This window comes from Phaenicophaeus curvirostris, chromosome W (genome assembly GCF_032191515.1).
Source record: "Phaenicophaeus curvirostris isolate KB17595 chromosome W, BPBGC_Pcur_1.0, whole genome shotgun sequence".
Classification (NCBI taxonomy): domain Eukaryota; kingdom Metazoa; phylum Chordata; class Aves; order Cuculiformes; family Cuculidae; genus Phaenicophaeus; species Phaenicophaeus curvirostris.
Window position 1 is genome coordinate 4,444,391 of NC_091430.1, and position 69,032 is coordinate 4,513,422.

The 69,032-nt window shown below is 43.1% G+C and overlaps 1 protein-coding gene across 1 annotated transcript; it reads right to left on the reverse strand.

Annotated features, from left to right (window-relative positions):
- Positions 1 to 23,349: 23,349 nt before the first annotated feature.
- On the reverse strand, positions 23,350 to 59,558 carry LOC138732942 (E3 ubiquitin-protein ligase UHRF2-like). The gene is made up of 11 exons (XM_069879743.1): positions 59,450 to 59,558; positions 55,405 to 55,528; positions 54,174 to 54,281; positions 50,088 to 50,192; positions 35,812 to 35,918; positions 30,427 to 30,589; positions 29,442 to 29,579; positions 28,497 to 28,614; positions 27,970 to 28,130; positions 25,724 to 25,822; positions 23,350 to 25,308 (listed from the first exon to the last, which is right to left on the reverse strand). Exons 1-11 carry the CDS (start codon positions 59,536 to 59,538, stop codon positions 25,162 to 25,164), a joined length of 1,359 nt encoding a protein of 452 aa, XP_069735844.1. The 5' UTR covers positions 59,539 to 59,558; the 3' UTR covers positions 23,350 to 25,161.
- Positions 59,559 to 69,032: the final 9,474 nt, after the last annotated feature.

Sequence of the window (69,032 nt, forward strand, 5' to 3'; positions counted from 1 at the left end):
TCTCCCAGTCTGTAGCACTGCATAGGGTTGTTGTGCCCCAAGTGAAGGACCCGGCATTTGGCCTTGTTAAACCTCATGCCATTGGACTCTGCCCAGCGGTCCAGCCTGTTCAGATCCCTTTGCAGAGCCTCCCGACCCTCCAGCAGATCGACACTTCCACCCAGCTTAGTGTCGTCCGCAAACTTGCTAAGGGTGCATTCGATGCCTTCATCCAGGTCATTGATGAAGACATTGAACAGGGCTGGACCCAGCACTGAGCCCTGGGGAACCCCACTTGTCACTGGCCTCCAACTGGATTTCACACCATTTACCACCACTCTCTGGGCCCGGCCATCCAACCAGTTTTCCACCCAGGAGAGTGTGCGCCTGTCCAGCCCGGAGGCTGACAGTTTCTCAAGCAGAACGCTGTGAGAAACTGTGTCAAAGGCTTTGCTGAAGTCCAGGAAGACCACATCCACAGCCTTTCCCTCATCCAGTAGCCGGGTCACTTTGTCATAGAAGGCGATCAGGTTAGTCTGGCAAGACCTGCCTTTTGTGAACCCATGTTGACTGGGCCTGATCACCCGGTTCTCTTGCATGTGCTTCATGATAGCACTCAAGATCACCTGCTCCATGACTTTCCCTGGCACTGAGGTCAGACTGACAGGCCTGTAGTTTCCTGGGTCCTCCCTGCGGCCCTTCTTGTAGATGGGCACAACATCAGCCAGCCTCCAGTCCAGTGGGACTTCCCCAGTCTTCCAGGACTGTTGGAAGATGATGGAAAGGGGTTTGGCCAGCACATCCGCCAGCACCTTCAGTACCCTAGGGTGAATCCCGTCCGGCCCCATAGACTTGTGACTGTCCAGTCGGGCTAGCAAGGCTCTGACCACCTCCTCTTGGATCATGGGAGCCTCATTATGCTCCTCTAGCTCCTGGGTTTGTACACAGGCAGAACGACCCTCCTTACGACTAAAGACTGAGGCAAAGAAGGCATTAAGTACCTCAGCCTTTTCCTCATCCCCTGTTACTGTTGTCCCTTCTGTGTCCAATAGGGACTGTATGGTCTCCCTAGTCCGCCTTTTATTATTTATATATTTGTAGAAAGATTTTTTGTTATCTTTCACTGACTTGGCCAATCCAATTTCTAGCTGAGCCTTAGCCCTTCTGATTTTTTCCCTACACAATCTCACTTCCCCCCTGTAGTCCACCCAAGAGGCCTGTCCCTTCTTCCAGAGGCCATAAACATTTCTTTTCTTCTTGATATCCCTCAAGATCTCTCTATTCAACCAAGCTGGCTTTCTCCCCTGCCGGCTTTTTTTCCGGACCACGGGGATGGCTTTCTCCTGAGCTGCTAGGACCACCCCTTTGAAGAGCTCCCAGCCCTCCTGGGCTCCCGTGCCCTGGAGTACTGTCTCCCATGAGACTTCACCAACCAGCCTGCTGAAGAGATCAAAGTCTGCCCTCTGGAAATTTAATGCTACTGTCCTACTAACCACCCTCTTCACTTCACCTAGAACAGAAAATTTTATAATCTCATGGTCGCTTAGTCCTAGGCGTCCACCTACCGCCACATCCCCTACAAGGCCTTCTCTGTTCACCAACAGGAGGTCCAGGAGGGCACCTTCCCTGGTTGGTTCATTCACCAACTGTGCAAGGAAGTTATCTCCCACGCACTCCAGGAACCTCCTAGACTGCTTCCTTTCTGCTGTGTTGTACACCCAGCAGATATCAGGCAGATTGAAGTCTCCCACCAGAACGAGAGGCATCGATCTAGAGATTGACCGCAGCTGTTTATAGAAGAGCTCATCAGCTGCTTCTCCTTGGCTGGGTGGTCTGTAACAGACTCCCATCACAAAATCTACCTTCTGGTGGGCTCCTCTGATTTTGACCCACAGGCACTCAACCTCCTCATCTCCACAATCCATCTCAGTGATGTCCAAGTCCTCCCTTACAAAGAGGGCTACCCCACCTCCTCTCCTACCCTTCCTGTCCCGCCTGAAAAGCTTATACCCCACCATAGCCGTACTCCAGTTATATGAGTCGTCCCACCACGTTTCCATGATGGCAACAACATCATAGGCCCCTTGCCCTACGACAGCTTCCAGCTCTTCCTTCTTATTTCCCATGCTGCGTGCATTGGTGTAAATGCACTTCAGCTGAGCTGCCGAGCCTTCAGCCCTCCTAGAGGGAACAGGGTTCATTCCCAACTGCCTGGTAACTGGATCAGTTGACACCAGAGTGCCTGCATCTCCCTTAACAGCCCGAGGTGTGTTCTCCCCCACTTTTTGTGCGGTGAGGTACTGGTGGTCCTCGCCCGCGCACCCTCTCCCAATCACCAATTCCCCACATCCAGGCTCATTCCTGTCTAGCCTGGGCTCAACCCCCTCCCCCTTCACATCTAGTTTAAAGCTCGATTTATGAGCTTGGCTAGGTTTCTGGCAAGGGCTTTAGCCCCCCTAGGAGACCCATGTGTCCCGCCCTTAGCGAGAAAGCCTGGGGGTGCGTGAGCCCCCCCATGATCAAAAAAACCAAAGCCCCTCTCCTCGCACCAGGCTCGGAGCCAGGTATTAATCGAATTCTTCCTCCTGGCTTCCCCCTCCTCTCTATTTAGCATTGGGATGGAGCAGAATACTACTTGTGCCCCAGAGCCCTCCATCACTTTCCCAATTGCCCTGAAGCCATTCTTGATGGCTTTGGCCTTTTTGTTTGTTAGGTCATCATTACCAGTTTGGACTACTATCAAAGGATAGTAGTCTGTCTCGTGAACCAGGGAAGGAAGTTTTCTAGCTACCTCCTTCCCTGATGCACCCGGCAAGCAGCAGACCTCTCTGTGGAGCGGGTCCGGTCTGCAAATGGGTCCCTCCGTTCCTTTTAGGAACCTTTTAGGTTCACACAGACCCAATTATCCAGCTTGTCTAGGTCCCTCTGGGTGACATCCCATCCTTCCACTGTGGCAACTGCACCACTCAGCTTCGTGTCATCTGCAAACTTGCTGAGGGTGCACTCAGTCTCAATATCAATATAATTGATGAAGTTATTAAACAGCACCGGTCCCAGTATGGACCCCTGAGGGACACCACTTGTCATGGATCTCCATCTGGACTTTGAGCTACTGACCACTACTCTCTGAATACGACCATCCAACCAGTTTCTTATCCACTGTGCTGTCCACCCATCAAATCCATATCTCCAATTTAGAGAGAAGGATGTTGTGTGGAACCATGTCAAAGGCTTTATAGAAGTCTAGATAGATCACATCCGTTGGTTTAGCTGTGTCCACTGCTGTGGTTACCCCATCATAGAAAGCCACTAAGTTGGTCATACAAGATTTGCCCCTGGTGAAGCCATGCTGGATGTCTCAAATCACCTCCCTGTCCTCCATGTGCTTTAGCATAGCTTCTAGGATCTGTTCCATGATCCTCCCAGGCACAGAGGTGAGGCTGACAGGTCGATAGTTCCCAGGGTCGTCTTTTCTACCCTTTTGAAAAATGGGGACAATGTTACCCTTCTTCCAGTCACCAGGGACTTCTCCTGACTGTCATGACTTTTCAAATATCATGGAGAGCGGCTTGGCCACCACATCAACCAATTCCCTCAAGACTCTGGGATGCATCTCATCAGGTCTCATAGACTTATAAATGTTCGGGTTCAGGTTCTTCAGGTGGTCATGAACCTGATCCTCCTCTACAGTGGTAGGGGGTTTATCCCCCTGGTCACCATCTTGTTGTCCCATAACCCAGGAGGGGTGAGGAGAGCAGTTAACAGTGAAGACTGAGGCAAAACAGTTGTTAAGTACCTCAGCTTTCTCCTTGTCTGCTCATATGTGATCACCATTTCCAACCATCATTCACTTTGACCTTCCTCTTTTGGTTGATGCACCTGTAAAAGCCTTTCTTGTTGGTCTTCACTTCCCTTGCCAAGTTCAGCTCTAGCTGCGCCTTGGCCTTCCTGACTTCATCCCTACATAACCGGGAAGCATCCCCATACACATCCCAGGTTACCCATCCCTGCTTGCACTGCCTGTGCAGTTCCTTCATCTTCTTTAGTTTAACCAGCAGGTCTCGACTCAGCCACGCTGGTCTCTTCCCTTCCCTGCCTGATTTTCTACATACAGGGACTGAGCGCGCTTTCACTTTATGGAAATCATCCTTGAATATTTTCCAGCTCTGTTCTGCTCCCTTGTCTCAGAGGACCATGTCCCAGGGGATCCTACCAAGTAATTCCTTGAAGAGCTGGAAGTCTGCTTTCCTGAAATTTAGGGTCCTGACTATACTCCTCACCTGTCCCATATCCCTCTGGACCTTGAACTCCACCAGTGCATGATCACTGCAGCCCAGGCTGCCTCCAATCCTATTATCACTGATGAGTTTGCTTGTATTGGTGACTATAAGGTCCAATATTGCATCTCCTCAGGTGGGGGTCACTGAACTAAGAAGTTATCCTCAATGCACTCCAGAAGTCTCCTGGATTGCCTACAGCTCTCCGTGCTACATTTCCAGCATATGTAAGGGTGGTTGAAGTCCCCCAGTAGGATGAGAGCTTGTGAGCGTGAAGCCTCCTGTAGCTGGAGGAAGAAGACTTCGTTGGTTGGTTCTCCTTGATTGGGTAGCCTGTAGTACACACCAACCACAAGGTTCCCATTGGTTCTTCTGTCCTTTATTTTGACCCACAAGCTCTCAATCTGTTCGTAGCTACTCTTCAATGACAGCTCTTCACATTCTATCCCCTTCCTGAGACAGAGGGCAATGCCTCCACCTCTCCTTCCCAGTCTGTCCCTTCTGAACAGCCTGTAGCCATCGATAGCCACACTCCAGTCATGGGATTCATCTCACCATGTTTCCATGATGGCAACTAGATCACAGCTTTCCAGTAGAACGGTAACCTCCAGCTCCTCCCGGTTGTTACCCAAGCTTTGTACGTTAGTGTAAAGGCACTTCGGCTGGGCTGCCAGTTGCATCTCCTTCCCAGTGGACCCTTTATTACCTACAAGGTGTTTTAGGGAAGTGTCCACCCACCTGACCCCTTACATGTGTCTTCCTCCTGCTTGTTACAGGCTAGCTTGAAGCTGCCCCCTTCCCCCTTCATATCTAGTTTAAAGCCCTATCTACAAGCCCTGCAAGCTCCTGGGCAAAGACATTCCTCCCACTCTGAGAAAGGTGACTCCCATCTGAAGCCTGTAGTCCCTGTGCCGTGTGGGACATCCCAGCTAGACTCCCACAAGTCTATGGGGCTGGATGGGATCCATGCAAAGGTATTAAAGGAGCTGGCGGATGAGCTTGCCAAACCCCTTTCCATCATCTTCCAACAGTCCTGGAAGACTGGGGAAGTCCCACTGGACTGGAGGCTGGCTGATGTTGTGCCCATCTACAAGAAGGGTCGCAGGGAGGACCCAGGAAACTACAGGCCTGTCAATCTGACCTCAGTGCCAGGGAAAGTCATGGAGCAGGTGATCTTGAGTGCCATCATGAAGCACATGCAAGAAAACCAGGTGATCAGGCCCAGTCAACATGGGTTCACAAAAGGCAGGTCTTGCCAAACTAACCTGATCGCCTTCTATGACAAAGTGACTCGGCTGCTGGATGAGGGAAAGGCTGTGGATGTGGTCTTCCTGGACTTCAGTAAAGCCTTTGACACAGTTTCTCACAGCATTCTGCTTGAGAAACTGTCAGCCTCTGGCCTGGACTGGCGCACACTCTCCTGGGTGGAAAACTGGTTGGATGGCCGGGCCCAGAGAGTGGTGGGAAATGGTGTTAAATCCAGCTGGAGGCCAGTGACAAGTGGGGTTCCTCAGGGCTCAGTGCTGGGTCCAGCCCTGTTCAATGTCTTTATCAATGACCTGGATGAAGGCATCGAGTGCACCCTTAGCAAGTTTGCGGACGACACTAAGCTGGGTGGAAGTGTGGATCTGCTGGAGGGTAGGGAGGCTCTGCAAAGGGATCGGAACAGTCTGGACCCCTAGGCTGAGACCAATGGCATGAGGTTTAACAAGGCCAAATGCCGGGTCCTGCACTTGGGGCACAACAACCCTATGCAGTGCTACAGACTAGGAGAAGTCTGTCTAGAAAGCTTCCTGGAGGAGAGGGACCTGGGGGTGTTGGTTGACAGCCGACTGAACATGAGCCAGCAGTGTGCCCAGGTGGCCAAGAAGGCCAATGGCATCTTGGCTTGTATCAGAAACGGTGTGGCCAGCAGATCTAGGGAGGTTATTCTCCCTCTGTACTCAGCACTGGTGAGACCGCTCCTCGAATACTGTGTTCACTTCTGGGCCCCTCACCACAAGAAGGATGTTGAGGCTCTGGAGGGAGTCCAGAGAAGAGCAATGAAGCTGGTGAGGGGGCTGGAGAACAAGTCTTACGAGGAGCGGCTGAGAGAGCTGGGGTTGTTTAGCCTTGAGAAGAGGAGGCTGAGGGGAGACCTCATTGCTCTCTATAACTACCTGAAAGGAAGTTGTGGAGAGGAGGGTGCTGGCCTCTTCTCCCAAGTGACAGGGGTCAGGACAAGAGGGAATGGCCTCAGGCTCCGCCATGGGAGGTTTAGGCTGAACATTAGGAAAGAATTTTTCATGGAAAGGGTCATTGGGCACTGGAACAGGCTGTCCAGGGAGGTGGTTGAGTCACCTTCCCTGGAGGTGTTTAAAGGATGGGTGGATGAGGGTCCTGGGGGTCCTTTTGAACCTAGTGATTCTATGATTCTATGATTATCAAAAAACCCTTTGGAAGGAAGGAAGAAAAAATCACCTGGGCCCCAGTTTCCCTCAGTTTCCATCCGAAGGCCCTAAAATCTGTTCTAATCCGCCTTGGATTTCTTACTGCTGATTCATCCCCTCGCACACGGAGCAGTAGTAACTGGTAATAGTCTGTAGATCTCACCAGGTTGGGAAGTTTCCTGGCCACATCTCTTACCCGGAGTCCTGGGTGGCAGCAGACTTCCCTGTGAGTGGGGTCTGCTTGACATATAGGATCCTCTGTCCCCTTCAATAGTGAGTCTCCTACAACTATGACTCTTCTATTGGTCCTTGTGGCAGTCATGGTAATGTAGTGGTTACGACATTTTGATCTCTGACCCTGCTCTGATGTGGGTTCGTCTTCCTCCTTGTTTTCCTCTGGTCCATCCTCCACATCGAGAGCCCCAAATCTGTTTTGCAGCAACACCCGAGGTGGTGTGGGCAAGGAGGGGGTTGATTTTCTGCCCCGTCGGTGGACACACTTGCACTCACTACCTCCTTTTGAGCCCTCACCTGCAACCTTAGTGGGGGAAGATGCCAGATCATTTTGATCCTGGGCTCTTACCTGTTGAGTCTTCTCTTGTGCCTTGGAGCTCAGGATGTGATCCCACACAACTCTAGGTCATACTCCCTGATGCTCCTTAGCCTCTCTACTTCCTCCTTCAACTCTGCCACCAGGCTAAGGAGATAGTCCACCTGCTCACACCTCATACAGCCATTGCCCTTGCTGCCCCCCGTTTCCAGTGTAAGCTGGTGGCACTCCGTGCAGCCCGAGACCTGGACGGCTGCGTGCTTTCCCAGGAGCTCAGTTTTAACTGACGCGTCCCTTCTGGCAGGTGCAGAGGATGCAGCCTTTCGCCAGGTGGACACCATAGCTGGGCTCCCTCTCACCGACCGAGCTTGCCTGTGCCCTCCCTGCGGGCCCTGCCTTCGTGAACTGATCTCACAAACTGTTTGAGCACGCCCTTCTGACGAGCATGCCCCTGTTTGCGTGCTCCGGGTCGCGGCGCTCCCTGAAGAATGTTTAGAACTCCCGCGGCTGCTTCCAGGACCATCCCCCCCCCGCCCCACCTCCTCCACACACACACACACACACACACACACAAGCCGCCATGTACGAGCCTGTGCTTCCGGCAGTGTAGACCCGCCTGCTCCTGGGCTTCTCCCACTCTAGCAGGCAACGCTTTTAAGACCACTAGGGGAAAATATTCTTTTGGTACCCGATCACCTTGGATCTGGGCGCTTATGGTAGGGAGGACTGTGCTTCTACACTTCCACCCCCACCCCTCTGTGCTGACTGGACACCCCTCCCCTTCCCTTCAAGCCTATAGCCTTAAAGCAATACCAATTGTCTGGGGGGGCATACTGAGATCTCTCGAACTGTTAAACAGTTGTTAGAAGCAGGGGTTATCTGACAGACATATTGACTTTTTAATAAGCCTATTTTGCCTGTAAATAAGCCAGGTGGCTATTGGTGTATGAATGTGGAATACTGGCTTTTGAACAAAGCCGCTGCTCCCATGACTGCGGTCCTGCTGGACATTGTCACTCTGTTAGAGCAGCTGGAAGTTGAGGCAAGCACCTGGTGCGCTGCTACCAACTTGGTGAATGCTGCCTTCAGTATTCCTATTGCTGAAGAGTTGCCGGAACAGTTTGCTTTTTCCTGGGAAGGTCAGCAGTACAGATTTATGGTGCCACCTCAGGGATACCTGCACAGCCCCATGATTTTTGGAGGAGTGCAGCCTGTTCCTAAAGTGTAAACCATTCCATCACATTGATGACATCTTGTTCTGCTGACCACACCTACTGAGAGGAGGCACTGAATAAGGTTGTGGACACCATGAGAGGGCATGGTTGGCAAAGTAGTTCATAAAAAGTACAAGGGCCAGAAACTGAGGTAAAATTTTTAGGCATCATCTGGCAAGGACCATGCCAAGTTGTGCCTGAAGCTGTGAAACAAGCAGTACTTCATATAGCTGAGCCCCGGAAAAAAAGGTTGATGTGCAGCACTCTGTAAGATTACTGAGGTACTGGCACCAGTTTATTTCATGCTTAGTACTGATTTTTAAGACCGTTATATAATGTAGCAAGAAAGAGGGACCAGTTTGTATGGGGGAAACGTGAAAAACATTCTCTCTCATGCTGTTGCTCTGGGTCATAAGCAACCTCACAAACCTTTTGAAGTGAAAGTCCTAGTTTCAGGAGTTGAGGAGGGGATGTGACAGAGCGGCTTGGTGGGGAACCTGGCAGCTAGCCAAGGTTAACCCACAACACAAGGACATCTTTTTGAGTTGGCGAGGCAAGCAGTGGTAGGAATCAGTACATGGACCTAATGGCTGTGCTTATTGTGGGAACAGTGCCAAAGACTAAGATAAAAGCATGAAGCTGGTGCCAAGCATATCAAAATAAACATGATTGAAAGTCCAGGTGTTCTGAACAAGACACACAGGATAATGAATCTTGAGTGTGAGAATGTCAGGCTGGGAAAACCCGCATGGAAAAGTGCAGAGTGAGGATGTGACCGAAGACAGTCACAAGTGTGGGTATGAAAGACTGCAATGCTAAATATCCTGTTTGACTTCATAGTTCAGGAACCGGAGAGCTGTATAAATTTGCTTGAAAAAGAGGAGTTAGCGCACTTTCCTAAATTTGACTTCTGTATGCCATGCTGATTAAAAGAATATACTTAGAGAAAAACTGCGAAATCTGCGTCTCCTTCATCACCACAGCACATGACATTAGAAGAGACTCCCCACTCCTGAAAGATACACATATATACTGACTCCTGGGCGACATATAAAGGATTAATCACATGGATTAATAAGTGGCAGGTGGACAACTATATAATGCACAGGAAACCATTGTGGTGTCAGGATTTATGGAAGAAGCCCCAAAATGCATGAATTTAAACCTGTGAGTTCAACAAGTTGATGCTCGTGTCACCTGAGGTGTCAGGTAAGAGAGGGAGCACAATGCCACAGTTGATCAATTAGCTCAAATTAATAGGCTACTTTACTTCTTGATACCCCATCCCTTGATACTCTGGCTCCTGATGAGGAAACCCTTGCTAAATGGGCCCAGAAAAATCCTGGCACATGGATGTTGATGGCACACATAGATGGACTCAAACCCAGGGAATCCCACGTACCCGGGAAGCCATGTGGAAACTAGTACAGCAGTGCGCAGTCTGTAAGGTATCGAAAGCTAAAAAGTTACCTCAACAGCCTTATGGGAAGATTCAATGAGGCCCTGTTCCTGGCCATACCTGGCAAATTACATTGGACCCTTACCAAAAGCACAGCAGTTGGTGTACAAACTGTAATGCTTGACATATATGCCAACTATGTTGCTGTTTTCCCCAACTACACATGCTGACCAGATGGGGACACTGAACAACAATACTTTGTGAGTTGGAAGCAAATACATATACAAGCCAGGAAGAATAAGCAGATGAGGCTCTCTACACACAGATAGGAGCAGTCTCACATTTTTTAAGTAACAGGACCAGAGGCAATGGGCACAAACGGAAACATAGGAGGTTCCATCTGAACATAAGGAAACACTTTTTTAACTTGTGAGGATGCTTGAGCACTGGAACAGGTTGCCCAGAGAGGCAGTGGAATCAACTTCCTTGGAGATACTGAAAAGCCATATGGACATGGTTCTGGGCAACTGGCTCTAGGTGGCCCTGCTTGAGCAGATGGGTGGACCAGAAGACCTCCAGAGGTCCCTTCCAACCTCAACCATTCTGTGATTCTGAGATTCTGTATTTTTCTACAGTAAGGACAAGCCCACTTAGAAGAGTCAATACAGTTCAGAGTATGTGGTGACGATTAAAGCAGAAAGATATGTTTAATACATGTGATGACTGGATTCATCTAAATGTGTCAATGCTGAATCCTTCCTCCTTCAAGTCCACATTACTACATACATGTAGCTGAAATTAGCCTCAAGAGGTTCTCTTGAACATAGGGTATCTGAAAGAGACTAATTTAAAACAGGAAATGAGTCAACTCTTATGCCTTTTTCAATTTGGTTAAAGATATTATCCAAGACCTGAACATAATTCTTAACTTCAGTGCATTTATTAGGGTTCGCCCTGTCTTTCTCTATTTTAGCATTTTCCTGCTGAATATTGTTCATTGCATGATAGAATCTATCCAGCTCTGCTTTTTATTCACATTCTGTTGATTCAATCACCAGTGTCCCTGCCATTGGCCAGGACATGGTTGGAGCATGAAAAACTGATAAAGAACAAATCCAGTCACTGATTACAGGATATGAGTTAATGTAAGCACCTTATTTTTTCTAAAAGATGAAAAAACAAGTTCTTAGGCCTTTTCTTTAACCCTTTTCAGGACTGAACAGACAGGTAGGTAATATACTGGAGAGGGCAGATTGCTTAGTTCCTTAGTAGGAACCTTAGCCTCATTGTGTTACTGATAGTAAAGTGTCGCACAGACTTTATGGAATGATTTTAAAAGTTGCACTTTTAGATTCTCTCTGCTTCACAGCCCAAAGGATAGACTTTCTTCCAAAGTGATTGGGGTAGAGGTGAGGTGCTTTCCCTGGCTGTCAAGAAAACACTTGGAGAGACAGATGAAGCATCCCAGTGTCACCATATCAGCACCTACTCTTGGAATGATGGCATCGGCAGCAACCCAACACTTTCTAATATCTGGTGTAGTCTGCAGGTTCCTGATTCAAAATCAGCACACAAGATGCGGTTAGGAACAAAGCCTTGGTTGAAGAGGGAAATGGACCTCAGTAGGGGGAAACCTCAGTGCTTGGAATGGGTAGGAAAGCTAGTTGGGGATGTGATAATAAATGGAAGCTTTGGCTGCAGTGTCCAGGAACTAGCAGAGCTGAAGCTCCTGAGGGTAATGAGTGTATGGACCTGACATGGCATGGATTAATAGCTTAATGACAGGTGTTGGCCCCCGGACCCCAGTGGCAAGACCAGAAATGCTGGAGAGCATGCTTAGTGGGGGGCATGAGGGCGTGTTACCTGTCCTCTAAACCTGATCCAGTGAGGAGTGGGGACAGAGAGCTTAAAAATCCCCATGAAAGCCTGTAACCTGGTCTTGTCTTGTGTCTGGTGTCTGTGTCTTGTCTTGTCTTGTCTTGTCGTGTTGTGTCGTGTGTGGACACTCACCATCTTCTGGACCGGCTGGACAAAGAAACACATATTGCTACATGCGGAGTTCCTAAGGTAATGACTATCTCTCATCTTTCCTATTTCTCTTGTAACTATTTATGTCTTTTCTCCTTTTCTTCTTTTCTCTCTTTTCTCTCTTTCTCTCCCTTTTCTCTTTGCAACACATACAGCTGCAGCAGGCTGTAGTGGGTGGTGGTGTTTTGATTTCGGTTTTGACTCAGCATCAGGGATCTCCGTGCTGTTCAGTTAAGCAGATTGTTATAATGTTATCAAGCATTGCCGACTGACAGGCTCTTTGGTATCTTTGGCTGCTGCGGGTTTTTCTGTCAGTGCTATGTTGCATATGGGTTGTTTGATCGTTTGAATCCAGTGTTTAAAGGGCATGCATCTTTTTTAGTAAAAAGTATTGTTTACACCCTCCTCCTGAGTGATTTTGGATCACTCTGGTGCTGTGCTGGGATAAAGAGTTCACCTTTTTTAAAGTGGGCCATGACAATGAGGAGAGCAAGTAACAGAGTACAGGCCCTGGACTTCGGACGAGCAGATTTTGGCTTATTCAGGAAACTGGTAGGTGGTAGGTAGCGGTGACGGGCAAAGGAGGTCAGAAAAACTGGGTGGTCTCTAAGGACAGCATTGTCCAAGGAAAAATGTGGTCTATCCCAATACTCAGACAAAGAGATGAACCAGGAGAACAACTTAGTTAAGCAGGGAACTCATAGTAGAGCTCCCATGCAAAAAGAGGGCACTGAGTAGGTGGAAGCAAGGACAGGTGCCATGGTTTAATGCCAGCCAGCAGCTGAGCACCACACAGCCGCTCATTCCCCACTGAGTGGGATGGGAAAGAGAAACAGAAGGGCAAAAGTGCGGAAACTCGTGAGTTGAGATAAAGAAGGTTTAAAGCAAAGCAAAATAAGGAACTCATTCATGACTTCCCATTGGCAGGCAGGTGTTCAGCCATTCCCAGAAAAGCAAGGCTCCATCACGTATAATGGTTACTTGGGAAGACAATTGCCATCATTCAGAATATCCCCACTTCCTCCTTCTTCCCCCAGCTTTTATTGCTGAGCATGACATCATACAGTATGAAATATCCCTTTGGTCAGCCAGGGGTCAGCTGTCCCAGCTGTGTCCCCTCCCAACTTCCTGTGCACCCTCAGCCTACTTGCTGGCAGGGTGGTGAGAGGAGCAGAAAAGGCCTTGGTGCTGTGTAAGCACTGTTCAGCAATAACAAAAACATCCCTGTATTATCAACATTGTTTCCATCACAAATCCAAAACACAACTCCATACAGGCTACCATTAAAATTAACTCTATCCCAGCCAAAACCAGTACAGACAGGTTACAAAGGAGGAATAAAGAAACACTGCCCAAGCAGGTAGGGATGGTGTCAGGAAAGCCAAAGCGTAACTGGAGGACCATCAAGAGCAACAAGAAGAGTTTCTACCTCTACATTACCGATAAACAGTTGAACAAGAAAAATGTGGACCTGTTGTTGAATGGGCCAGGTGATTTAGTAACAACACATCAAAATAAAGCTGAGTTACTTGATGCCTTTAGTGCCTTCACCTGCAAACTGATTTGACTCACCTTGTCCTTCAGTGGCTTCTGTGACTTGTCATGTAGGACTCCACACAGCATCTTCCCACTTCCAATGGATTCCTACCACATGACAGGATCCATCAGTAAACAGGTCATATTGCCATTCATCTTCAATAATTTATAGTATGGTAGTGCCTCTTGGGCATAAGCCACCTTCTCAGGCAACGCTCCAAAATCTCTGCCTTCTGTACAGTCCATGATCTCTTCCAGGATCCCTGGGCAGTCGGGATCCCCCATTTGAGCTTGTTGTATGATCAACGCTGCCCACTTACTTACCTTCTTACTTAGCATCTGTGGCATGATTTGTAGAGGGGACATTTCCTTTGAACATCCAGTGTAGCACAGGCAATCATGGTGCCAAGAGGAGCTGTGCTTCTGTACTGACTACTTCTGCAGCATCTTGAACTCCTTCATATGCTGCTAGTATCTCTTTTTCAGTTGAGGTGTAGTGGGCTTTTGACATTTGATACCCCCAGTGCCAAAATCCTAGAGGTCGACCTTGAGTCTCTCCTGATGTTTTCTGCCAGAGGCTCTAGGTGAGACCATGCTCCCCAGCTGCAGTGTAGGGCACATTTTGCACATCTGGTCCTGTAAAGACAGGACCAAGAGCTATTTCACAAGCTGTCTCCTGTTTTATCTGCTCAAAGGCTTGCTGTTACTCAAGGCCTCACCCAAAATAGTTCTTCCAGGTCACTCAATAGAGGGCTCATAAGCTGACTATAACCTGGAATATGTATTCCTTATGTTAAGACACCCTAAGCCCTCCATCAAATTGGCTTTTGTAAAGAAGAAAAGACGAGTTATTGTCATAGGGTTCTCCCTTCTGGAACAGAAGGCCTGATCTGCAGACCGGACCCATTACATAGGGAAGTCTGCTGCCTACCTGGGGCCTCAGTTAGAGATGTGGAAAGAAAACTTCCAACCTTGGTCAGGACCACAGATTATTATCCTCTGTTGATTTTCCAAGTAGGCAGTAACAAAATTCCAACAAGAAATCTAAGGGCAATTAAAAGGGACTTCAGGGCCTTGGGACGAATGGTGAAGGGATCAGGTGCACAGGTAGTCTTCTCATCTGTCATTCCAAATGCAAGGAATGATGAGGGGAGTTATAGGAAGAGCCAGGAAATAAATACCTGGCTCTGAACTTGGTGTGAGGAGCAAAACTTTGGGGGGTTTGATCATGGGTTGGCTTGCTGAATTTATCACTGTCTACAACTACCTGAAAGGAATTTGTAGTGAGGTGGATGTTGGTCTCTTCTCCCAAGTAACAGAAGATAGGATGACCTCAAGATGAACCAGAGGAGGTTCAGATTAGACAGTAGGAAAAATTTCTTCACCAAAAGGGTGATCAGGCACTGGCAGAGGCTGCCCAGGGATGTGATTGAGTCACCATCCCTGGAGGTATTTAAAAGATGGGTGGATGAATTGCTCAGGGATATGGTTTAGTAGTGGACAGGTATGGTTGGACTTGATGATCTCACAGGTCTTTTTCAACCTAGTGATTCTATGAGTCTAAAAGCCCACCAGTACCCTTTTGGGTCCACAAAGTACCCTCTCTGCAGGCATAAAAGATTCCACTGTCACGCATATACCAGGGCAAGCAGCTGATGCCTTGGCATACCCGCAATATCAGCAGCAAGCACAGAGCAAATGGCCAATGTTCTCATGCTTGCTAGTTTATTGAGACCTTGGAATCTTTACCAAGACCCGTGAGTTAATAAGGAAAGAATGCGTTAGATGGTAAATAGTCGGTTGCACATATCACTGTAGCTGTGGGATTTTTAGAAGTGGAAATTCACTGGGTTAGCTGCTGACTGGGTAGAGAAACACTATATAAGGCTTTGCATCCACTCAATAAAGTGATCTCATTTGGCATCTTAAGACAGGGTCCGTGCCTCAGTCGCTACACCCTCTCCTGAGGTAGCCTATGCCAAGGATGCAAGGGGCCTCTGGGCCAGTCACAATGAGGTGATTTTGCCCTTTGTCTCCTGTGAAGTTCACCTTAGCCTCCAATACAGACAATTCTTGGCACCTCCCTGTCACTCCAGAGATCCAGATGGTTTTTGTGCCCCTATACCCTGATGGTGCTGACATTTACTGTGTACCAGTGTCTACCAAAGCCTTATACTGCTGTGGCTCTGATGTGCCAGGCCATCTAATCCACACAGTCCAGTATATCCAGTCATCCCTTTCCTCCTCCTGCCTGAAGGCATGGACTCTCCATTCCTGTTCCTTGTCAGAGTATTCACTGTCTGACCCTTGCAGAGCCAGACCATATGTCCCTTTACTAGAATCAAAAAAGGTGATCTCAGTTCTTCCTCTGTCTGGGAGATTGCTGATTGCCTTCTTGGGACTCAACATCAACTAAGCTGACAAACTTCTTGGGTGGCCCCTTCTTAGCAACTGTCTTCCCCCTCAGTTCATGTTCCTGGGCTTCGACCTTAAAGGTAGGTTCACCATCCCACTTCCTCATGTCCTCCCCTGGTCACACAGGAAGAACCAGAGTGTGCCATGTGGCATGTGCCTGGGGCTCTCTTTGCCTCTGACCAATGCACGAGGGGACTGACACGGCAGGGCACCCCTGACAGTCAAGGCGTTGACCCACAGGGATGAGGAGAGAGATTTTCTTCAAAATTTTGGAGGCGGGAAGGCACTCTCTCTGTGACTGGTGCATCCATATCTGGGCATATATTGTTGCCAAGCTGTTAGAATAGGACGCTGAGGTGTTTTGGACCGCCTTCCTCCACATGACCCGAATGCACGGGACATCATCTGGATCTTTGGAGACTTTGTCGTTGTCTAGGTTATCGTAGATGACTTCCAGCACTGCTAATTTTCTGAGGTACTAGATGCCTTTGTCAGCAGTAGTCCACATTCCTTGGTAATTTGCAAGATCTTCCTTGAACAGATATTTTGACCTCACACTTGAAAGAAGCCACCTCCAGAGACTGCTAATTGTTGCTTCTTTTCCAGTTCCTCCATCAGTTCCCTGGTTTTTATCAAGGGATCCCAGCTATTCAGCTTCCTTACCTTCCAGTTGCATAATGTTGGCCCCGCTATCCCAACATCAGAACAGCCAGGCAGCAACCTGATCACCTGACTGGTAGCTGTAATCTTTCCACATGTCTTCAGGTTCATTCGAAGTCAGGGACTGAGCAGTTTCCATCTCTTGTCTGATTTCTCTAATTTCTTCCTTTTTCTTTGCTGAAGAACTAGCTTCCTGATCAGATCCTTCTCCTTCCTTACTAATTGATGATATGGACCCCTTGACCTCCTGGCCCACTGTTTCTTTTTCACTACTGAGGCAATTACTGTAGTTGACATTTGGGTTCCTTGTCTCAGCTATCATGTTCTTATATGCAGTTTTGGTCCCTGTCCGAACTATTATATTCTTACATGTAGTTTGTATCCCCATCTCTCTCAATCATGGCATTCTCAGAAGTGTTTTGGGTTCCTGTTTTAACCACAGTTCTCTGATATTGCTGAAATGTGACTTGATAGGCACAGACCAAGGCCTAGTATAGTGCTAGAAGCTGCTGGTCTTCATTGGGATAGGAAAGGCACCCTTCTATCAGATGGCATGCCAATTCAACAGGATTGCTTGCCTGTTCAAGTGTAAAATCCCAGGCTATGGGACAGGATAAACACCCTAAGCACCTGCTCAAACCCTTTCACCCACTCTGCCACCCAGGGACTGGCCACTTCAGGGCATGTTTCAGTATCACCTTACCCAAAAGTTGTCTCCTCTTATGCTGGGACAACACTAGACTCCACAAACCAGACAAGCTGACAGTGTTAATTAGTAGTATTAAGCAGCTTATATAAGGGTGGACAAGGACCTCAGGAGCCTGCGCAATAAAACCACTCACATCGGTCCTGGAGGATGGGATGAGGGAGGTTTATTCCCTCATCCTCTCTACAAGACAGCTCCCCCCAGCACAGCAAGGCCATCAATGCCAGGGTAAAGCGCATAGCCATTGCTTGTATGAACATGTTCCCAAGATCTGCAAAACAGAGATAAGCAGTGCAACCAGCAAACTCCATGACCCACACAGAAGCTTGCCACTTACTACTATATTTATAGCATGCTCAATTCAAAACTGCTGTTGTCTCGTGCCCCACATTGGGTGCCACAAAAGACTGTGGTGGGTTGACCTTGGCTGGCTGCCAGGTGTGCACCAAACCGCTCTCTCACTTCCATCCTTGGTGGGACAGGGGAAGAAAGTAAGATGAAAAACTCGTGGGTTGAGATAAAGGCAGTTCAATAAACAAAACAAAAGGTCATGCATGGAAGCAAAAGAAAACAAACAAAAAATATTCTTTGCTTTCCATCAGCACATGATGTCCAGCCACTTCCTTGGAAATAGGACCTCAGTACTCATAGCGGATCCTTAGGATCCTTAATAACGAATGCCCCCTGATCCTCCTCCTTTCTGTTAGCTTTTATTGCTCAGCAGGATGTCATATGGTATGGTCAGTTGGTGTCAGCTATCCTGACTATGTGCCCTCCCAACCTCTTGCTCACTCCCCCAGGCTACTTGCCTTCGGGGACAGGGGATTTGGAGAGACAGCCTTGATGCTGTGGGAGCACTGCTCAGCAGTAGCCAAAACAACACCATTCTAGCAACAAATGCAAAGCACAGTACTATGAGGGCTGCTATGGGGAAAGTTAACTCCATCCCAGCCAGACCCAATACAAATATCTTCATAAATTATCTGGATGATGGGATTGGAAGCATCCTCACCAAGTTTGCAGGGCTCATAAGCTGACTAAAACCTGGAATATGTATTCCCTAGGTTAAGATACTCTAAACCATCCATTAAACGGGCTTCTGTAAAGAAGAAAATATGGGTTATTGTCATAGGGGACTTCCTTCTAAAAGGAACAGAGGGCCTGATCTGCAGATCGGCAAATACATAGAGCAGGCTCCTCAAGGAAAATTCATCCCTGCAGAGATCCTGGCACATGGGCCAAGAGCCACATACTTTATCTGACAGGAGCAGGTAGACATTCTTCATTATGTGCCTCACACAAACCAAAATGAAATAAAAACAAAGAACTGTACATAAAATAATGTGTTTTTTCAATCTGATGTGGAACCGTGATGGGAAAAACAAGAGGATCCACAATGGAGCCACATAGACTGGGGACATGTCCTGCTGTGTCCTCTGCTGCTGAAGATGGGTGCAGAGGATATGGACATCACACGACCAATATGATCTAGTGAAGCCATTTTATTCAGAGTTCACAACACATAAAGAGAGGTATAACCTCTCTTTAGCAGAGGCAAGCCATGGTGTTACAAGCTGATTCATCAGTTCTCCTTTAGCAGTAAACAATCATTGTTTACATACATTATTATGCTTTCCCATGAGAAACGGCTATATGAGCACTCTGGTCTACAAAATAACAAGTCAAGGACTACCGAGGAAGGCTTCCCATGAGAAATGAGAGGAGTACAAGACAGAGCAACTTTCTAATGATACAGAGAGAAACCTTAAAGACAGCATGTCCTCTACAGTAACTGATTGCTTTGCAAGGCTAGCTTTATTCAGGTGCAAAAGCTGGGTTGTGCACATCTAAATATCCGTGCCCATTTTGATCTAAAAATTCCTCAACAGATGGGCTGAGATTTTTTTTGTCACACCTGTTGATTTGTCGTTTGTGTTTAACATGACCAATGCAACTGCCTTTACTATCATTGCAGAGTGGGCAATACCTGTGTTACAGATTTTTGGTTTCCCTAATTTTAATGCTTCCTATCCTAAGGTGGGCTTGGGTGGACTACAGGGAGGAAGTGAGATCATACAGAGAAAAAATCATGAGGGCTAAAGCCCAACTAGAGCTCAGATTGGCCAAGTCGGTGAAAGATAATAAAAAATCTTTCTACAAACACATTAGCAATAAAAGGATGACTAGGGAGAATATTCAGTCCCTATTGGATGCATATGGAACAACTGTGACAGGGATGAGGACAAGGCCAAGGTACTTAATGCCTTCTTTTCCTCAGTCTTTAATAGTAAGGAAAGTTGTTCCCTCTGTGTACACACCCAGCAGTTAGAGGAGCAGAACAAAGCTCCCATGATTCAAGAGGAGATGGTTAGAGACCTGCTTGCCCGGCTAGGCACCCACAAGTCTATGGGGCCGGATGGGATCCACCCAAGAGTATTGAGGGAGCGGGCGGATGTGCTGGCCAAACCCCTTTCCATCATCTTCCAACAGTCCTGGGGAAGTTCCACTGGACTGTAGGCTGGCTGAGGTGCCCATCTACAATAAAGGTTGCAGGGAGGATGCAGGGAACTACAGGCCTGTCAGTCTGAACTCAATGCCAGGGAAAGTCATGGAACAGGTGATCTTGAGTGCCATCATGAAGCACATGCAAGAAAACAGGGTGATCAGGCCCAGTCAACACGGGTTCACAAAAGGCAGGTCTTGCCAAACTAACCTTATCGCCTTCTATGACAAAGTGACTCGGCTGCTGGATGAGGGAAAGGCTATGGATGTAGTCTTCTTGGACTTCAGTAAAGCCTTTGACACAGTTTCTCACAGCATTCTGCTTCGGAAACTGTCAGCCTCTGGCCTGGACTGGCGCACACTCTCCTGGGTGGAAAACTGGTTGGATGGCCGGGCCCAGAGAGTGGTGGTAAATGGTGCAAAATCCAGCTGGAGGCCAGTGACAAGTGGGGTTCCTCAGGGCTCAGTGCTGGGTCCAGCCCTGTTCAATGTCTTTATCAATGACCTGGATGAAGGCATTGAGTGCACCCTTAGCAAGTTTGCAGATGACACTAAGCTGGGTGGAAGGGTGGGGAGGCTCTTCAAAGGGATCTGAACAGGCTGGACTGCTGGGCTGAGACCAATGGCATGAGGTTTAACAAGGCCAAATGCCAGGTCCTGCACTTGGGGCACAACAACCCTATGCAGTGCTACAGACTAGGAGAAGTCTGGCTGGAAAGCTGCCTGGAGGAGAGGGACCTGGGGGTGTTGGTTGACAGCCAACTGAACATGAGCCAGCAGTGTGCCCAGGTGGCCAAGAAGGCCAGTGGCATCTTGGCTTGTATCAGAAACGGCGTGGCCAGCAGGTCCAGGGAGGTTAGTCTCCCTCTGTACTCGGCACTGGTGAGACCGCTCCTTGAATCCTGTGTTCAGTTCTGGGCCCTTCACCACAAGAAGGATGTTGAGGCTCTGGAGCGAGTCCAGAGAAGAGCAACAAAGCTGGTGAGGGGGTTGGAGAACAGGCCTTATGAGGAACGGCTGAGAGAGCTGGGGTTGTTTAGCCTGGAGAAGAGGAGGCTGAGGGGAGATCTCATTGCTCTCTATAACTACCTGAAAGGAAGTTGTGGAGAGGAGGGTGCTGGCCTCTTCTCCCAAGTGACAGGGGACAGGACAAGAGGGAATGGCCTCAAGCTCCGCCATGGGAGGTTTAGGCTGGACATTAGGAAAAAATTCTTCACAGAAAGGGTCATTGGGCACTGGAACAGGCTGCCCAGGGAGGTGGTTGAGTCACCTTCCTTGGTGGTGTTTAAAGGATGGGTGGACGAGGTGCTGAGGGGCATGTTTTAGTGATTGATGGGAATGGTTGGACTCAATGGTCCTGTGGATCTTTTCCAACCTAGTGATTCTGTGATTCTGTGAATTTGTATATTCTCCCTTATTACTATCATTGCTTCTCAGGAAATGAGGTCTAGATCCACTTGACTGGGAGCAAAAAAGTGGTGGTGAAATGTACGTTTTTGAAGACATCATCACCACTCTGTTGTGTGAGTTCTATCCTTGGCATCCAAAATTCCATCCTTTGGAGAGACCAGATTATTATGAGGCTTCATATGTGATTAAGCTGATTGAGAACTTGTGTCTCAAGCTTCCTAATACTCTGTTTTTAAGCCCCCCCAAATTTATCTGATCCAGTGTGATTCTGGCAACAAAATTTGACTTTAAAACTTTTGGGAGACTAAGTGGCACCCTTTTGAGCACTCCAAAATTATTGCTTGTGTTCTACAGATTCAAATTGGAGTCGTGCATTTACCAAGGCTACTCATCCAAGGGATAGAAAATCAAGGATAAGAACTGTAGTATCAATCTTCTGAGCTGTTATTTATGAAAATTTTTTTTTTGATTGCTGGATTTATTCTTGTAGTGGTTGACTTGGCTATTGTTATATTAATCTTGATTCTGGTTTCATATTTATACTGGTTCAGTTATTTATTGATCCTTGTATGTTCATCAGTGCCATCCTGGTTGTCTTTTCCTTCACTTATTTCATCCTCTATCCATTATATCTCTTCCTTCTCTCTCTCTCAGCCTTACTCTCCTTATCCTCTCCCCTTATTCTGTATAAGGGTCAACACCATAGACAACTTGGATTTGAGTTCTGCAACCAATGTTTAAGCCATGTGGTGGAATGTAAAGACCGACTCGTCTATTTTTGTTGTGTCTCAGACATTGTCTGAGGGCTGGCTGGCTGTGTGTGGCCTTTGGCATCGGATTCAATAGGTGGGGAAGGTGTAAGAGCAAGCACCACTCCCCCCTTCCCTCCTCTTCCCCTGGCCAGATGGCCTCACTGTCCTGGGCAGGCTGCTACAGAGCGGGGAGAAGGCACAGCAGCAGGTGTTGCCCCCCACCCCCCAACTTGCAAGGAGGCATGTGGCACGTGCCCGCCATTCTCAATTGGACCAGCCTGGAAGAACTACAGGACCACGCGACCTTGAAGAATTGCTGCTGGAGCTACTGCTGGATAGACCACGTGTCCTCGAGAAACTGCCATTGTCCATTGGAGTGGTGACCTCCCCCCCACTATTTTTTTTCTTCCTTTTGCCCGCGCTCTCTGTTTCACTTATCTTACTGTGTTTTTTCTCCTTTATTGGCATCATGGAGTGTGTGTCAGATTAAATTCGAGGTGTCTTTTTTTGTTACCTTGGCTGTGTTCAAGGTATCAGATTGTAATCGGACCAGATTGAAATCTGTTTCTACAACTTTCAGAAGTTGCCTCTTGGAGCGCACCCGAGTTTTCAGTCTGTTATTTTAGCTGTGTGCAAAATAAACGCTGCATTCACTTTTACCCTGAGAGACTTGTTGGCCTCTGAATTGCCATGCAGATATCAAACGAACCTCCTTTGACTGTGCAGGTTGGAGAAGGCCCAAACACTAGTCGTGTTGGAAGTGGGTCCTGACAAACTGGCATCCCATGACCTTATGCCTGGAGAGATGTCATATGCACTATCAAGGCCAAAGAACCAGAACTGTCTACATGGACTATTATTCTTGCAGGAGCATTATTGTTTTTAAATGCACAAGCACACACACATCTGTAGACCCCTTGAGTGTTGGCACAGCCCCCTTTGTCCTCCTGGTATCCCTGCCAGGATCTCAGGTCCTCTTACCCATTTCACAAGTCCCCTGGTCACCGGCTAGTCCAGCTTGATGCTCAGCAGCACACATTCACACACTTGTCTCATAGCCATTCCACACTCACAGATACCCCTGGGCATATCAGCACAGCCCCTTGCCTGCCTGATACCCTGGCCTGGACCTGAGGCCCCCCCACTACTTGATGGCTAGTCCAGCTTGAAGTTTGCTGGTGAAAACACACACGCACACACACACACATACAGAGAGCTTTGCGGAAGATACTCATGCAACTCATGCTCTGCCCCCCGCCCCCCTGCCCCCAGCAGCTAACTGGTAATCTGTAGGAAGGAAACCATCTACAGTTCTCAAACCATATGCTTAATATTAATATGGTTGTTGCATAGAACCAAAACCTAATTTCCTAGGAAGTATACAAAAAGATCAAAAGCTGAAGCTTTAACTTCTTTTTGAATTGTTCAACAATGCATGTCGTCAGTATTACATGATCCAAGATGCTACCAACATTAAAGCATTAGTACAGTGCAACTGAAATTCTTTAGCTAAAACTAAATGAAAACAAAATAATAGGAAAAAAAGAGCAATTAAATTTATCTGATTCATTATAGAGGTGAAGGCAAGGTTTTGAATCCGTCATACTGCACATACTTCTCCAATATGAATGTACATGTAGACAAGCACTCAAAAGGGGATTATCACTTTACATAAAACTATTAACAAATCAAAAATAATACCTTACTGATAGAATGCATCCTCAAACAATATTTAACAGCAAACAATAAATAGTATTTCAAAGGTCTGAAATGAGAATTGACACACATGAAAAATATCTAGTTGTTATTTCCCTCCAACATCATGGCATATCTCCTTTGCAGACTCTACACAGTTGGTACCACCCCATGACTATTTAGACAACCCTTTTACTGATCACTATGCTGGGATCCCACAGCATACAGTGCTAACAGGAAGGAAAGGCTCTCTCCTGCAGCAGGTCTCAGGACTCCTGCTCTTGATATATAGAGCTAGGGCTACTCATGCTTGTCTCAAGCAGAAGCCTGAATAGCTGCACCTGTAGCTCAAACATTGTTGCATGAGAAATATATATCTGACATGTAAGGCCCTGAATCAGGTTAGATTTTTTTTTTTCTTAAGGCATGGTTGGAAGTGGGTGGGCAGCATAGTGGCTTAGAAATTAATTCGAGCAAACATTCTTCTGTTTTCTTGATGAATGAATTCAGGTATACGAAGACTCAAGTTTGAAGAATAAGAAGCTTGCCTAAAGGAAATATTATGTTGTCTGAAAAAAAGTATCTTAATTTTAAATATCATAATTTGAGAGGTTTATATAATACAAAACTCATAAAATTAGCAACATTTCTGAATCATAAAATATTTAATAATGTATATTTGGGGGGAATATATTGTATATAAAATTTCAGGTCACCATATGAAGCAATTTAAACCCTTTTCAAGCTAGCACTGTCTTCAATCCTATATAGATTTATAGGCACAGATACAAGACCTACTAAAAGCATCCATTTTAAACTAATACAAAAGTGGATTTTTTATATGATTTTTTTGTACATAACTACTGTCTTGAATATCCACTAAGTGCAAAATATCACAATCACTTCATGCTACTGTCGCAACAATGCATTCCTATTGTTCATTAGTCCTTATTAGTCAGTTTGCATAAGATACAATAAAAAGCACAGTGAAGCTCATAAGAACAGACTAAAAGTCAGCCTGTTCTTGCAAAAAAACCCACCATAATGAAGGACAGACAAAAAAAATGAATATGCGCACCACAGATTTTGCTGTTCTTTAATCTAGCTGACTTAAATGCTGTTTGGTTTTTGTTGTTGTCTTGGTTTGGGTGTTTGGGTTTTTTGGCTTTTTTTGTTAAATCGAACCACATAGACTAGACAAAAGTAAAATTAAGAAAGCACTGGGTAGCTACAACTTTATGTACTGATTTTCCTTCCCACAATTTGTTTTCCTCTACCTGAGGTAGTTGCAAAAAAACAAATCATAACTTAAGCACCAGCTAGGACTCACCACTTAGACCTAGAGCTTCTGGTTTGTTTGTTTGTTTTTTTTCTCTCTTTAAAAATTATTTGTCAGCTCACCAAAGCTATCTTTGATGTTCAAGACAGCAGAGATTTAGAGTTCTCACTACATGAAGAATGATGGTGATGTGGAGGAAGAGGATTAGTTGCTTCAAAATGTGACAATAGGTTCAGTTCCATCAAGCTGGCTGGTTCACTGGTTTTAGATGTTTATTCTCCTTTACTATCTATAAAGTCAGAGGGAGAAGTATGAAAGGATTTGAACACATCATCGTCCTTTACTGTAACCAGGGAAGAACTGGTCAAGTAGTGTCTGCAATATCTTGTTAGGAACCATGGTGTAGTTCTTTCCAAGATCATAGCGGCAGGCAGGACAGGTAAAGACTTCAGCTCGAAAAGAGCGCTGTAAACAGCTCTAGGGCATACAAAGACAAAGAAGTAAGTGTTACTTTATCTCTGTGTAGCAAGCAGCTCTTTGAAGGAACACTCTTGCTCTATTCTCATTTCTTAACTACATAAAATTAACTTAATCATATATTACCAACATTTAGCTCCTCGAACAACTAAATTCCTAGCATAGCTCCACCAATTACAATGAAATTATAAACTTGATGCATCATGCCTATAAGAAATTATACTAAATACTTTTCCACTAATCTTTACATAAAATTAAGATTGATTATACACACAACTGGAAGCAAGCATGTTACATTTCTTGCTCAGACTGCTAAGCAATAATTATTGCCTTCCTAAAATATATGTTGGTTTTGGTGATCAGTGTTTGTCAAGGCCAAGAACACAGCCCAGAGCAATACAGTGATTATTCTTACTTTACAGACGTTGTGGAGGCACTCTGTTGTCACTGGCTGGTAAACCAGCTCCTGACAGCAGACACACATAAAAGATTGTTCCAATTTCTTCAGGAAATTCTAGTATAGGGCAAAAGAAGAGAAAAGTAGATCTATTAGAGGCACATTCACAAATATGCAAACAAAAGAAGGCATTTTTATTACTTATATTTAAATTATAAATTCACAGTCAAATTCACAGACCTAAATTGAGCAAAAAAATTTGGCCTTCATAGCATTTGGTAAATGCAGAGATACATCATGAGATACTTGTTCAACATCCTGGTTACTCTTCCCAAACTCACAGTTAGCATATTCTAATAATGTTACACAATTGCTAGGAGTTGTTAAATTCAGTGTGATAGGACAACTTGACATTGCAAAGATTGCTTACACTGAAACTTTTCTAATGCGATCAAGTCTCAGTCCAAGTTACAGATTTCCTTCCAAAGACTACTGCCATTACTTCTGTATTCATGGACATTTACATAAAGGCATTCCCACATCATCTGCTATTATCTCTATCTTCTGCTCAGTCCCTATATTATTATTGTTTACAACTTCTTGTTCATTCTTATTCACTCAGAAGTGAACTTCTATTGTGTTCAGTGTAAAGTACACATTTAATAAATTATGTTTATTACACTAAATTTTTTTGGAAGGCTCATCTTATATCCTTCACATCCATGAGAAGTAGCATGGCTAACAAATTGTTTAGAAAGCAAGTTTACGAATAATGAATTTCCCTGCTTTTCCAGATGTCAAAGAACTTAGAACTAAGGTTTTGAAGGCTATTTGTTTGTACTTTATTATCATTAAAAATAAATCAGTAGGTCCATCAAGCATGATTCTTAGCACAAGTCAGAGGATTTGGAATCTAATATCTGTATTTAGTGATCATTGCTAGAATTTTCCACATCCATGATGGATAAATGATTGCTGCTGCTGCTCTGCAAAGGGAGAACAATGTGCTGTATACCTGTTTCACTGAGAAATTCACCTCTGCACCTGCTGGAGGAGTTTAATTGGTTTCTTGAGTTCTCACTCTGAAATACACTGGAACAGGTAAAAAAACCTTCCTGTTTTTCAGTCTTCTCAGAGCAACTCTGAAGAATGTGCGATAAATTTTGTGCCATAGATCTTACACACACAAGCATGTTTAGAGAGACATTAATCTCAGGTATTTCAGTAAAGTTATTCAAAATAGAGTTCTTTTCAATAATTTTAGTAATATCAGATTCATCTCAACCCAAAACAATTAAAGTGGAAAGATTGTTTCAAGCATTAAATTTATATTTTAACTGCAGCTATCTAATGGTAGTTGTGTGATTCCCATTGAAATTTCTATATGGCTGTCACCAAGGGCAATCAAAATTATGGGCAGGAATTTATAGGAAAATAACTTTGTAGCAAATTGATTTCTCTTAAGATACTGTTTTCTGTTGCTTTAGAAACACATTATCTACTGTATTTTGCCACATAGCTAAGAGATGAAAGTTAAATATTTACAAATGTTGGACAACCCAAAGATAATTTATAACTTTACAGTATCATCTCCTATAAAAGTGCAGTAGCATTATAGTAATAGTAGTACTGTAAGTGGAAGAACAAGGAGTTACTGGATGCTTTTTCTGTCAAAGAAGCAAAGCAAATAGCCCACGGCAATTCCCAGATAAAGTGTTTTTGTACATTCATTTTTAGGCATCCATTCTCCATCTAATATTTTGTTCTTTCACTGACTTGATAGTGATCTTTACCATTCTGATATCTTGATTGATTTTCTTCTGCAAAACAACTAAAATAACTATGAATTGTCACATCAATAAAGCTAATTAATATTCAAGGACATAATATTTTGGAGGATATTCCATCAGAGACTAAAAAAAAATTCCACAAATGTCTTCAAACTTGAACTATCCTTGCTATTTTCTTGACACCTGGGGAAGTATTTCCTCTTTTTTTGCTTAAGGTTCTCTCTATAGTGAGTGGAATAATCTGCTAAACTTGAGTTAAAAATATTTTAATTTGGTTTCTAAGTCTCAATATGATTATATTTCTTCTGTCTCCTTAAGTGAATAAAATTATATGCCCCATCAACTGTTTCTAAACAGATAGCATGTATTCAGCAATTTTAAGCAAGTGAATTAGGTTTTAACAAAGCCTCATTTCTCCTAACTCTATATAAAGAAGGGTTCAAAAAGAATAATTTAAGCAAGTTGCAAGCATACTGGTCCTTCGTTAAGAGAAGCAAGTACTTCATCCCACAGTTTCTGGTTCATACAGTCTTCTTTAATCAGCCACTGCTGTTGCTGGGTCAGTTGGAAAGCCTCCCCTTTCCCTCCATCTCCCATTCTCATGGCTTTGGATGCATTTTTAGTCTCCTCTATACCTGTTTAAAATTATGACAAGATACAGTAACAGTGGCAGTGTGAACTCTTAAAAAGGGAAGACAAAATTATTTCTAGAAAGCTAAATCATGAATCATATCCATGTGATGATTTAATAAAGCTCCAATTCAAATTACTCAGCTTTATTTTGAACACAGAATATTGTTCATTTTTCTGTGTAGTTTGAGAAAAAGAAAACTTACAAATACAGAAAACCACCATAAGATCTCCAGCTTCCTACTTTATTACTGAGCACTTAATACTGTACATTTGGATTCCAAATGACTTCCTACTTCCTTGTAGTTTTCATCCTATTGGCTTACATATAACTTGACAGAGCTCTAACACTAAGAAATAAAAAGAAATACCATCATCAATTGTCCTTTTCTGGTTTCCATTACTCTGGCTGGTTGGCTCCTGTTTCACAGTTTGCTTCTTAACCTTATCCTTTTTACTAGCCATGGCTTCCAAATAACCTTCTGGATACTAAAAAAAAAAACCCCAAAAAACAGATTTACAACAAAATCCACTAGCATCTGGGAATGTCCTAATACCGACAAGTCTGTTTTCTAAAAGAATATAAACCCCTATGACTACATACTGAAATAATATAAAAATATTTTTTAAAACCCTATATAAACAGGAAAGCTTTTAAATTAATGTATGTTTAGAAAACTGTAGTTAGGACAAAGGATCTGATCTAGAATAAATTTTTATTAAAAGGCACCTTATATCCATATCTACAACTCCAACTATACAAATCAGAAAGCTAAAGTTGAAGATGATGTCATGTAGCAAAATTCATCCAAAGGGAATGATTGGTTTGCTGAAGAAAAAAAATACTACTTTGAGTCTTCCCGTCTGCCAAAAATTTCACAGTGCCAAAGTCCCTGCCGGAAATATGCTATCTAGAATAGTTCCTCAAGCATAAGTTACAATTAGAGAAAAATGCATAAAAACATATATATTCTTAAATTCTAAGAAAAAGATTCAACTATTACAAGAGTTACTTTTATAAATCTTACCCAGTGTAAGGATCACAAAACTGTATTCAAAGTCATAATTTTCTGATTCATATATATAGAGTAATTTCCCATTAAGGCAGAAAACTTCCTCCACAATTCTTTCTACTTTGCCAATATCATAGTTTTTCAAATTACAGATGATTTAAAATATTTTTGATATTAGACCCTGCCTCATTGAAGTATATGAAAAATGGGGTTGAAATTTAATTCACATTTCTAATTAAAAAATTTAATACTCCATTTACTTGAACAGAATATCAGAGCAACTTTGTGAACAATGATTCTGACCTGTACACTTAGACCCAGTTTCTTTGATCGTTCCATCCCTTCTGAAGTCCAGGGTGCAGGTTCAAAATCATCTCTCCTCAGAAGATAACGCCAAACTAAAAACCCACATTTCCCAATTTCTGGCCAATATTTTACCACCTAAGGATAAATAACAAGATGTTTATGTTTTTGCTCCTCAGTAGCTCCTCAAATCAAATTTAAGAAATTCTACCTAAAAGTTCAGCAAATATTATTCTGGGTAGTCATTATTTTACCACAAGCCAAATACATGCATTTAGTCATACCTTATTGTCTCAAGGCAAAGAAGAAATTTGAATGATCATAGAATAGTTTGGGTTGGAAGGGACCTTAAAGATCATCCCGTTCCAGCCTCCCTGACATGGGCAGGAACACATCCCACTAGATCAGGCTGCCCAAGGCCCCATCCAACCTGGCCTTGAACACCTCCAGGGATGGGGCATCCACAACTTCCCTGGGCAACCTATTCCAGTGTCTCACCACTCTCACTGTGAAGAAATTCTTCCTTATGTCTAGTCTAAATCTGCTCCTCTCCACTTTATAGACATTGCCCCTAGTCCTATCACTACAAGCCTTTGTAAAAACTCCCTCCCCAGCTTTCTTGTAGGCCCCTTTCAGGTACTGGAAGGTCGCTTTAAGATCTCCTTGGAGCCTTATCTTCTCCAGGTTGAACAACCCCAACTCTCTCAGCTTGTCCTCATAGCAGAGGGTCTCAAGCCCTCTGATCATCTTTGTAGCCCTCCTGTGGACCCATTCCATGCAATCTGTCGCTATCACAGTTGGAATGGATGGAATGCATGCATTCATTTCACTACAGAACAAAGTACGCTAAACTATCCTCATGGTAAGAAAAGAATCATTGCTTCAAAAGCAATAATGAAGAGTTTGCTATGTAACACACAGAAGACACTTAAAAAAACGTCTTAAGAAAAAAGTAATGCTATATAAACACTAAAAATTGTATTACCTTGTAAATGCCATCATATCTGTTGCCTTCTTCTGGGGCATATTTGCTGATCCGTCGTCCTTTTGAACTGCGCACTACTCGGACTGGCTTTCCAGCTCTCCAGTTTTTAGACTCTGCTCCATTTTTTTCATCCAATGGGGCATCACAGTTAAGGGCCAATGCCCTGAAAATCACATTAAATATCTTCATAAAATATATTGTTTCATACAATGTGCTATTGAGAATCAGTGTAACAAGATCAAATTTGTTTGCCTTATCCAGTTATGTTTACTAAGCAGAAGAAGAATTTGCAGTGAATTCTTCGGTAGACTGAAATACCAATAGAAGCACCAAGAACAACTCTATCATGTGGGAGTATAGGAATAGGAATACAATATATTTAGTTCCAAATGTTCATGATGAAAATTCAGCTAATACAGTTAAACAAAAGAACCAAGTCCCTTAAGGTTCAATATTTTTTCATTTTTAAAAATAATTATTTATCAAGTAACATGGAAGCATTTTAAAAAGTCATAACAATGGCAAATTATCTCTCTAACTCTTCCACATTACTGCATATTTTTAGGCTTTTAAAGTGTATGTGAACTGATAAACATTGTGAAAAGTAACATAAGAATAAAGTACATAGTGCCTATCAAAAATAGTAACAAATATTACTCTTATTAGTCCATTAACTACCAAAGTTTGCAAATTGCATTCCACAAACTAATTCAGAGCCAAGCAAAGCATAATGGTTTTCTTTTCTATGTATTTTGATCTAGAAGAGTATAGATGGATCATCAGTAGATTCAGAAAAGAATAAATATCAATAAACATAGAAAAAAAATGTTCTTCCTTGTTTAGTTGCAGCATCTCCCACATGACATGCTAGCTTTAAGAATGGATGAGAACAAGAATTTCTATGCATGAGGGGGGAAAAGTATTGGTTTTTGCAGGAAGTGAAAATCTTTATGGATAAACCTTTACCCTTCCAAAAGAAATACAGGGGAATAAATCTCATGGAGACAGCTGGCATTTCGTGGAGCAACATTATAATAATGTAGAGGAACATTAAGCAACAGTATTTCTATTGTCTAAATTTAGTTATTTGGATCTCCATACAACTGATGAGCATAAGTAGGCTGCAGCTTGCTCTGAGTCTCTCCTGGAACATTAACTTTTATCTACTATTAATATAGGTCCTATTCTAGACACTTGGAGTAAGATAGTATGAATCCCTCCCTGACTAAACAGTTTGAACATAAAATATTTTTATAGCCATACACTTTTGAGCGTGGATGAACAAAAGTCTCTGGAATCATGTTCGAACAAAAGTCTCTGGAATCATGTTCAAACACAACCATGGACCACAAAAGAAACAACGGCACTCAGAAAAATATGGCAAAATCTACAGCCTGCAATATACAGAAAAGTAAAGAAAGGTGAAGTAATGCAGGTTTAGAAGTTTTTTTTTTCTACAGACAAAATAAGAAAACATTCTGTACAAACAAAAAACCAATTCTGATTCTATTATATGCAACCATATCTCCCTCAATCATCACAAGGGCTAAGAACATTAGATCCAAAGCAAAGACTACCACCAGCCAGTCAAAATAGATAACTGGTAGCACTATGTAATACTCCATGCACCTCAACTACTACAAAGCAACTAGACACACACCTTGCCAATTTCACAAACATTTGCTGAGAGCAGAGGAACCAGGTTCCACTAAAAAGTTTGCTTTAATGATTAAAAACCTGCCTCTCTCCTTTCCATGTTCTTGTTTCTGTTGCATCTGTCACCTCCTCTGTCAGTATCACAGTCAGGCTTTTCTTCTTTTTCCTCTGAGCACAGAGCCTTTTCACACAGTTTTGGTGCTTGACAGAAGCACAGCACATTCAATGTCTGATCTAGTAGAGAAAGTCCCAGTCAACCTTAGTACTCCATAGCCACTGTATGGTTAGTTGCTTTATGCAGATCGTAGAATCATAGAATCATAGAATTATCAGGTTGGAAAAGACCCACTGGATCATCGAGTCCAACCATTCCTATCAAACACTAAACCACGCCCCACAGCAACTCGTCCACCCGTGCCTTAAACACCTCCAGGGAAGGTGACTCAACCACCTCCCTGGGCAGCCTGTTCCAGTGCCCAATGACCCTTTCTGTGAAAAATTTTTTCCTAATGTTCAGCCTAAACCTCCCGTGGCGGAGCTTGAGGCCATTCCCTCTCGTCCTGTCCCCCGTCACTTGGGAGAAGAGGCCATCACCCTCCTCTCTACAACCTCCTTTCAGGTAGTTGTAGAGAGCAATGAGGTCTCCCCTCAGCCTCCTCTTCTCCAGGCTAAACAACCCCAGCTCTCTCAGCCGCTCCTCATAAGGCCTGCTCTCCAGCCCCCTCCCCAGCTTCGTTGCTCTTCTCTGGACTCGCTCCAGAGCCTCAACATCCTTCTTGTGGGTAGGGGCCCAGAAATGAACACAGGATTCAAGGAGCGGTCTCACCAGTGCCGAGTACAGAGGGAGACTAACCTCCCTGGACCTGCTGGCCACGCCGTTTCTGGTACAAGCCAAGATGCCATTGGCCTTCTTGGCCACCTGGGCACACTGCTGGCTCATGTTCAGTCGGCTGTCAGGGAAGGTCAGGGCTGTCAGGGCTTCAGGGAAGGTGCCCTCCTGGACCTCCTGTTGGTGAACAGAGAAGGCCTTGTAGGGGATGTGGCGGTAGGTGGATGCCTAGGACTAAGCGACCATGAGATTATAAAATTTTCTGTTCTAGGTGAAGTGAAGAGGGTGGTTAGCAAGACGGTAACATTAAATTTCCAGAGGGCAGACTTTGATCTCTTCAGCAGGCTGGTTGGTGAAGTCTCATGGGAGACAGTACTCAAGGGCAAGGGAGCCCAGGAGGGCTGGGAGCTCTTCAAAGGGGTGGTCCTAGCAGCTCAGGAGAAAGCCATCCCCGTGGTCCGGAAAAAAAGCCGGCAGGGGAGAAAGCCAGCTTGGTTGAATAGAGAGATCTTGAGGGATATCAAGAAGAAAAGAAATGTTTATGGCCTCTGGAAGAAGGGACAGGCCTCTTGGGTGGACTACAGGGGGGAAGTGAGATTGTGTAGGGAAAAAATCAGAAGGGCTAAGGCTCAGCTAGAAATTGGATTGGCCAAGTCAGTGAAAGATAACAAAAAATCTTTCTACAAATATATAAATAATAAAAGGCGGACTAGGGAGACCATACAGTCCCTATTGGACACAGAAGGGACAACAGTAACAGGGGATGAGGAAAAGGCTGAGGTACTTAATGCCTTCTTTGCCTCAGTCTTTAGTCGTAAGGAGGGTCGTTCCGCCTGTGTACAAACCCAGGAGCTAGAGGAGCAAAATGAGGCTCCCATGATCCAAGAGGAGGTGGTCAGAGCCTTGCTAGCCCGACTGGACAGTCACAAGTCTATGGGGCCGGACGGGATTCACCCTAGGGTACTGAAGGAGCTGGCGGATGTGCTGGCCAGACCCCTTTCCATCATCTTCCAACAGTCCTGGAAGACTGGGGAAGTCCCACTGGACTGGAGGCTGGCTGATGTTGTGCCCATCTACAAAAAGGGCCGCAGGGAGGACCCAGGAAACTACAGGCCTGTCAGTCTGACCTCAGTGCCAGGGAAAGTCATGGAACAGGTGATCTTGAGTGCTATCATGAAGCACATGCAAGAGAACCGGGTGATCAGGCCCAGTCAACATGGGTTCACAAAAGGCAGGTCTTGCCAGACTAACCTGATCGCCTTCTATGACAAAGTGACCCGGCTGCTGGATGAGGGAAAGGCTGTGGATGTGGTCTTCCTGGACTTCAGCAAAGCCTTTGACACAGTTTCTCACAGCATTCTGCTTAGGAAACTGTCAGCCTCTGGGCTGGACAGGCACACACTCTCCTGGGTGGAAAACTGGTTGGATGGCCGGGCCCAGAGAGTGGTGGTAAATGGTGTGAAATCCAGCTGGAGGCCAGTGACAAGTGGGGTTCCCCAGGGCTCAGTGCTGGGTCCAGCCCTGTTCAATGTCTTCATCAATGACCTGGATGAAGGCATCGAATGCACCCTTAGCAAGTTTGCGGATGACACTAAGCTGGGTGGAAGTGTCGATCTGCTGGAGGGTCGGGAGGCTCTGCAAAGGGATCTGAACAGGCTGGACCGCTGGGCAGAGTCCAATGGCATGAGGTTTAACAAGGCCAAATGCCGGGTCCTGCACTTGGGGCACAACAACCCTATGCAGTGCTACAGACTGGGAGAAGTCTGTCTAGAAAGCTGCCTGGAGGAGAGGGACCTGGGGGTGTTGGTTGACAGCCGACTGAATATGAGCCAGCAGTGTGCCCAGGTGGCCAAGAAGGCCAATGGCATCTTGGCTTGTATCAGAAACGGCGTGACCAGCAGGTCCAGGGAGGTTATCCTCCCTCTGTACTCGGCACTGGTGAGACCGCTCCTCGAATACTGTGTTCAGTTCTGGGCCCCTCACCACAAGAAGGATGTTGAGGCTCTGGAGGGAGTACAGAGAAGAGCAACAAAGCTGGTGAAAGGGCTGGAGAACAGGCCTTATGAGGAGCGGCTGAGAGAGCTGGGGTTGTTTAGCCTGGAGAAGAGGAGGCTGAGGGGTGACCTCATTGCTCTCTACAACTACCTGAAAGGACGTTGTAGAGAGGAGGGTGCTGGCCTCTTCTCCCAAGTGACAGGGGACAGGACAAGAGGGAATGGCCTCAAGCTCCGCCAGGGGAGGTTTAGGCTAGACGTTAGGAAAAAATTCTTTACAGAAAGGGTCATTGGGCACTGGAACAGGCTGCCCAGGGAGGTGGTTGAGTCACCTTCCCTGGAGGTGTTTAAGGCACGGGTGGACGAGGTGCTGAGGGATATGGTTTAGTGTTTGGTAGGAACGGTTGGACTCGGTGATCCGGTGGGTCTCTTCCAACCTGGTTATTCTGTGATTCTGTGATTCTGTGATTCTGTCAACCAACACCCCCAGGTCCCTCTCCTCCAGGCAGCTTTCTAGACAGACTTCTCCTAGTCTGTAGCACTGCATAGGGTTGTTGTGCCCCAAGTGCAGGACCCATCATTTGGCCTTGTTAAACCTCATGCTGTTGGTCTCAGCCCAGCAGTCCAGACTGTTCAGATCCCTTTGCAGAGCCTCCCTACCCTCCAGCAGATCCACACTTCCACCCAGCTTAGTATGGTATACATTTAGAAATGTAAAGGTATTCAGAATTCCTAGTGTTTAGGCAGGCTATTTACAGAACATAAATATACCTTAAGCAAACGTCTAATTTATTTTTTCAAACCTTTTTTTGAAAAAAATTTGGTAAAATGTATTTTTTAATTTAAAGGAATAAAATTCAACTTTTCGGTCTGGAATGTTTTTAAAATTTAGTCTTAAAATCTTACCTGTTCATGTGTGTTAATGTTTGATCAAATGAATGTTCTCCAATTCTTTTATTTCCAGAAAGATCTCTACCTCCACTCCCAGTATAAGTGAATTCATCTCCTCGGTCCTGTGTAAGAAGATTATCCTCCATTTTAGCATTCCGTATTAAAGCATCTGAACTGAAAACCTGCTCCTTCATTGGTTATATTTACTCAAACAAGAACAATTGCCTGAGCCAAAGAAAAGTATATGTTCAGTTTTAACATTCTCCTTTCAGAGTAACCATGACAGCAAAAATCAGTTGCTTCAGATGCAACATATTAATCAGAAAGTTCAGAAGAAATCAGAATAATAGACCTACCTTAAAAAATTCTTTAAACTCCGCAAATGTTACTTTTCAGTCACACAGATATTTCTGATAGAAGGAATGCATTCTAGCTAGTGTTTACTCATTCTCTAAATTAACAGCTTACAAGAAAATCCCATTTGGAAAATATGTAATACCTCACTCGGAGGGCTCACTTCTACTTGTTCATGAGACTGAGGACCAATATGGCAAAGCACTTTGTACTTAAGTACAAGACAAGTACTTTACTTCAATAACACTATACTTATTTACTCTCAAGTAAAAAAAAAAAAAATCAGGAAAAAAAATCAAAAAAAAGGAGGTGTCTAAGATTTTTTGGTTTGTTGTTTGGTTTGGGGTTTTTTGCACTTGAAGATATTGCCCCTACATTGAATTCAGTTGCTCTGAACTGTTAAGAGCTTAGAAGGCTCTTTCAGACACAAATTTTATGAACTGACATAATTCTGTAGTAGTTTATATTTCCTAATGAAGAAGTGAAATTGAATGAAGGTTGATCAAAAATTCCTTTGAAACAAACTTTAAAAATAACAAAAAATATACATAGCACTTAAGTTTAGCCACTATTGTTATTTTTTCTTTAACCCATCACAAATTCACAATACTCATAACAAATCCAAGTCTTTTAGAAATGACACATATATTTAAAATACAAATATTTTACAAAGCATGAAGCACTGATATAAAATGAATACTTATCAAATTAGTAATTTTCATATGAAATTTCAGAGCAAAAATCCTAAACATCCTGGTATGTTCATTCATTTTCAACCGCTAGTAAATGTTTGACATCAGCATGGAACCAATACCAACCCATTGCAAGATTATTACAGCTATTTCATGACTAGCAATAACAGAGCAAGACAAGTGTTATGACAGATAAATGTTGGTTGTACAGGGCCATAAAGTAATTACAGAAATGCTGTTTACTTCACACTATGTAGAAAAATCTTAATAAATTCACTAACAGAGCTACTAGAGTATCTTTCCTTTTTATTTAGATACAACAAAAAGAAAAAACACTAGAAGGTATAAAAAACTGAATTGGGAAAAAAACCCTGAAAATAGAATATTTAAGGAAATGGTAGTAATCAGAAACTGGGAGGTAGTTTTACCTCTTTTACAGCATTGTTGATACAAGTACTGGAATAGGATATTTAAAAGGATGTTAAAAAAAAAATGGATGGGAAAAAAACCCAAAGAAATGAACAAGACTCGAGAAACTCACAAGAGACAAAGGGTACAGTCTGTTTAGTTTAGTGAAAAAGATTATATACAAGTACCTTTATGAAGGTACCTTAGTGAATACTGAATACAAAAATATTTTTTATCTAACAGACAAACATAAATCAAGAAGAAATGGGCAGATGCTTAAGTCAAATTCAAATGAAAGGCACATATTTAACTATATTTATAAATAACCATTATAACCAATTTCCATGGGAAACAGGGAATTTTCAAACTTTTGAGGCCTGGGCATACATACATACTTGTCCTATACCCCTTCAGTGTTCTACAAGTGAATGGGCAAGAAGCTATAGATTTGGGGCAAACTGGAAATCCAGGAGAAGGAAAGTTAGGAACAAATGGAACACACTTTTTAGCAGAATTGGAGCTTTAAGCACTTGCATCTTAGTCATGTCAATAGTGGTAGGGGATGGAGATCCACGCAGCAGCAAAGACACAGGAGTTGTTGCATTAGAAACCATGGAAGTAACTGAGAACAGTCACATAGGAATTAGGGCTTCTTTCTCCAAAAAAGACAGCAGGATCAATAACCCAACTGAAGTGCATCTACACAAATACATGCAGTGTGGGAAACAAACAGGAGGAACTGGATGTCACTGTACAGCTGGAAACTATGATATAGTTGCAATCGCTGAAACATGGTGGAATGACTCATACAACGGGAGTGCTGCAATGGATGGCTACAAACTCTTCAGAAGGGATAGGCAAGGAAGGAGAAGCAGTGAGGTAGCCCTGTATGTTGGGGCATATTTTTATTGTCTAGAGTTTGGTGATGGTGATGAAAGGGTCGAGTATTTATGGGTAAGAAAAGGGGGAAGGCCTACAAGATAGATATCATGGTGGGAGTCTGTTACAGATGATGAGACAGATGAATTATTCTTTAAGCAACTGGGAGAAGCCTCACAATCGCTAGCCCTCATAGGGGATTTCAATGTACTGAATATCTGCTGGAAATACAGTACAATGGAAAGAAAACAGTCTAGGAGGTTCATGGAGTGTGTGGAAGACAACTTCCTGACACAGCTGGTGAGTGAGCCAACTAGGGACAGTGCCCCACTGGACCTGTTGTTCACAGAGAAGGACTCATGGGTGATGTGATGGCTGGAAGCTGCCTTGAGCACAGCAATCATGAAAAAGAGATTTTTTAATGTTGGAACATTTTACAGAGAACAAGGCCTGGATGCTGTGAGATTGTTTAATACTGAACAACTCTAACAAGGTCTTGAAACAGAGAGCCGAAAGATAAACAGGAGCCAGTTGGGAGGAATGTAGTGGCTACTTCTATGGGAACAAGCACCGGCTGAAAGAAAAATAATTGAAGAGAACTGTCAACATAGTTAAGTTTAGTATAACTTGGTTTCTTAGCATGTGCAGTAGTTTAGCCAATAATATGTTAGTAATAGCCTCATGGACAGCTACCTTTAACCAATAATACACTGTAGATACCTTCGTGGGCACCCAGTAATGTAACCGAAAAGGGTTTATAAAGAAACAGCTAAGCTCAATAAAGTGAACACTCGCTGATCACATTGATCTCTGCATTTTGATTCCATGCTCCCATCAACATTTTAATTCTTGGAGAAGTGAGGAGCTAGTTCATCAGAACTGCTGCCTTGGACTTCCAGAGGGCAGACTTTGGCCTGTTTAGGAGACTGGTTCACAGAGTCCCTTGGGAGGCAGTCCTGAAAGGCAAGGGAGACTAGGAAGTCTGGACGTGCTTCAAGTACAAAATCTTAAAGGTGCAGGAGTAGGTTGCCCCTGTGTGCCAAAAGACAAGCCAGTGGGGAAGAAGACTGGCCTGGCTGAACAGAGAACTTTGGCTGGAACTCAGGAAAAATAAGAGAGTTTATGACCTTTGGAAGAAGGAGCAGGCAAGTGAGGAGGACTGCAAAGATGTTGTGAGGTTATGCAGGGAGAAAATTAGGTCCAAAGCCCAACTAGAACTTAGTCTGGCTACTGCAGTAAAGGATGATAAAAATGTTTCTATAAATACATTGACAACAACAGGAGGGCTAAGGAGAATCTCCATCCTTTATTGGATGTGGGGGGAAACATAGTGACAAAGGATGATGAGGAAAAGGCTGAGGTACTTAATGCCTTCTTTGCCTCAGTCTTTAATAGCAAGACCAATTGTTCTCGGGATACCCTGAGATGGAAGACAGGGACGAGGAGCAGAATGGAGACCCCATAATCCAAGAGGAAAAGGTTAGTGACCTGCTACACCACTTCTTAGATACACACGAGTCTATGGGACTAGATGGGATCCACCCAAGGGTACTGAGGGAGCTGGCAGTAGTGCTCACCAAGCCACTTTCCATCATTTATCAGTAGTCCTGGCTAACTGGGGAGGTCCTAGTTGACTGGAGGTTAGGAAATGTGACACCCATCTACGAGAAGGGCCAGAAAGAGGATCTAGGGAACTACAGGCCTGTCAGCCTGACCTTAGTGCCAGGGAAGGTTATGGAGCAGATAGATCATATTGAGTGCCATCACATGGCACATACTGGACAGCCAGGTGATTAGGCTCAGTCAGCATGGGTTTAGGAAAGGCAGGTCCTACTTGACTAACCTGATCTTCTGCGACAAGGTGACAGGGGATGAGGGAAAGGCTGTGGATCTGGACAGGCTGGATCGATGGGCCAAGGCCAACTGTATGGGGTTCAACAAGGGTCAGTGCTGGGTTGGCTTACAACAACTCCATGCAATGTTACAGGGTTGGGGAAGAGTAGCTGGAAAACTGCCCAGTGGAAAAGGTCTTGGGAGCGTTGGTCAACACAACCCAGAGAGTTATACTGCCTTCCAAATGGACCTTGAAGACTGAATAAATGGGCTGAGAGGGCAACAAAAGGAAGTGCAAAGTCCTGCACCTGGGGAGGAACAACCCCATGCACCAATATATGCTGGGGGCAGCCTGACTGGAAAGCAGCTTTGTGGAAAAGGACCTGGGGGTCCTGGTGGACACCAAGTTGAATATGAGCCAGTAGGGTGCCCTTGGGGCAAAGAAGATGTAGTAAACCTGACTGGAAGACCACTATACATCAACAGGTTAGTGCTCACTTAACCTGAGTAGGTCCAGGCCTGTGCTGTACTTCGCTGTGCTTCACAAGGCACGGGTGGATGAGGTGCTAAGGGGCATGGTTTAGTGTTTGATAGGAATGGTTGGACTCGATGATCCAGTGGGTCTCTTCCAACCTGGTTATTCTATGATTCTATGATTCTACATAGTGTGACCTTCAGGCCTGTGTTGTGCTGCACAAATCCCTTGGCCGCAGGATAAACTCAGCCAGCTCATTGTAACAGAGGAGCCTGGTATTAGTGATTAAGCCATCTGTGTGCCCTTGCCTTTATCTAACAGTGCAGTAAGGAGTTCTCATGAGAACATATTTTCTGTTTTAACAGTAAAAATCAAGGAGATGTTTCCTCATAAGAAAATCCTATAATAGCTTGAATAACCAAAACAGGAGAATCTCTGCTATGGACCGTGACTGTAGATTGTACTGCATGTGGATTGGAGGTCTGTTCGATACCACATTGCTCAGAGTTCCCAGCATCTAAAGAGATGTAAGATTATCTATGCTATTCTTTCTATTATGAAGGAACAAGAGCCTCTCTCCTGTGAGGATAGGCTGAGAGAGCTGGGATTGTTTAGCCCGGAGAGGAGAAGGCTTAGGGGAATCTCATCAATAAATACCTGAAGGGAGGGTGCAGAGAAGACTGAGCCAAGCTCTTTTCAGTGGTGCCCAGTGACAGGATAAGAGGCAATGGGCAGAAATGGAAATACAGGAGGTTCCATCTGAACATAAGGAAACACTTTTTTATTGTGAGGGTAACTGAGCACTGGAACAGGTGGCCCAGAGAGGTTGTGAAACCTCTCTTTTGGAGATATTCAAAAGTCATCTGGACATAGTCCTGGGCAACCAGCTCTAGGTCACCTTCCTTGAGCAGGGGGTTGGACCAGATGACCTCCAGAGGTCCCTTCCAACCTCAACCATTCTGTGATTCTATGACTACGTGATTCTACGAATTGCTTAGTCTCATATATACACAAAATTCTGTATCTGTCAATATATAAAATATTATATGATCAAATGTTAAGATTTTCTTTAGAATCACAAAAACAGAATAAAAGCTTTTTTTTTTAAAAAAGAAGCTATTAAAGCCCAGAAAAGGTTTAAATATAGGACTTCTGTTTGAAAGAATAAAATAGGGGTTTTCAGGTTGTGAAAGTAATCTTGAACACAATGCAAGTACAGAAAAGGAGACAATGAAGGGTTTAAAGATCAGGAGACAGGGGGAGATTTTACAAAATTATGCAAGGAGGATAATTTTTTTAAATTAACATTTTGTAAAAGTAACAACAATATGGAATAATATGTAAAGGAAAGTGGAGAGGAGGCTATTACAGAACAGAAAATAATAGTCTGCCCAAGAATCTGAAATACTAGCAACAAGAAAGTATGAATTTTAAAAATATCATAAAACAAAATAATGTAAAATATGCCCTTACTATAGGTGAGATGTGAAAATAGATAAGAAAGCTGAATGAATGAGAAGATGTTGGAACCATGATGGTCACGCACTTAATGGATGAGGGAATGCATGAATGGATAATGGATGAGGGAAAGGCTGTGGATGTAGTGCATTTGGACTTCAATAAAGCCTTTGGCACCATTTCCTGCACCATTCTCCTGGAGAAAGTGGCTGCCACTGGCCTGGACAGGCACACCCTCTGCTAGGTTAAAAACTGGCTGGATGGCCGGGTGAAAAGAGTGATGTTAAATGAAGTTAACTCCAGCTGGAGGCCAGTCACAAGTGGTGTCCCCTGGGCTCAGTGCTGGGTCCAGCCCTGTTCAATATCTTTATTGACCTGGACAAGGGGATCGAGTGCACCTTTAGTAAGTTTACGGATGACACTAATTGGGAGGAAGTGTTGATCTGCTGGAGGGTAGGGAGGCTCTGCAGAGGGATCTGAACAGTTAGGATCGATGGGCTGAGGCCAATGGAATGAGGTTTAACAAGGCCAAGTGCAGAGTCCTGCACTCGAGACACAAAAACCCCGTGCAGGGCTACAGGCTTGGGGAAGAATGACTGGAAAACTGCCTGGAAGAGAAGGACCTGGGGGGGTTGGTCGACAGCCAACTGAATATGAGCCAGCAGTGTGCTCAGGTGGCCAACAAAAACAATAGCATCTTGGCTTGTATCAGATACGGTGTGGCCAGCAGGACCAGGGAAGTGATTGTGCCCCTGTACTCGGCACTGGTGAGGCTGCACCTCGAATCCTGTGTTCAGCTTTGTGTCCCTCACTATAAGAAAGGCATTGAGGTCCTGGAGCGTGTCCAGAGAAGAGCAACAAAGCTGGTGAAGGGGTTGGAGAATAAGTGTTTTGAGGAGCGGCTGAGGGAATTGGGATAGTTTAGCCTGGAGAAGAGGAGGCTGAGGGGAGAGCATATTGCTCTCTACAACTGTCTGAAAAGAGGTTGTAGAGAGGTGGGTGCTGGTCTCTTCTCCCAAGTGATAGGTGATAGGATGAGAGAGAATGGCCTCAAACTGCATCAGGGAAGGTTCAGTTTGTATATTAGGAAAAACTTCACCGAAAAACTTCACCGAAAGGGTTATCAAGCACTGGCACAAGCTGCCCTGGGAGGTGGTTGAGTCACCATCCCTGGAGGTATTTAAAAGTGGGTAGATGAGGTGCTTGGGGATATGATTTAGTAGTGGACAGGTACAGTTGGACTTGATAATCTCAAAGGTCTTTTCTAACCGAGGGATTCTATGATTCTATAATAGGATGTATAAAAATGGATAGCAAGTATCAAGTTTTCAGCTCCATAGTCAGTTCAGATGACTCACATTAGACAGATTCTCAGTGTAATGACTGTAGTGAGTTTCTGATATTGGATCCTCAGCAATATAAACAGAAATTAGAACATCTCAAAGAATCTGTTCCTTTAGCAACAGAGTCAGCAGTGCATATTTCAAGGCGTTTATATGTGATAGAACATTTCCTTTGTACCTAGCTGTATCAGAGATAATAAATAATGGTCCATTGTGGGACATGATATGCATATAGACAAATGATATATGTATATACATCTCATTAAAGTATTATACACTTGGGATGTCACCCAGAGGGACCTAGACAAGCTGGATAAGTGGGCCTGTGTGAACCTCATGAGGTTCAACAAGGCCAGGTGCAAGGTCCTGTACCTGATCCGGGGCAATCCCTGATATCAGTACCTGATAAGGATGATGTGATTGAGAGCTGCCCTGCAGAGAAGACTTGGGAGTGCTAGTCGATGAGAAGCTCAACATGAGCCGGAAATGTGTGCTTGCCGCTCAGAAGGCCAACTGTATCCTGAGCTGCATCAAAACAAGCATGGCCAGCAGGTTGAGAGAGGTGATTCTGCACCTCTATTCCACTCTTGTGAGATGTCATCAGGAGTACTGTGTCCAGTTCTGGAATCCTCAATGTAAGAAGGATATGGAGCTGATCTAACAGGTCCAGAGGAGGGCTACAAAGATGATCAGAGGGCTGGAGTATCTTCCATACGTGGACAGGCTGAGAGAGTTGGGCTTGTTCGGCCTGGAGAAAAGAAGGCTCTGAGAAGGCCTTATAGCGACCTTCCAGTACCTGAAAGGGGCCTACAAGAAAGCTGGGGAGAGACTGTTTACAAGTCCTTGTAGTGATAGGACAAGGGGCAATGGGTATAAGTTGGAGAAGGGCAGATTTAGACTAGACGTAAGGAAGAATTTGTTCACCGTGAGAGCGGTGAGACACTGGAAGAGGTTGCCAAGGGAAGTTGGGGCTGCCCCGTCCCTGGATGTGTTCAAGGCCAGGTTGGATGGGGCCTTGGGCAGCCTGATGTGGTGGGACGTGTCCCTGCCCATGCCAGGGGGGTTAGAACTAGATGATCTTTAAGGTCCCTTCCAACCCAAACTAATCTATGATTCTAGATTCTGTGATTCTATTATTCTATGATTCTACTTCAATCCAGAAGAAATATGGATCTCAAAATATGTTTATATAAAGAAAGTAAACACAGTTTTTTACTCCATCTCAAAAACTAGGATATCAATTTTAAAACTCAAGGAAAAAGTAAAATGCCTTCAGCTGCTTCATTTGATGAATAAATACTTCACAATCATTTAACCATGCAGTTTTCTGATCATATATTTCACAGTAGCTCAAAGTAACTAATATCTGGGTTACAAATGTAAAATCATTTTGAAAAAAAGTCTTCATTCACAAAATAGTTCATAGAGTCATAGAATACTTCATAGTTCTTGCTGTTTCTCAGCTAATATGCCCATTATCACTATTATCAACAATGGGACCACTAAAGGATTTGTGGTTTTAACAAAGCCAACACTGAATCTAACCACTGTAGTTAATGCATTTTAAATCAGGTAATGGAAGTAGTTGAAGTCCTTGTCACTAAAATCCTAAGTTAAGCATTCACAAGAGATATTAACATATCAAATTTTCAATGTATGTAACAATATTTTACATATGAAGCTAAATTTTATTTGGTCTAATGTTCATTTTACAAAGTACAGTCATATTCCTTTTCAATTTTGAGGCCAAATCCTGTATTGAGGCAACTTGTTATTACCAATCATTCCAAACCCTCAGGTGATCTAAGTCCCTCACAAGTCTATGTTTTCAGGATCATGCGATTACAAATGTGAATCATAAAAAGACAAAACCTGAAAGTCAAACAGTGAACTCTATTTCCTTCAGTATATTTTTGTAACTACTCTTAACCCAGTAGTAAACTGTTCATACAGAGTCAAAAAGAGACCATTAAAGAGGTAGCATGTTGGCAGTGAGTATAAAAAGTCTGAAAGAGATTATAAATATACAGCAAAATTTCCTCCAAAATGTATTTATTTCATAGAGTTATCAAATTATTCAGGTTGGAAGGGATCTTTTGAGGTTTCCAAGTCCAACTCTCACTGAAAACAGATCCAGTTAGAGCATGTTGCTCAGGGCTTTGTCCAGTCAAGGTTTGGATATCTCCAAGGAGATATCCCATAAATTCTCTGGATCCCTGTTCCAGTGTTTGATTACCTGTATGATGATTTGTTTTCTCATACCTAAATGGAATATCCCATGTTCTGACTTGTCTCCATTGCCTCTCATCCTTCCACTGTGCACCTGTCATAGAATAACTAGGTTGGAAGAGACCCACCGGATCATCGAGTCCAACCATTCCTATCAAACACTAAACCACGCCCCTTAGCACCTCGTCCACCTGTCCCTTAAACACCTCCAGGGAAGGTGACTCAATCACCTCCCTGGGCAGCCTGTTCCAGTGCCCAATGACCCTTTCTGTGAAAAACTTTTTCCTAATGTCCAGCCTAAACCTCCCGTGGCGGAGCTTGAGGCCATTCCCTCTTGTCCTGTCCCCTGTCACTTGGGAGAAGATGCCAGCACCCTCCTCTCTACAACCTCCTTTCAGGTAGTTGTAGAGAGCAATGAGATCTCCCCTCAGCCTCCTCTTCTCCAGGCTAAACAATCCCAGCTCTCTCAGCCGTTCCTCATAAGACCTGTTCTCCAACCCCCTCCCCAGCTTTGTTGCTCTTCTCTGGACTCGCTCCAGAGCCTCAACATCCTTCTTGTGGTGAGGGGCCCAGAAATGAACACAGTATTCGAGGAGCGGTCTCACCAGTGCCAAGTACAGAGGGAGAATAACCTCCCTGGACCTGCTGGTCACGCCGTTTCTGATACAAGCCAAGATGCCATTGGCCTTCTTGGCCACCCGGGCACACTGCTGGCTCATGTTCAGTCGGCTGTCAACCAACACCCCCAGGTCCCTCTCCTCCAGGCAGCTTTCTAGACAGACTTCTCCTAGTCTGTAGCACTGCATAGGGTTGTTGTGCCCCAAGTGCAGGACCCGGCATTTGGCCTTGTTAAACCTCATGCCGTTGGACTCAGCCCAGCGGTCCAGCCTGTTCAGATCCCTTTGCAGAGCCTCCCTACCCTCCAGCAGACAGACACTTCCACCCAGCTTAGTGTCGTCCGCAAACTTGCTAAGGGTGCACTCAATGCCTTCATCCAGGTCATTGATAAAGACATTGAACAGGGCTGGACCCAGCACTGAGCCCTGGGGAACCCCACTTGTCACTGGACTCCAGCTGGATTTTGCACCATTTACCACCACTCTCTGGGCCCGGCCATCCAACCAGTTTTCCACCCAGGAGAGTGTGTGCCTGTCCAGGCCAGAGGCTGACAGTTTCCGAAGCAGAATGCTGTGAGAAACTGTGTCAAAGGCTTTACTGAAGTCCAGGAAGACCACATCCACAGCCTTTCCCTCATCCAGCAGCCGAGTCACTTTGTCATAGAAGGCGATCAGGTTAGTTTGGCAAGACCTGCCTTTCGTGAACCCATGTTGACTGGGCCTGATCACCCGGTTCTCTTGCATGTGCTTCATGATAGCACTCAAGATCACCTGTTCCATGACTTTCCCTGGCACTGAGGTCAGACTGACAGGCCTGTAGTTCCCTGGATCCTCCCTGCGACCCTTCTTGTAGATAGGCACAACATCAGCCAGCCTCCAGTCCAGTGGGACTTTCCCAGTCTTCCAGGACTGTTGGAAGATGATGGAAAGGGGTTTGGCCAGCACATCCGCCAGCTCCTTCAGTACCCTAGGGTGAATCCCATCCGGCCCCATAGACTTGTGGGTGTCTAGTCGGGCTAGCAAGGCTCTGACCACCTCCTCTTGGATCACGGGAGCCTCATTATGCTCCTCTAGCTCCTGGGTTTGTACACAGACGGAACGACCCTCCTTACAACTAAAGACTGAGGCAAAGAAGGCATTAAGTACCTCAGCCTTGTCCTCATCCCCTGTCACTGTTGTTCCTTCTGCGTCCAATAGGGACTGTATGGTCTCCCTAGTCCTCCTTTTATTATTTATGTATTTGTAGAAAGATTTTTTGTTATCTTTCACAGACTTGGCCAATCTGATTTCTAGCTGAGCCTTAGCCCTTCTGATTTTTTCCCTACACAATCTCACTTCCCTCCTGTAGTCCACCCAAGAGGCCTGTCCCCTCTTCCAGAGCCCATAAACATTTCTCTTCCTCTTGATATCCCTCAAGATCTCTCTATTCAACCAAGCTGGCTTTCTCCCCTGCCGGCTTTTTTTCCAGAACATGGGGATGGCTTTCTCCTGAGCTGCTAGGATTTCCTTTTTGAAGAGCTCCCAGCCCTCATGGGCTCCCTTGCCCTTGAGTACCATCTCCCATGAGACTTTGCCAACCAGCCTTCTGAAAAGATCAAAGTCTGCCCTCTGGAAATTTAATGCTACCGCCCTACTAACAACCCTCTTCACTTGTCCTAGAACAGAAAACCCTATCATCTCATGGTCACTTAATCCTAGGCGTCCACCTACTGCCACATCCCCCACAAGGCCTTCTCTGTTCACAAACAGCAGGTCCAGGACGGCACCCTCCCTTGTTGGTTCATTCAGCAACTGTGCAAGGAAGTTGTCTTCCACACACTCCAGGAACCTCCTAGACTGCTTCCTTTATGCTCTGTTGTACTCCCAGCAGATATCAGGAAGATTGAAGTCTCCCACAAGAATGAGATGCATGGATCTAGAGATTAACCCCAGCTGTTTATAGAAGAGCTCATCAGCTGCTTCTCCTTGGCTGGGTGATCTGTAACAGACTCCCATCACAAAATCTACCTTCTGGTGGGCTCCTCTGATTTTAACCCACAGGCACTCAATCTCCTCATCACCACAATTCATCTCAACGGAGTCCAAGTCCTCCCTTACAAGAGGGCTACCCCGCCTCCTTTCCTACCCTTCCTGTCCCGCCTGAAGAGCTTGTACCCCACCATAGCTGTACTCCAGTTATATGAGTTGTCCCACCACGTTTCTGTGATGGCAACGACATCATAGGCCCCTTGCCCTACGACAGCTTCCAGCTCTTCCTTCTTGTTCCCCATGCTGCGTGCATTGGTGTAAATGCACTTCAGCTGAGCTGCCGCTCCTTCAGCCCTCTTAGAGGGAACAGAGTTCATTCCCAATTGCCTGGTAACTGGAGTAGCTAGCTCCAGAGTGCCCGTATCTCCCTTAGCACCCTCAGATGTGTTCTCCCCCACTTTCTGTGTGGTGAGGTACTGGTGGTCCTCACCAGCACACCCTCTCCCAATCACCAGTGCCCCACGTCCAGGCTTGTTCCTGTCTAGCCTGGGCTCAACCCCCTCCCCCTTCACATCTAGTTTAAAGCACCTCTAACAGTCTAGCTCTGTTTTCTCTGTGTGCTCCCATTATGTAGTTTAAGACAGCAGTAAGATCTCCTCAAGCCTTCTCTTCTTACAGCTGAACAAACCCAGTTCTCTCCATGCATTTTATGTGTTCCAACTTCCTGATCAGCTTGGTGACCCTCCACTGGACTTACTACGTCTGTTTTGTATGTCCAAGTCACAGGCATTTTTTTCCCTGCTCTCTCTAAAATTAAAATGTGATGTATTTACCTTTAGAGGTATAATTGACTCCAAAAGAGGAGGCATCTATCTGTTTAACTTGACAACAGTAAAAGCAATGACTAGGACAGAACTTGAAGTATATAATTTGTACACCACTTGATATATTGGAGGGTTGTGCTGCCATTCAGAGGGATCTCAACAGACTTGAGAAATGGGCTGAGAGGAACCTCATGCAGTTCAACAAAAGGAAATGTCAAGTCTTGCACCTAGAGCAAAATAACCCCAAGCACACTGAGTACACACTGAGGGCCCACCAACTGGAAAGCAGCTTGGCAGGAAAGGCCCTTGGAGTCCTGGTGATCAAGTTGAACATGAGCCAGAAACGTGTCCTTGTGGCAAAAAAAGGCTAACAATATCCTGGGCTACATAGTGTTGCTAGCGTATGGAGGGAGGTGACCCCTCCCCACTACTCAGCACTGATGAGGCCACACCTGGAGCCCTGTGTCCAGTTCTGAGCTCTCCAGTACAAGAGAGACGTAGACATGCTGGAGAGAGTCTACTAATATGATTAAGGGACTATAGCACCTCACATATGAGGAAAGCCTGAGAGAGCTGGGACTGTTTAGCCTGGAGAAGAGAAAGCTCAGGGGATCATCTCATCAATGTATACAAATACCTGAAGGGAAGATGCAAAGAGGATGGAGCCAGGCTCTTTTCAGTAGTGTCCAGTGAAAGGACAAGAGGCAATAGGCACAAATGGAAATGCAGGCAGTTCTGTCTAAGCATAAGGAAACACTTTTTACTATGAAGGTGGTTGAAAACTGGAACAGGTTGTCCAGAGAGACTGTAGAGTCTCTATACATAGAGATATTCAAAACTTGAGCAGGGATGTTGGACTAGACCCTCTTAAAAGGTCCCTTCCATCTTCAATGAGTCTGTTATTCTGTGACTCGCAAAATATAAGATTTTAAATGGTAATATATTCAGACTATATAAGCACATTAAAACTTGACTTCCATAAACATTCTAAAATTCAAATATATAGTAATTAATATGAGACTAAGAATATTATTTAAGAAAAATTTATTGAAAGATTTATTCTAAAAATAGTAACACACAGAAAATGAGACATTGGGTGGTAGTAATTTTTGCATACTCATATTTTCCTAAGTACTAATAAACAACAGATACCACTTTTCATCTTCATAAACTTTAAAATAGCATATTAACAATTTGACTAAATGGCATACCACTTCATCTTCAAATCCTCCAGCTAGTACAAGTGAATAAGCTCCATCGTTACTGCGTCCATGAATTCCACCAACATGGGGTCTGTGAACACCTGCTTCACTCACCTTCAGTATTAAAAAAGAACAAATTTTAAAATAACATTTTGAAACAGGTGCCCTTCTGCAATAATTTTTCTGATTAAAATTTATTTACTTAAGTATCTTTGTGTAACAGGATTGCCATTAAAGGAAACAATGTTATGAATTTTTAAGATTTTTTTTAAGGAAAAAAAAAACCCAGAAAAGAAAAGACAATATAGAACAGTGGTGACACAAATATGAATAGATACACTCTACCCCTTAGGAAAAATCTTCATGATTCTTGCCGTAAGCAACATTTAAGACTAGATTCATGGTTGCTTAGACCAACTCAAAGAAGATATATATTTTCCTTCTAATTCAGTAGCATTTTAAATTTGTGTAATAATTATGCAAGAAAGATCATAGTGAGTCAATTTTTTTGTGAAAATTATGTCAAGAATCATTAAAAGTTGACCAGCTTAGGAAAATGCAATCATGTTTACAGCCTTCCTTCGTCTCTGATAATTTTCTCTTTTCCCAGTTCTGTCCAACTTCTATACTCCTCTCCCTTTATGCAATTTTATAAGATTTTGCATTGCTTTACTATTGTCATAAGAATATAACAGTCATCAAACTGCATCAAACTAGAGTTCCAGCTAGTCAGATATCCTGTTTTTGACAACTAATAAACCCAGATAGCCGGTCAGTGTGAAAACTGACTATGCAAGTACACAATATTTACATGTAAATTTTCTCAGTTTCCCGCTATGTGCAGCTTAGATTTCCTGAGCCAAAGGCATAATCTTTCCATTTCATGGAAGAAAAGTCACCTAATGATTATTAATTTATTAATTTATCTAATTGAGTTCTCTTAGCTTCCACAATATCCTACAGGAAAGAGTTCACAATATTGCTGCATATGGCATGAATTAGTACTGCTTGCACTCATTCTTAATCTAGCACCTGGTCATTTCATTTGATGCTCCCTACTTCTACATCAGAAAAGAACATACAATTGTTCCCTATTCAACTTCTTTAATTTTAATAGACCTCTGTAGCCATCTTTCATACAATTTTTGTATGAAAGCAATTCCATACCTATAAGTATCCTTGTTCTTCATATAGTTTTTCCTCTTCCTTTCTTAATAACTCCTAAGTCTTGATTTACATCTCTAATCACTACTAAGCACAGATGACTTATTTAAAAAATTATCTATTACAAGTTGTCTTTCCTAAATGATAATAATTAACTGAAAGCCCTTTATCAGCTATGAAAAGTTATGATTCCCCCCCAACTTTACTATCCAAGACAACTTAGCATTTTCATTAACTGTCAGTTATTTGTCAGCTTTTCCAGACCACTTATGAACATGTTGAACAGCACAGGACTCATTACCACTCTCTTCTCTCCCATTCCACTAAAGGTCATTTCATTTATTCCTCTCTCCCTTCTTTCATTTTCATGAGGTATCCAGAATTTGATTTAAAATTTAGATTTCTTCCCATTGGATGCTGTATCCAGAAACAGTTCTAAGTCAATTTCTTTCTAGGAAAAAGAGAGCTGTAAGCCTTCAAACTACATGATTCATAATATATATAAAATACATCCCATTTAGATATACTTAAGAAGTTTGTTGCATGAAAAAAGGAAGAAAACCATGAGAGAGCATTTACAGCATTTTCCTTCTAAATTCTCATAAATCTGCCAAGAACCATTTTCATACAAAAGAACAGTTGAATCAGAAATAAAAGTTCTTTGAATATGGTAGGGATAAATCAAAATATCACAAAAACATAAGAATAGACGTGAATTTTATCAAACAAGTAGTTGTGTGTAAAAGCAATGAATAATTGACATTAGCACTGAAATTTTGCATTAGAAAATTAATTTGCTTTACTATTTTCTAGTACTTGTATTGATGGTAGTGCTCACATTAGCACCAAAGTCAGAGAAGTTTCAAGGACCTTGTATAGAAGTCAGCTGTTTCACTGTGAATTCTATTAAGGGGAGAAACTGAAAACTGTTTCTAAGGGGTAAAATCTCTGCTGTTGACCATTTTAGCCTGAAGTCTTGCATGTCATACCAAACCCAAAATTATTCAGACACGCATTTTCCATAAGAAAAACAGGTTTGTTTTCTTTTATAAGGACACCCTCTGGAGGCAATGAATGGGATGAAGACATCAGAAAACATTAGAAGAGAGTTTTGGTTCTAGCAAAAAAAAAAAAGTAAAATGGATTGGGGAAATTACCCTCTCCTTCCCCCCCCCAAAGGATGGGTTTCCTGCCAGATTATGTTCCAGTATAATTAATTATATGGCCTGAGAAACATTTGTGACAGAAAACAGAAGGGACAGTGCAATTGGACATGGCTTGGTGGACTACTTCTTTCAGTTGTCAATGCTGGCTTGTATTCGTTTAAAACATTCATCAGCCTAAAGGAAGGTGCTGATGCCAGTTGTGTATGATCCAAAAGGAACAGGTAATCAATTTATAGTTATACAATAAGAGATGGCTCTTACCTTGGGGACAGAGGGTTCCATCCCTACCAGAACTTTAGAACCCTCACTAAAATCTTATTTCTTTCCTGTGCTAAGTATGGATAGCATGCACAATAGCACCAAGCCTGTCACCACAACACATTGGAAGAAAAGTATGCACTGAAAGAGGAACTATATTGCACCTGGACAGTAACCCTCAGTGGGGATCCCAACCAGCTAATAAGAGTTAAAAATACCTCTGGATATAGTCAAATATCTTCTGAATTCTGTAAGTTATATTCATAAGTAGGATGGATTGGTTCATGATCCTTAGCAGAAGACTTCAGAAAATATTCAACTTTGTCTTATTATTTCAGTTGGGAGTTTAACATGCGAGATATAAGCCCATCCTAGTTATAGCAGGTTCCCCTTTAAAAATAGTAAGTACAAACACCAGAAGGATGGAATGTCATCCAGAGAGACCTGGACAAGCTGGAGAAGTGGGCCTGTGTGAACCTCAAGGCCACGTGCAAGGTCCTACGCCTGGGTCAGGGCAATCCCCAGTTTCAATACAGGATGGGTGATGATGTGATTGAGAGCTGCCCTGCAGAGAAGGACTTGGGGGTACTGGTTGATGAGAAGCTCGACATGACACAGCAATGTGCACTTGCAACCCAGAAGGGCAGGTGTAAACAGAGCTGCATCAAAAGAAGCGTTGCCAGCAGGTCGAGGGAGGTGATTTTGCCCCTCTACTCTGCTCTTGTGAGTATTGTGTTCAGTTCTGGACTCCTCAGCATAAGAAGAATATGGAGCTGTTGGAACAGGTCCAGAGGAGGAATAGAAGGATAGTAAGAGGGCTGGAGCCCCTCTGCTATGAGGACAGGCTGAGAGAGTTGGGGTTGTTCAACCTGGAGAAGAGAAGGCTCTGGCGAGAACTTCCAGTACCTGAAGGGAGCATACAAGAAAGCTGGGGAGGGACTTTGTAAAAAGGCATATAGTGATAGGCCGAGGGGGAATGTCTATAAAGTGGAGAGAGGCAGATTTAGACTAGACATAAGGAAGAAATTCTTCACGATGAGGGTGATGGGATGCTGGAACAGGTTGCCCAGGGAAGTTGTGGATGTCCTCTTCCTGGAAGTGTTCAAGGCCAGGTTGGATGGGGCCTTGAGCAGCCTGTTCTGGTGGGAGGTGTCCCTGCCCATGGCAGGGGGATTGGAACTGGATGATCTTTAAGGTCCCTTCTGACCTAAACCATTCTATGATTCTACGATTCTATGATTCTATGATTCTATGATTCTATGATAACTGGAATGCTGCTATTGATTCTATGATTCTATTCTATTTTTACAACTGCAATTAAGTTATATCTTCAAATCAGTATACTTCAAATTAAAATATAGTTGTCAGTATTTTGAATATTAGAATTAAAATACACTGTCTTATATTTATTCTACTGAAGAAGACAATTACCAATCAAAAAATCATTTTTGTGCCTAGACTGTACCTATTATTCAGATTGATTTCAATTACAAATCTAAAAACATACCTGAACTCTGAATTTCCAGGTTGTCCCAACGGGGACACCAGGTATAGGGCCATAGTGATTAGAAGGGACAATAGTGCATTCCTTAGTGCGACCAACACAAGCCATGCCCTAAAAAACATGTCAGAGAGAATGAATTTTATCATATTTAAAAGAATTTATAAAATCTGATGCAGATACCAAGGCATCCAACCATTATAGTAAAACTTCAAAATATAAAAAATTGTCAACAGAACTTTCATTTATCTCTAGTCATCTTAATAATTCTTCAGATGTTTTAACTTTCAGTAGGTAGTGTGCAGGATTCACCATTGCTTTAAAGTCTCTTCGATCCTATACTGAATTTTGTGTAATGCATATATGAAAGTAGTTAAAGATATAACACAGTTGTGGTTTGAGCTAAAGCAGAGCAAATTCTCTAGCTCTTCAGCTAAGCCTCTTTTAAGTAGCTTCAGTTTCTGACAGTTATAAACATATTTTTTCAGACAGTATCTGCCTTTAGTAGTGAAAACACCTGATGTTTACCACCAAGGTAATGGGGCTTTGGTATGTAGAGAGGCCATTGCTCACACCAGGTCCAGCACAAAAAAAAACCAGACTCACCCTATAGCTTGGGAACCATGTCATTGTGCAAGAGTGAACAGTGAGTTAACATCAAGTTTCTTGTGAAACTGAAGAAAATCGCGATGGAAACTTTTTCATTATTGACTGAGGCTTACAGTGAAGAAATCCCAAAGATCAAGTTGGTGCTCAAAGGAACCCTTTTTCTGCCAGTAGATGATGTGAAAGCAAGAACACTGGAGATCCTCAACAGCCTTTCAGAAAATGATCTACAGAATTGCTTTGAATGCTGGCAGCATCATGTGCAGCTGTCTGTCACCTCAGAAGGGAACTATTTTGACGGTGATCGTAGTTGATTTTTTAATTGTTAAATAAAAAGTTACAGGCACATTCCTGGGGGGTTTTGTGTTGGATGTAATATATTTTATTATTTTCTTATTAATCTTATTTTCCTTTTCATTATTATTGTTTCATTAAAGATGTTTTAGATTTAATTTCCAATCTGCATGTCTCTGTTTCTCTCATTTCCTTTTCCCCTTTTCCGGTGTGTGTGTGTGAGAACTGGGTTACAGCTGCCCAGTTTAGCTGCTGATCAAGCTGGAGTGGGGGGGGCTAAACCAGGACAAGCACATACATGAACAGTGAGCTATTTTTAGATTAAAATATACTCTACCTTTCCCCAGTCTCTCTGGCTCTCAGTACTGGCAGATGGCATCTTTGCTTTCTTTTTACTCTGTTTGAGTTTTTCTCCAGCCTTTACAACTTCATTAGAATCATTTTTGCATGAAGGACAATACCTAAAATAAAAGTTTCAATAAATTCTTTGTTACTTAGTTATAATGGCAATACATTTCTTCGAAGCAAAATAGTATCAAATGTATTCATTCTGACTAAATATTTTGAAGCCAGCATATAGACAGTTTTTAAAAGCTGAAGACTGAGACTGAAAAGATAAATGCAACAAGAACAAATACGAAACATTTTGCTCTTCTTTTCTCATGTGATGTCTGAGAAGTCCCCACATTTCCCATACTCCCTCCTCATTTTCTCTTCCTTTGCTTGCTTGTTCAGATCACATAGGGGGGAGGAGAAATGAGATTAGTGTATACTGCTAACTAATGCTCTTGGTTAATTTCCACATCCTGCCCAGTCATCATCTGCTTTTACTGCACCAAAGCTCACTTCAGATAGCTGGATGTGGAACAGCCCTAGGGTACCAAACCATATATGTACACAAGCATCCTTATCCTCCCACACCACGCCTCAGGCATCAGGAATGTGACTCAGTACTCAACAAATGGGAAGAGTTTAAACTCCATTTCTATATATTTCTTTGCCTCATTTGGCATTGGGACTCATTCCACCCACCATAAAACCATTGCAGTAAAAAAAAGGATAGGAGAGGAGATTGTAGGAAACAGTGGCTAAGGCAAAAGGAAGAAAGGAGCACACAGATCCTTTTATTGCTTCTAACAGCACTTTTTTCCCACTCCATGAGTGCCAAGGCAAAGGCAACTGCCATTGCTTCTGACTTCCATGGACTGAGTTTGGTCCAAAAGTCACTAGTAGAAGAAGTCACAGAAAGGGTCATTGGGCACTGGAACAGGCTACCCACGGAGGTGGCTGAGTCACCTTCCCTGGAGGTGTTTAAGGCATGGGTGGACGAGGTGCTGAGGGGCATGGTTTAATGTTTGATAGGAATGGTTGGACTCGATGATCCGGTGGGTCTCTTCCAACCTGGTGATTCTATGATTCTATGATTCTATGAAGTCTGATCATGAAGTACAACAAGGCCAAGTGCAAGGTCCTGCACTTGGATTGGGGCAATCCCAAGCAGAAATACAGGCTGGGTGGAGAATGAATTGAGAGTAGCCCTGAAGAGAAGAACTTGGGGATGCTGGTGGATGAGAAGCTCAACATGAGCCAGCAACGTGCAGTGTGGTCAACAGGTTGAGGGAGGTCTACTCCACTCTCATGAGACCCCACCTGCAGTACCGCATCCAGCTCTGGGGTTCCCAAAATAAGAAGGACATGGACCTGTTGGAGTGAGTCCAGAGGAGAGCCACGAAGATGATCAGAGGGCTGGAACCCCTCTCCTATGAAGACAGGCTGAGACAATTGGGGTTGTTCAGCCTGGAGAAGAGAAGGCTCTGGGGAGATCTTATAGAAGCCTTCCAGTAATTAAAGGGGTCCTACAGGAAAGATGGAGAGGGACTTTTTACAAGGGCATGTACTGATAAGACGAGGGGTAATGGTTTTAAGCTGCAAGAGGGGACATTTAGATTAGATATTAGGAAGATATTTTTTACTGTGAGGATGGTGAGGCACTGGAACAGGTTGCCCAGAGAAGTTGTGGGTGCCCCCTCCCTGGAAGTGTTCAAGGCCGAGTTGGATGAGGCTTTGAGCAGCTTGGTCTGGTGGAAGGTGCCGCTGTCCATGGCAGGTGGGTAGGAACTGGATGATCTTTAAGGTCCCTTACAACCCAAACTATTCTATGATTTGATGATTCTATAATAATTACAACAATTTATTTATGTTACTACTAATAATAATGTCTTACTGTATACTTTTTGTCTTTGAGTATGAACAGAAGAATTAGTTACCATAGGGCAACAAGTCACTGTGTACAGATATTTCACTAGAATTCCCTGTGTACATGCTCTAAACCCTCTAAGAAGATGGGAGCTACCTCAAATTATATTTTTATTTGCAATCTAGAATTCATACAGATACTTATTGCAGAACACAGTCACAATTCACAATTCAGTTCAACATTTGGGATCTTTGTACTCTTAAAGTAGTTTATTAAACCAAAACCAAGAAATAATGGAAAAGTATTGTACATTTCCAAAAATTGAAAAATATGGACTAAAACAATCTTTTCCATATCATACATGTTCAATTTAAAGGTAAAGAAGAAATTTTCTGCTAGGGAAACTCCACTAGAACATTGACATTCAGGCTATGTTCTTTCCTGTTCAAACACATTTTGAGGGTTGTTCTTTTTTAAAAAAATAAATTTGGAGTATGTATATTTTATTTTTTGTAACCTTGTTGTGATCGATATTGAAGCATAAAATTGCTTTTTACTGCTGGATTACTGGTATAGAGTCTTTAAGGAATAAGGGAACCTGAAGAAGAATGGATGCAGTGTCAGAGGACAGATCTTAAATAATATTTCCTTTAATATTCTGGATGACTGTAGTCAAAAAACTTCTCAATTCTTATACCCAAAAATCAAGCACAGTCACAAAAGAACACTGTTTAAGGGCTGTGACCAGCTCTGGAGCACTATAAGAGAGAACACTTTCCAACACATGATTAGGAAGCACCAAGATCTTCCACTCACTTCCATAAGCAATTACTAGGAAGTTATTAGGAAGAAGGATGTTGGTGCAGATTATTCTTCTGTGCACAAAACCAGAAAACCTGAGAATAGCTGAGCATATGCTGCCCAACAAAGACTGCTGAATAAAGGCTATATATACCTGTATACACGATCAGTTTGCATATACAAGAAATGGGAAGCACACAGACAATAATTGCTATATTTAGTCCAAACAACTCATATGTATTTGCAATATGTATTGAAAATAGTGTTCAAATTCAACAGATTCTCCAAACAGAGCAAATAAGAATAAAATTATTTTTAATTCAGGATATTCAAAAGGAAATATCTATTACCTTCTAAATCAGCAGAAGCATCTCAGTGTGCACATATACACAATGAAAAAACCCTCACCAAATGTCATAATTGAAATTGCACAAAAGTATAAATATAACTGAACTATAAACAAACTTACTCAATATAAGGCAACTGATATAATATAGTAAACTAAGTTATTTACTTTCATAGAATGTTAAAACTTAACTAAAGTACTTAAAATATTTTATTTGAAGTGCATAATTCTACTAAAATCTGTCACAAAGTGCAATTCAAAGATTTTCTTTAAAACATGTCCATAGATATTTACTGATGTATTCAGAACAGAAAACTTAATTCTAAAGTTCTATTTATAACTCATTTATAAAAGATTAGCATTTAATATAGTTTGCAAGCAGGTTATAAGGATAAATAGTATAAGCTGCACATAACTGATACAGATCAGATGTGACATGAAGCTCAGGATGATAAACTTCAGTGGCCGATGCTGGCTCCATGCAGAGTCAGCTCAGAATGGAGTTAGCTGAGTCCACCAAGGCCTACGCGTTTGGCTTTCTTGCTGGTGGTACTAGAGTTACTGGAAATGGAGAGGAGTAAGGTAGTGGTTTTCTAACAGCAGAAAAAAACCCGTCAGGCAGCTATAGGATAAGGGAAGGGCAAGGAGACAACAACAAGGGCTGAGACTGAGGGGAAAGAGAAGGATTAGAGAAGCAACAATGAAGCCCGAATAAAACAAACAAAAGGTTGGGGAAGCACCACTGTAGATGGTGATAACTGCATCTAATAATATCAGTTAATGTCACAGAGGTCATAAACTGAACAAGTTGATTTCTGAAGCTCTGTAATGACCAATAAGGCTCAATACCAATTGTTTATGAATTATATTTATAAACAGAATCTTAACATAAATTGTAAATATGTTTACATACAGTGCAAGGATGAAAAATATACCAGAAATATAAAAGCTCTTCAGTAATTCCTCTAGTTGCAAATAAAAAGAGGTACCTTGTGTAGAATGGGAATATACATAAGTAAATCATCCTTGTATATTTACCAATCCTCATCTTCTGGTATCTTGCTTAAGGGAGGGTTCAGGCAGTATATATGATAAGCCATATTACATTCATCACACAGGAGTTGCATGTGAGCATCCTGTTTTCCACCACACAAGTAACAGGAGCAAAAGCGACATTCCTTATCTGGGTCAGCCCTGCAGTGCTTGCATTCAGGGCCACTCTTTCCTATCAAAAAAGAAAAAAAGACACAGGTCTTAAAAAAAAATTCAGATTTATAAATAAAACATAATAGCAGAAGAATATATAAATATGTACCCACATGAACATGCCATAGATGTCATGCCATAGATGTCATGCTTTACTATTACAATAAAGTCTGGGTTTCAAAAGACGAAGCCAAGAGGAACAGTTTATACCTATGTAACACTTATGTATTGCTACATGACTAAGAAACTACTGTCAATATCAACTTGTGTTCTTCAGCCTAACATTTATGAAAGGGTCAATGTCATTTTCCAGATTAGGTTGCAACCTAGCCTGTTGCTCTGCTACCCTGGCCATCAGGGGATGGGGACATGGGGGATGTAAAAAAGAAACAGAACAGCTCTACACACTCAAACTGTGGCAACATAATTCACAGGCAGCTTGACTGCACTGAGCCCATTATAATAAGTGAATAATAATTACAATAACTGACTGGGGATGTGCTGTACCTGGACTTTAGTAAAGCCTTTGATGCAGTACCTCACAGTCTCCTACTTGAGAAATTGGGTGCCACTGGCCTGGACAGGCACACCCTCTGCTGGGTTAAAAACTGGCTGGATGGCCAGGCCCAAAGAGTGGTGATAATTGGAGTTAACTCCAGCTGGAGGCCGGTCACAAGTGGTGTCCCCTGGGCTCAGTGCTGGGTCCAGCCCTGTTCAATATCTTTATCAACTACCTGAATGAGGGGATTGAGTGCACCCTTAGCAAGTTTGCGGGTGACACTTAACTGGGAGGAAGTGCTAATTTGTTGGAGGGTAGGGAGGCTTTACAGACAGATCTGAAAAGGCTGGATCAATAGGCTGAGGCCAATGGAATGAGGTTTAACAAGGCCAAGTGCGGAGCCTGCACTTGGGACACAAAAACCCCGTGCAGTGCTACAGGCTTGGGGAAGAATGGCTGGAAAGCTGCCTGGCAGAGAAGGACCTGGGGGGGTTGGTCGACAGCCAGCATTGTGCTCAGATGGCCAACAAAAACAATAGCATCTTGGCTTGTATCAGAAACGGTGTGGCCAGCAGGACCAGGGAAGTGATTGTGCCCCTGTACTCCGCACTGGTGAGGCTGCACCTGAAATACTGTGTTCAGCTTTGGGCCCCTCGCTATAAGAAAGGCATTGAAGTCCTGGAGCGTGTCCAGAGAAGAGCAACAAAGCTGGTGAAGGGGCTGGAGAATAAGTCTTATGAGGAGCGGCTGAGGGAGCTGGGGTTGTTTAGCCTAGAGAAGGGGAGGCTGAGGGGAGACCTTATCACTGCCTACAACTACCTGAAAGGAGATTGTAGAGAGGTGGATGTTGGTCTTTTCTCCCTAGTAATAGGCGATAGGACGAGAGGGAATGGCCTCAAGCTGCGCCACGGGAGGTTCAGATTGGACTTTAGGAAAAATTTCTTCATCAAAAGGGTTATCAAGCACTGGCACAGGCTGCCCAGGGAGGTGGTTGAGTCACCATCCCTGGAGGTTTTTATAAAGCGAGTAGATGAGGTGCTTGGGGATATGATTAAGTAGTGGACAAGTACAGTTGGAGTTGATGATCTCTAAGGTCTTTTCCAGCCTAATGATTCTATGATTCTATGATTCTTATTTTATGAAGACACTTATTAATGTGGATTAATAGACTCATTTTGATGGACTAGGTCATGAGAAGATATTGTTCTTCAAGTTGCCTTGGCAGGTCTGTAGAAGGAGTAGAAGGACTTGGACAGAACTGTGAAATTACAGTCCTTTATAGTGTTGCAATAAAAAAAAAAGCACAGGGTTTATAAATAAAGAATAATACAGTTTTATTCTAATTTCATCAATTTCAAATAGCAAGTTTAATATTTTTACTTAGTAATAAATAATTTATTCCTCTTAGTTCAAACATCCAAATGAAAGAATACATTTAATTATGTTGGTTTACTGAAACTTAAGCACTTGGATCAGCCTACATTAGTGTTGCAAAATGACCAGATTACTGCTTTTATGCATTTCTACATCAGTAGGACTCAGTTCTTTACACATATGAACACTGTCCCTATTTGAAAATGGTGCCTTTATAATGAGGCATTTGACACCATGGACTAATGGAATTTCTTCTGCCGTGCGTACAAGTAAAAATGAAAATGACCAATCAGCAGCTTCTCTGATTCCTCACCACCAGTACTCCACCTGTACACTCTATTTACAGATCAGATCTTGGCGCATTCTTCAACAGGAATTTTCTTAAATGTAGATATTAATAAATTCTAAATGAATAGCTTAAGACCTATGAAGAGTAAATTACAACTCAGAAAAACTGCATTCCACTAAAAAATTATTACCCAGATGTAGATAAGAATTATTTATCAAGGATGACAGATCAACAGTTTTCATACAGTTTCTTTTTACAGAAATGGAATTAATGCTATCTCTGCTCATTTGGGAATTCAGACCAATGTATCCTTCATAAAATAACAGCATAGGTACTGGTTCCTCAGCTAAGGTAAGAAATGCCTTTAAATATAAAAAAGGAGAGTTTAATAGTCTTATTTTAGATGCAAAGGAAAGAGTATATAAATTGAATATCTGTAGCAGAATCAACTAGTACAGAAAGTGTCTGAAACTTTGTTGTTCAGAAGGAAGAGAAGACTTCAGAGCACTTGACTACAGCTCAAAGAACCATAGCATTAAAGGAAAACAATTTTGGAGTGAGTATTTCTGTGTGAAAACCATCAAGAAAGACTATGGGAGTGAATCTGACAAACTAAATCATGATAATGTAATACAGGATATAACAATAATACCAACTAAGTAATGTGATGACTAGAGCATTTCCAGGAGGCTGAAAGAACATTTTTCTTATTTCAGTGAAGAAATGAGCCTTGAATGAGAAGACAAGGAGGAAGTGGAAGAGTTTGGGAAGCAAGAAGCTAGAGCAGCGATCGCTGAATTTTTTTGTTTGCACACCCCATCAGTAAAAACTTTTGAGCATGCGCACTCAATATATGTATGTATATTTATTTAGAAATTATAATCATGTACTATTCTACTAATATATTATGTACATTACAAAATATATACAAACATTTTTAAAAGGATGGGATAAAGATGAATTAAACACTGTTTTAAACTTTATTTTAGTATATTTTATTTTTTTAATGGGACTAAAATTATTTTCTTCCTGCACCCCATTGGATTGTCTTGCACACCCCCGGGGGTGCATGCACCCTACTTGATAATAATGGACAAATGAGTAGTATGAGTCAAAGTTTAAATTAGCTTCTTTTTTCCCCATATGCATTTTCTTCAACCATCCTATGAAGTTTACAACTTGATCTTCTGGTTATCTGGAACTACTGCAATATTTATAACATTCAAATATTTAACTAACAGTCTTAATCATACAATTAAAAAAGCATACTTTTGAAATCTCCATCTCTAAATGTCAGTGGATAAGCTCCTGGCTTTTCAATCTTGTACATTTCCTCTGTAAAAAGGATTCTGCAGTCATTTATTGCATCTTCTGGGTCTCTGTAAAATAAAATATAATAAAGTACATTGAACTCTTTCTTAGTCTTATCCTCTATAATTGGCAAACCCTAAGCAAAGTAATATAGTTAATTGGCATATGTTTTATCAATGATAAAGTAGATTTTATTGACTTCACAAACAAAATTCAATGCAGTGGCTCTAACATGTAGCAAAATCAAAACACAGTGTACAGACTAGTTAGGGCACAGATAAAGAACATCCCAACACAATGTTTCCCTGTCTAGCTTGATTCTCCTAAGGATATTTCTGATATGATACACACCATAACAGTGATTTCATATTAAACCAACACACAGTTATGCCTCATTTTCCTTCTAAATAACAGGAAACTTTCAATTGAAAGTATATTGAATTGAAAGTATGTATGTATACATGCATATTTGTGTATGTGCATGTGTGTGTGTGCGCATAATGGAAAAAACAGAAATATAACTTAAACTTTAGACAGATCTATATGGAAAAGTCAAAATAGACACAAATTCAATAAATTGTTGACTATTAGTAAGCATCTATTTAAATTCTGAAACAAACTGTATTAAACTAGTACTTAAAATTTTCTTGAGAAATAAAATATATTGACAATTTCAGCATAAATCAGGCATTGCAGCTACAAATGGGACTATCCCTAGTAGCCAGTAAAGTGGAATTATTGTCTGGAGGAAAGAAGAGAAAGAAGAAAGAGGGGACAAGAAAAGGATGTCTCTAGTAACAGGTTAGACAAATGCCTTTCTGAAATAACAACAGATACAGCATATATTAAAGAATGATCTAAGAGGAACTAATTCAGTCCCTTCCAGCCTTGCTGTTTGTGACTACTTTGATGCTGAATTTAGCTACTCTATCTCAACTAGGACTTTGGGACAGGGGACAAGCACAATGATGAATGAAGTTATTCTCCCTCTGTATTCGGCACTGGTGAGACCACCAGTCTCTACTCTTTGATAATGTTCTCTAATTTATCTTGGTTTCCAAAAAAATGAAGTAATGATGACAAATTATTCAAGACTTTTCCACTAGGGTTTGACTGAGAAATTAGTAAAGAAATACCACATAAAAGATATGCACATAAAAAATACAGAAAAAAGTATATTTTCCTCATCACAGGTTTTATTGACTATACACCACCACCATATACAGAGTAAACATACTTGCCCTTGCTATTTCCTGTCATTGTGAAAGCAACTCAGTGACAACATTGTCAAAAGCAATAAAGATCAATAAAAATTTGTATTTTTTTAATTAAATATTAAAGTCTTCTTAAACATAATATTGAAGACAGAAAGAGTCAGTGAATGGAACAACAGCAAGTGTTCTGCCTCTCTTCATTGCCTGCTAAGATTTTTTCTTAAGCATTTAACAAATAATTAATTACCTAAAAATAAGTCTCTCAAGATAAATTACAATTTCTATTGAAAATAATTATTAACTAATACTAACACTAAAGGACTGATTATACAAACCCAAATAACTGAAATCAGATAATTCCTGTTGAAGCATATTCTTTGCACAGGTTTATAGATTACAGAAAGTTTATCTTGTACTTTTACCATTAATTGAGATAAGTGACTGGAGTAACTCACGTGACTCAGAATTATAACTGGATGAATCAAAAGAAACATCAGGGCTCAGAAAATTTTGCTTTCTGCATACTGTCTTGATTGGCTACACGTATAAGCAATTAACACATCAATGGAGCGTGAACACTTAGTCAGGCAGAATACTCATTGAAATAGAATCATCAAATCATAGAATGGTTTGGATTGGAAGGGACCTTAAAGATCATCCAGTTCCAACTCCACTGCCATGGTCAGAGACACCTCCCACTAGATGAGGCTGCCCAAGGCCCCATCCAACCTGGCCTTGAACACTTCCCGGGATGGGGCAGCCACAACATCCCTCGGCAACCTCACCACCCTCATTGTAAAGAAATTTCTCCTTATGTCTAGTCTAAATCTGCTCCTCTCCACTTTATACCCATTGCCCCTAGTCCTATCACTACAAGCCTTTGTAAAAAGTACCTCTTCAGCTTATTTGTAGACCCCTTCAGGTACTGGAAGGTCTCCTTGGAGCCTTCTCTTCTCCAGGTTGAACAATCCCAACTCTCTCAGCCTGTACTCATATGGAAGGGGCTTCAGACCTCAGATCATCCTTGTAGCACTCCTCTGGACCTGTTCCAACAGCTCCATATCCTTCTTATGTTGAGGATCCCAGAACTGGACACAATACTCCAGGTGTGGTCTCACAAGAGGGGCAGAATCCCCTCCCTCGAACTGCTGGTCATGCTTCATTTGATGCAGCCCAGGTTACGCTTGGCCTTCTGGGCTGTGAGCGCACATTGCCAGCTCATGTTGAGTTTCTCATCAATCAGCACCCCCAAGTCCTTCTCCTCAGTGCTGCACTCAATCACATCATCCCCCATCCTGTACTGAAACCGGGGATTGCCCTGACCCAGGTGTAGGACCTTGCACTTGGCCTTGTTGAACCTCATGAGGTTCGCACAGGCCCACTTCTCCAGCTTGTCCAGGTCCCTCTGGATGACATCCCATCCTTCTAGTATGGCAACTGCACCACTCAGCTTGGTGTCATCTGCAAACTTACTGAGGGTGCACTGGATCTCGCTGTCTATATCATTGATGATGATATTAAACAGCACTGGTCCCAGTACGGAACCCTGAGGGACACCACTTGTCACAGATCTCCATCTGGACATCGAGCCGTTGACTTTATAGAAGTCCAGGTAGATCACATCCATTGGTTTTCCCATGTCCACTGCTGTGGTTATCCCATCATAGAAAGCCACTAGGTTGGTCATACAGGACTTGACCCTGGTGAAGCAGTGCTGGCTGCCACAGATCACCTCACTGTCCACCATGTGCTTTAGCATAGCTTCTAGGAGGATCTGTTCCATGATCTTCCCAGGCACAGAGGTGAGGTTGACAGTCTATGGTTCCCAGGATCATCTTTTCTACCCTTTTTAAAAATGTTACCCTTCTTCCAGTCACCAGGGACTTCTCCTGATTGCCATGACTTTTCAAATATCACGGAGAGTGGCTTGGCCACCACATCCCTCAGGACTCTGGGATGCATCTCATCAGGTCCTATAGACCTATGTTCAGGTTCCTCAGGTGGTCACAAACCTGATCCTCCTCTACAGTGGAAGGGGCTTTAACCCCCTGGTCCCCATCTCGTTGTCCCATGACCCAGGAGGAGTGAGGAGAGCAGTTCTTGGTGAAGAATGAGGCAAAAAAGTTGTTGAGTGCCTCAACCTTCTCCTCATCTGTTGATACGAGGTCACCATTCCCAACCATCAGTGGGAGTGTGTTCTCTTTAGACTTCCTTTTGACATGCCTGTAGAAGCCCTTCTTGTTAGTCTTCACTTCCCTTGCCAAGTTCAGCTCCAGTTGCTCCTTGGCCTTCCTGACCCCATCCCTACACAACGGGGCAGCATCTCTATACTCTTCCCAGGTTCCCTGCCCCTGCTTGCACTGCCTGTGCAGTTCCCTCTTGTTCTTGAGTTTAACCAGCAGGTCTTGACTCAGCCATGCTGGTCTCTTCCCTTCCCTGCCTGATTTCCTACATCTGGCCATGGAGCCATGTATTAATAGACTGGACCTGTCTGATCCTTAAAAAGTCATCGCCTGTACCTGGAAGGAGGGAAGAAAAAATCACCTAGGCCCCAGATTCCCTCACTAGCCATCCCAAGGCCCTAAAATCTCTTTTAATCACCCTTGGGCTACGTGCTACAGCTTCGTCACCTCCCACATGGAGCAGCAGTAACGGGTAATAGTCCGAGTGCCTTACCAGACTGGGAATTTTCCTAGCAATATCCATTACCTTGGCATCTGGGAGGCAGCAGACCTCCCTGTGAGTTGGATCTGCTCAACATATTGGACCCTCTGTTCCTCTCAGCAGAGAGTCTATGACTTGCCTTTTCGTCCTAGTGGCACTTGTAGTAATATGGGGGGGAGGGTGTTGTTCTGGTCTCATCCCTTGCTCTGATGTAGATGAGTCGCTCCCTGCATTTTCCTCTAGTCCGTCTTCCACATCTAGAGCCTTGTATCTGCTGTGCAGAGACACCCGGGGAGGCGTGGGCAAGAAGGGGGTTCGTTTTCTGCCCTGTCGATGGACTTGCTTCCACTCACTATATTTCTTTAAGCTCCTGCCTACATCCTGGTGGAGGGAGGATACCAGATCCCTTTGATCAGGAGATTTTTCCGGTGGCTGATTCTGCTCCTGTATCCTGGAGTTGAGGGTGTGGTTCCACCAGTCTATCCCTAGCTCACATTCCCTGATGAAGCCTATCTGCTTCCTCTTGTAGCTCTGCTACCGAGCTTAGGAGATCATCCACCTGCTCACACCTTACACAGCTGTTGCCCCTGCTGCTTTTTGTTTCCAGTGCAAGCTGGTGGCACTCAATGGAGCCTGAGACCTGGACAGCTGCATGTTTTCCTGGGAGCTCAGTCTGGGCTGACACATCCCTTCTGGCAGGTGCAGAGGATGCAGCCACCCGCCGGATGGACACCATGGCTGGGCTCCCTTTCACTGACTGAACTCACCTCTGAAGATTCTACTTAGAAAACGGACTTAATTTGGCCAAATAAATTCACCATGCTCTGTCCTGGTTTTGGCTGGGATAGAGTTACTTTTCTTCCCAGTAGCTGCTATGTTTTGGATTGAATATGATAATAATGTTGATGACACATATTGTTTTATTTGTTGCCATCCTGGAATACAATATTTCTGTATTGTGGCTTTTTCAAATTTCTTCCAGATGGTAGTGAAATAAGAATACTATGGGGCGTTATACCTACTTACCATTTTCAAAATTTAAACATAATTATTAGGTTACTTAGGCTCAAAAATTCATTAAAAATTAACCCATAAAATTTCCAACTGAAATAAAGAGCTTTTATTAGATAAAACTCCACCTGAAATATCTGACTGGTTTTGCCAATATAAAGCATATTTTGGGGGGGGGGGGGACACACCACGACAACAAAAGAATTTTGCCACAAAAAAAAAAACCACCCCAAAGAGCAGTTTTAAAAACATCAGCAATCAGAGGTTCATACCCAAGGTTCATATAAATCAAACTCTGAATAGTTTTGTTTTGCAGAAGGTCATGAAGTCTATTTCTGCAGTTCACAAATGTCATACACATTAAATGCATTACAATAAATATTATTTAAAAAAACCCATAAGGACAGTCAAGCAGTGCAGCCTGCACCCAGAGAGGTTGTGCAGTCTCCATTCTTGTAGGTTTTCAAGACCAGACAGAATAAAGCCCTGAGCAACCTGGTCAGACATCATAGCTGACCCTGCTTTGAGAAGGAAGATGGACTAGATACCTCTTGAGGCTCCTTCCAACCTGAATTATCCTATGATCTTGAAATCTCTTGATGCAACTATTTCTGGTATGTAAGCATATATTAAATTGTGGCTCATCATAAAAATATTCTGCCATTCTCTCTCAATCAATCATATCCTACATCAGAAATGTTTATAAAAGATCATCATTCCTCCATTCTTATAATAAAAAGCATTCCAAAATGAGAATATTTAAAATCATTTTAAGGAAAATATTTTTAGAATTACAATATTGTTTGTGGTGGTGAAATTTAGGAGGTGTCACCACTAAAGCAACCTTTTTCTTAGCTAAAAACAAGTGTTCACTTCAAGTTACACTGTAACAAAAATTTCACACTTGGTAACACATACATCCCCATGTCTCCCATCCTCATACAAAGTTGGAGACATCAGAGTGAATCCAACTACCTTCAGATCCTTTGTGAATATGATACATTAAGCAAAGGAGACTGTGTCAAAGGAACAAAGAAAGCTAGCAAGAGAGAA

Coding starts and splice junctions, on each gene's coding strand:
- LOC138732942 (XM_069879743.1), bottom strand. CDS start 59,538: ATGCAACTCCTGTGTGATGAATGTAATATGGCTTATCATATATACTGC. Junction 29,580..30,426: donor GATATGATGGCATTTACAAG/GTAATACAATTT, acceptor ATTTATCCTTAG/GTGGTAAAATATTGGCCAGA. Junction 28,615..29,441: donor AACTGGGTCTAAGTGTACAG/GTCAGAATCATT, acceptor TTTTTTTTTTAG/TATCCAGAAGGTTATTTGGA.